The sequence below is a fragment of the Castanea sativa genome, chromosome 7 (genome assembly GCF_040712315.1).
Source record: "Castanea sativa cultivar Marrone di Chiusa Pesio chromosome 7, ASM4071231v1".
NCBI classification, from domain to species: Eukaryota; Viridiplantae; Streptophyta; class Magnoliopsida; order Fagales; family Fagaceae; genus Castanea; species Castanea sativa.
This window is the reverse complement of record NC_134019.1, coordinates 44,166,845-44,238,710: the sequence shown is the minus strand read 5'-3', so window position 1 is coordinate 44,238,710 and position 71,866 is coordinate 44,166,845. Positions and strand designations below refer to the sequence as shown.

General features: G+C 36.7%; 5 protein-coding genes and 1 long non-coding RNA gene across 10 annotated transcripts in view; 5 read left to right on the top strand and 1 right to left on the bottom strand.

The window, feature by feature from the left end:
- The window catches only part of LOC142642219 (mechanosensitive ion channel protein 6-like), a 4,136-nt gene extending 3,441 nt beyond the window's left edge, over positions 1 to 695 (top strand). Inside the window, exons 4-5 of the mRNA XM_075816558.1 lie at positions 1 to 56; positions 185 to 695. The exon at positions 1 to 56 is cut by the window's left edge and continues 147 nt beyond it. Of these exons, the coding sequence (XP_075672673.1) occupies positions 1 to 56; positions 185 to 503 (375 nt within the window). The 3' untranslated portion in view covers positions 504 to 695. The remainder of the gene's footprint in view (positions 57 to 184) is intronic.
- A 31,604-nt stretch (positions 696 to 32,299) lies between these two features.
- On the top strand, positions 32,300 to 46,051 carry LOC142643335 (serine/threonine-protein kinase ATR). The gene is given in 15 exon segments (XM_075817900.1): positions 32,300 to 32,587; positions 32,688 to 32,832; positions 32,908 to 33,020; positions 33,603 to 33,937; positions 34,098 to 34,222; positions 34,907 to 35,051; positions 35,218 to 35,796; positions 35,877 to 35,952; positions 36,415 to 36,730; positions 37,540 to 38,796; positions 39,097 to 42,445; positions 42,550 to 43,119; positions 43,445 to 44,068; positions 44,496 to 44,690; positions 45,630 to 46,051. Coding segments are annotated over 15 exon segments (8,184 nt in total). The 5' UTR covers positions 32,300 to 32,400; the 3' UTR covers positions 45,798 to 46,051.
- Positions 46,052 to 46,553: 502 nt separating this feature from the next.
- On the bottom strand, positions 46,554 to 48,489 carry LOC142642870 (pentatricopeptide repeat-containing protein At2g17033-like). The gene is made up of 2 exons (XM_075817307.1): positions 48,152 to 48,489; positions 46,554 to 47,888 (listed from the first exon to the last, which is right to left on the bottom strand). The coding sequence occupies exons 1-2, from the start codon at positions 48,455 to 48,457 to the stop codon at positions 46,809 to 46,811; spliced, it is 1,386 nt and encodes a 461-aa protein (XP_075673422.1). The 5' UTR covers positions 48,458 to 48,489; the 3' UTR covers positions 46,554 to 46,808.
- A 3,933-nt stretch (positions 48,490 to 52,422) lies between these two features.
- On the top strand, positions 52,423 to 54,949 carry LOC142643854 (pentatricopeptide repeat-containing protein At1g62260, mitochondrial). The gene has a single exon (XM_075818573.1). The coding sequence runs from the start codon at positions 52,567 to 52,569 to the stop codon at positions 54,553 to 54,555; it is 1,989 nt and encodes a 662-aa protein (XP_075674688.1). The 5' UTR covers positions 52,423 to 52,566; the 3' UTR covers positions 54,556 to 54,949.
- An 836-nt stretch (positions 54,950 to 55,785) lies between these two features.
- LOC142642848 (uncharacterized) lies at positions 55,786 to 59,607 on the top strand. Its single transcript, XR_012845747.1, has 3 exons — positions 55,786 to 57,051; positions 57,396 to 58,691; positions 59,146 to 59,607. It is a non-coding gene; the product is annotated as an uncharacterized LOC142642848 (long non-coding RNA).
- Positions 59,608 to 63,571: 3,964 nt separating this feature from the next.
- Positions 63,572 to 68,499, top strand: LOC142643606 (uncharacterized). 5 transcript variants are annotated; one of them, XM_075818293.1, is made up of 6 exons: positions 63,572 to 63,951; positions 64,954 to 65,205; positions 65,668 to 65,811; positions 66,205 to 66,957; positions 67,655 to 67,916; positions 68,011 to 68,499. In XM_075818293.1, exons 1-6 carry the CDS (start codon positions 63,829 to 63,831, stop codon positions 68,103 to 68,105), a joined length of 1,629 nt encoding a protein of 542 aa, XP_075674408.1. In that variant the 5' UTR covers positions 63,572 to 63,828; the 3' UTR covers positions 68,106 to 68,499. The 5 variants fall into 5 exon arrangements, with proteins under 5 accessions (XP_075674408.1, XP_075674407.1, XP_075674412.1 ...); XM_075818292.1 differs by having other exon boundaries at positions 68,008 to 68,499; XM_075818297.1 differs by lacking the exon at positions 67,655 to 67,916.
- Positions 68,500 to 71,866: the final 3,367 nt, after the last annotated feature.

Genomic DNA, 71,866 nt, shown 5'->3' with positions numbered 1-71,866 from the left:
GTCCATATAGCAACACCTGCAGATAAGATTGCAGCTATGAGGCAAAGAATAATTAGGTATGTACAAAATGATTTATGTCTTGGTCACTATGATTCATGTCTAGGCCACTTTACGTTGACTGTACACCTGCTAGGTAAGTATCTGAGTTGATAATTCTTTTCTTCATTTATTGTTGCCACTGCAGTTATGTTGAGAGCAAGAAGGAGCACTGGTATACTGCACCTATGATTATAATGAAGGATTTTGAAGAGTTAAACAGACTGAGGTTGGCCTTGTGGCTGACACACAAAATGAACTACCAAGACATGGGTGAGAAGTTTGCAAGGAGATCTCTTTTGATTGAAGAGATGGTTAAGATTTTCCGTGAGCTTGACATTCAATACCGCCTGCTTCCAGTTGACATTAATGTTCGCGCCATGCCTCCTGTGATCTCTTCCCGGCTTCCATCCACTTGGGTGGAAAATAAGAGTTTGAGTGAGGAAACAAGCAAGTTTGCTAACTAAATGTATCTCCATGGTATGCATATGACAGTTGGCAATTGACTTGCAAGGCACCATTTTCATAGAGTAGCATTCTGTATAAAATGACAGTGATTTTGTGCATGATTCTGTTTAGTTGGCTTATATTGTGTAAATTTAGTCTTCAGGTTTTTATACATTATGAACCTAGTACCTATCAAACTAGAGTAATTTCTTTCTATCTTTTTCGCATAATTCTATTTCTCTTTTGAAACATATGTCAATGGTTTATAGGAAATTTGAGTCTCTCTCTGAACTTAAGTTCAAATTTGATCTTGGAACTGTTAAATTCGATTGATCACTATTGGATATGGATTAGGAGGGGGCAGAAGATGTTCAAATGACCCTCAATGTAGCGCGCAATTTAGAGGCCTTGGTAGATTAGGGTTTTATTTTTTTGGTGGGGTGTTTGAAGGAGGGGAGGTAAAACTGTAAAAGTATTGTTAAAGTAAAACAATGATTATTGGTTATTTTTCAAATCTCATATTTGACGGCCAGATATTTTACTAATTGGAACCAATTTTTTTGATCTCATATTTATGTATAATTTTTAGAGCTTCAGATAACATTATTATTATTTTTATTATCCATTTTCTCTTATTTTTGTTTTATATATATGTATGTGTGTGTGTGTGTGTGTACATAGTGGGTTGTGTGGGCATTATATGGTCAGTTGTCTTCTAATGATCGATTTTTCTGGTAAATCTAGGCCCAAGAGTAAGCCTGTCAGTTGTGTGGGCATTATATGGGCTTTCGAGCATATAACCCCAACCTCAATTGCTTAAATGGACCGCAAGAGCAAAATTAGTTTGGTGTTTTTTTCAATTATTCCAGAATTTGTTACTTAATAATAAATATAGGTAAACTTCTCATAAAGCCAAGTTTTGCTTTTGTATGTATAGAAGGGTGAGTGTTTTAGATTCTAGAGTATCTCTCTTAAGAGTGGGTGCTTTTGATATTTTGGATTAATAATTCATAAAAATTGAGAGGTTGCAAAAATAGTTTAATCACATGCAAAGATTAGCGGGATCAATGCATTAACGAGAAAAAGTGAATTAGTTTCAGGAAATGGAATGAAAAAAAAAAAAACCTAAAATAACATTAATAGAAGTGCATTCATTGTTAGTGTGAAAAATTAGGTAATAAAGAAATAATTTTCTAAACTGAAAAGTTCTGCCCAGCGTATGGATTACTCTGAATCTAAAGACTCTAAACAATAAAAACGAAGTCTCCAAAACTCTCTTTTCAAGACTTTTGAAGTTCAGTGTAGTTATTTGTTATTAGTACTCTTAATAACTAAGCTTCGATATTGCATGTGAAATCACCCAATTGAATGGATGAACCGCTTAACATAATTTTTCTTTTTATAAAAGTTATGATACAGTATAAGGGTTAATATTCTATGATGATATTTAAATTGTATTGCCATGTTTAGAATGTTTGGCTTTAGTCAGAGTTCGAATCAATTTACATAATTCACTATTGCGATGGTTGGATATATCTAATGAATTCATAAATGATATCAATATTTATAATTGCAAATCTTGGGTTTGGATGACCGTTAGTCTCAGATACCAAAGCTTTGGAGACAAGTAGACCTTACCCGAATCCAACTGCCAAGCCTCCTGGAAAGCCTCATCAGTTTGAGTTCCGAACCAAACAGCCAGCATGACGTCATTTCCTCCTGAACCTGAAGAAGAAGAATTTTCGGATTCGAAATCCAAAGTGTGCCATTGAGGAGCTAAAGGACTGTCTGGTGGAACTCGCTTTGGGACTTCTTGTAGATCAAACGACACCGTTCCCAAACAACAACTCTGTCAGGTTCGTCATTTTCTCTTATTTTTGTTTTATATGTATATTGTGTTGTGTGGGCATTATATGGTCAGTTGTCTTCTAATTATCGGTTTTCTATTAAATCTAGGCCCAAGAGTAGGCCTGTTAGTTGTGTGGGCATTATATGGGCTTTCTAGCATATAACCCAACCTCAATTGCTTAAATGGACAGCAATTGCAAAATTAGTTTGGTGTTTTTTCCAATTATTCCAGAATTTGTTACTTAATAATAAATATAGATAAACTTCTCATAAAGCCAAGTTTTGCTTTTATATGTATAGAAGGGTGAGTGTTTTAGATTCTAGAGTATCTCTCTTAAGAGTGACTGCTTTTGATATTTTGGAGTAATAATTCATAAAAATTGAGAGGTTGCAAAAATAGTTTAATCACATGCAAAGATTAGCGGGATCAATGCATTAACAAGAAACAGTGAATTAGTTTCAAGTCAATGGAATGAAAAAAAAAAAAAAAAAAAAACCTAAAATAACATTAATAGAAGTGCATTCATTGTTAGTGTGGAAAATTAGATAATAAAGAAATAATTTTCTAAATTGAAAAGTTCTGTCCAGCGTATGGATTACTCTGAATCCAAAGATTTTGGATAATAAAAACAAAGTCTCCAAAACTCTTTTTTCAAGACTTTAGAGGTTCAATGTCAAGACAATATATATAATTGTGACTAAATTTATCAGTTTATTAATGATACATGTTTGCAAGTTGTAGCTCTTTGTTGTTAGAACTCTTAATAACTAAGCCTCAATGTTGTGTGTGAAATCACCCAATTGAATGGATGAACCTCTTAACATAATTTTCTTTTTATAAAAGTTATGATACGGTATAATATTCTACGATGATATCTAAATTGTATTGCCATGTTTAGGATGTTTGGCTTTAGTCAGAGTTTGAATCAATTTACATAATTCACTATTGCCATGGTTGGATGTATCTAATGAATTCATAAATGACAACAGTATTTATAATTGTCTAGAAGGTCATTCAATAACCGTTACATTTTTCTAATGTTGTGTTTTCTTCTGCATTCAATTAACCTCTTATATTTCTGAATATAACATAACAGATTCTAATAAAAATTATAAAGATTAGCACCACTTTAAGTTGGTTCATAATAAGACAGTAATAAAATAGTTTTACACCAACAGGGCATCTTTAATTACTAGATGGCGAGGCACAAGATGTTTTTCCATGGACAACTGCAATATTCAACTCAACCTTCAGAGTCCTTGTCCTTCTCTAAATTTGGAGAAAGCTCAAGTATCACTGAATATAGATAAAAATCTTCTTCTCGTAGCTTGAAATACTCACTTCTTCTCCTATCCTTATCGTTATTATAAGGAAAGATGTAACACCGTAAGAGTATGCAAAATTTCTGATCGCATAAATGGATAAGACTGCAACGATCCTCATTCTCATCGAAGAAAATTTCACCCTTCTCAAAAATTTCTTCGGAACATTCAGACAGCCCTCGAACCACTCATCCTTAATCAGATCATAAGCTTGAAAAACAAAAATATGTGAAACGCCTACTTCCGCCGAAACCCAGTAGAGAATATCACCAACCGCTATGACAGTTTTATCAAAAATCGGTTGACTGCTACCTCTAATAAATACCTTATATGCTTTAGGAACTCAAGTATAGGCCCTAAAACTCTTCGCCCATGCAAACTCAATCCTCATCAGACCAAATCCATTTGCAATTTGATAAAAAAAATTATGAGATTTACAATCAAAATCATTAAATATAATTAATGGTATATAAATCGATTTAAACCAAAACAACTTAAGTAAAAAAGTAAAAGATACTCCATGTATAAACTAAGTGACAATTTGACATTGAACCATTTTAACTAGACTTCTTTATTTATGTTTATTTTACTTAGGGACTCACATATCTAGACTTTTAATACCTTACCAAAATTTCATACTATCAACAAAGAAAACCTGGTTTACACGGTGTTAGATTTTGATGTCTCCTATTGTTTGTTGTCAAGATTCTAAGGCCTTGCAATCAAGCTTTAATTTTCTTAAAAGATACTTTCTTGAAAAATCTAGACAGAAAAAAAAAATGCTATTAAGTGTATTCATTGTTAGTGTGAAAAATTAGGTATTAAAGAAACAATTTTCTAAATTGAAAAGTTCTGCCTAGCCTATGAATTACTCCGAATCCAAAGATTCTGGACAATAAAAACGAAGTCTCCAAAACTCTATTTTTAAAACTTTAGAGGTTCAAAGTCTTTGAACTATAAATTTGTAATTTTCTAAAAAAAATTTAAAAAGTATTTAAATTAACTTATCATTATTTGAATAATTACGAATTCAGAATTATGGGTTTGTATTTTGATCTTTTGTCACAACGGTAACAAATTCCAACATCCGGGTCAAAAACCTCCATAAATGGACGATGTTCTTCGGCCAAATCGTACCAAATTCTTTTTCATTTTTCTCTTCTTCTGCTGAATCAATGCCTAGGATTTCTGGGGGCTTGATGGAATACAAATCCATGACTCGTTTGCTAAGACCATCATGGTGGATTGGTCTTTGAAAGAAATCATACCCGACGAAGAAGATTGTCTTCTCTGTCGGCCTAGTTCTATTCATGGCAGAAGCAGAGGCTAAGACGAGACAATACGAGAGAGAGAGGGAGGGAATTGGGGATGAGAGCGGTGCGGGTTAGGAGTCCTTGCCCCGCTACATAGTCATAGACACACAAACCAAAGCCTTCCTCTTGCTCTTCCTGTTCTCTGCCTCTTGAGGAACTCTAAGAAGAAATTAAAGCCCGCAAAAGGATTACAGAGACGACGAAGATGAAACTGACATGGAAGACCAACAACAATAGAAGCAGCAAGAAGCGCCCCTGTGCCCACCACATCAAATTTTACGAAACCTCCCTTTTGATTTTGATCAACAACAAAACCAAGACCAACCCAGTCTTACTACTACTAGTACCAATACCAATACACAGTTGAATGAGGAATTGGCTTCTATCGATTCCTCTGACCCATCTAACACCAAGCAACTTGCCCTGTCCTTTCAAGCACAAGGAGATAAGCTAGCCAAGGTATCTACTATCTACTCTCTAACCCCACGAAATTTCTTTTACTTTTTAGTATTTAATATGTGATAGTTTGTTAATTGAGTAGGTGGACAGCTACCCAGTTACCCAATTAGACCAAAATTGAGAAAAAGAATAGAAATCTCCAATCTTGATAAAAAGATTAATTAAAAGAAAGATGGGTTTACTCCAACTAGGAGAGAAATTGAGTTTGCCTTTTCAGCTCATGGGTGGTCATGAAGTTTGATGGTTTTTGTGTCCATGAGTGTAAGTGTTAGAACTATGTGATTATTTGATTGAATTTTTCATATTTCAATAGTTTAAGTTTTTGGGACAACTAGTAATTTAACTGTAAGAATCTGTAGAATTCTTCATTGTTAGTGTTAGTGTGGAAAATTAGGTACTAAAGAAACAATTTTCTAAATTGAAAAGTTCTGCCCAGCGTATGGATTACTCCGAATCCAAAGACTCTGGATAATAAAAACAAAGTCTCCAAAACTCTCTTTTCAAGACTTAAGAGGTTCAAGGTCTTTGATTTATAAATTTATAATTTCCTAAAAATTTTTTAAAAAGTATTAAAATGAATTTATCATTTTTGGAATAATCACGAATTCAGAATTATCATTTTGTATTTTGATCTTGGTCACAATGGTGGCAGTGTAGTAGCTCCATTATGGTTAGTAGCCAGTCTAATTTGGGTTTTCAAATGGAGATTAAAAGTTTTGGATATTTTATTTAACCTCTATTTTATCTTTTCTTTTGGAAATAAAAAATAGTCATAATTTTGTAATTACTAGAAGACTAATTGCCTCTATTACGTTTTGCAAGTTGGAGAACTCTCTTTCATATTGTTTGGATTTTAAATGATTTTAAATATATACGAGTCCCAAACCATCATGCTCAACTCTTCGTCCAATTCTTTGTGAAGAATATTTCTCGGAAAGCATTGAGTTGGAAATATAAAAAAACATGTCATCAATTACTTGGACTCTCTTTGAATTATACCCTAAACCATCATTACTTGGACCTCAGCAACAATGATTTCTCTTTTAATTACTTGGACTCTCATCATTATGGGGTATAGCCTCTCTTTGAATTAGGGTATAATTCAAAGAGAGTCCAAGTAATTCAAAGAGAGTCCAAGTAATTGTTGCTGAGGTCTTTGATTTCTCATCATTATGGGGGTATAGCCTCTCTTTGAATTACTTGGACCTCAGCAACAATGATTTCTCTTCTACTCCTATTCCCTCTTTTCTCGGTTTAATAAGCAGTATAACCCATCTTAATATCTCTAATGCGGGATTTGTGGGACTCATACCTCATCAACTTGGAAATCTCTCCAATTTTCACTTTCTCGATCTCCATGTTAATGATTTATATGTGAATAACCTTCAATGGCTTTCTGGTCTTCCTTTGGACAATAAAAACAAAGTCTTCAAAACTCTATTTTCAAGACTTTAGAGGTTCAATGTCAAGGCAATATATTTAATTGCGACTAAATTTATCAATTTATTAATTATACATGTTTGCAAGTTGTAGTTCTTTGTTGTTAGAACTCTTAATAACTAAGCCTCAATGTTGCATGTGAAATCACCCAATTGAATGGATGAACCTCTAAAATAATTTTCTTTTTATAAAAGTTGTGATACGGCATAAGGGTTAATATTCTATGATGATATCTAAATTGTATTGCCATGTTTAGTATGTTTGGCTTTAGTCAGAGTTTGAATCAATTTACATAATTCACTATTGCCATGGTTGGATATGTCAAATGAATTCATAAATGTCAACAGTATTTTTAATTGTCTAGAAGGTCATCCAATTACCATAATGTTGTGTATTCTTCTGCATTGGATTGTTTTGCTTGTTATTCTAGAAATTAACCTCTTATTTTTCTGAATATAACATTACAGACTCTAATAAAAATTATAAAGATTAGCACCACTTTAAGTTGGTTCATAATAAGATAGTAATAAAATATAGTTTTACACCAACAGGGCATCTTTAATTACTAGATGGCGAGGCACAAGATGTTTTTCCATGGACACAATTGCAATATTCAACTCCCTGAAACCTTCAGGGTCCTTGTCCTTCTCTAAATTTGGAGAAAGCTCTAGTATCACTGAATATAAATAAAAATCTTCTTCCCGTAGCTTGAAGTACTCACTTCTCCTCCTATCCTTATCCTTATTATAAGGAGAGATGTAACACCGTAAGAATATGCAAAATTTCTGATCACATAAATGGATAAAAGTGCAACGATCCTCATTCTCACCGTAGAAAATTTCACCTTTCTCAAAAATTTCACGTACTTTCGCCAAAACCCAGTAGAAAATATTACCAACCGCTATGACAGTTTTATCAAAAATCGGCTGACTGCTACCTCTGATAAATACCTATATGATTTAGGACCTCAAGTATAGGCCATAAAACTCTTCGCCTATGCAAACTCAATCCTCATCATTCAGAAGCAATTCATCACAGTAAATTAGAGAAAAAACACTCTTTTTAAAAACAAATGGTTATCTCTCATCAAGTGTCTCAAAAACAAGAAAAGTTCAAATCTTACATAAGATTTCTTAAAACAAGTAGAGCTCCACTTCAGACCAAATCCATTTGCAATTTAATAAAAAAATTGGGGGATTTACAATCAAAATCATTAAATATAATTAATAGTATATAAATCGATTTAAATCAAAACAACTTAAGTAAAAAAGTCACAGATACTCCATGCATAAACTAAGTGACAATTTGACACTGAACCATTTTAACCAAACTTTTTTATTTATGTTTATTTTACTTAGGGACTCACATATCTAGACTTTTAATACCTTACCAAAATTTCTTACTGTCAACAAAGAAAACCTAGTTTACACAGTATTAGATTTTGATGTCTCTTATTGTTTGTTGTCAAGATTCTAAGACCTTGCAATTAAGCTCTAATTTTCTTGGAAGACACTTTTTTGAAAAATCTAGATAGAAAAAAAAAATGTTATCAAGTGTATTTATTGTTAGTGTGAAAAATTAGGTACTAAAGAAACAATTTTCTAAATTGAAAAGTTCTGCCCAGCTTATGGATTACTCTGAATTCAAAGACTCTAAACAATAAAAACGAAGTCTCCAAAACTCTCTTTTCAAGATTTTAGAGGATCAAAGTCTTTGAATTATAAATTTATAATTTTCTAAGTTTTTTTTTAAAAGTTATTAAAATAAATTTATCATTATTTGAATATTTATGAATTTAGAATTATAGGTTTGTATAATGGTAACAGGGATTTGATAACAAGGGTTCGCAAATTCCAACATCCGGGTCAAAAACCTCCATTAATGGACAATGTTCTTCAGCCAAATCGTACCGTAAACCTTCTTAAACATGCAGATTTCCGTCCAGGGTGACAGTACGAGGATGGGAGGACTGCGCTTCCAGCCACGGTAATTAGTGGCAGTGTCGAGCATCAAATCTCGTGGGAGTTATTGGAAAAAACACAGAGAGTGGAGGAGCCGAGTACGGAGAACGAGCTTGCTTCGGGAGACAGCAATGTCGAAAAGGGAGTGAAAACTGCGTTCCTTTCCGAAGGTGGCGGTTCTTTTTCTTTTTTCTCTTCTTCTGCGGAATCAACGTCTGGGATTTCTAGGGGCTTGATGGAATACAAATCCATGACTTGTTTGCTAAGACCATCATGGTGGATTGGTCTTTGAAAGAAATCATACCCAACAAAGAAGATTGTTTTCTCTGTCGGCCTAGTTCTATTCATGGCAGAAGAAGAGGCTAAGACGAGACAATACGAGAGAGAGAGAGAGAGAGGGAGGGAATTGGGGATGAGAGCGGTGCGGGTTAGGAGTCCTTGCCCCGCTACATAGTCATAGACACACAAACCAAAGCCTTCCTCTTGCTCTTCCTGTTCTCTGCCTCGTGAGGAACTCCGAGAAGAAATTAAAGCCCGCAAAAGGATTACAGAGACGACGAAGACGAAACTGACATGGAAGACCAACAACAATAAAAGCAGCAAGAAGCGCCCTGTGCCCACCACATCAAATTTACGAAACCTCCCTTTTGATTTTGATCAACAAAAAACCAAGACCAACCCAGTCCCAGTACTACTAGTACCAATACCAATACACAGTGGAATGAGGAATTGTCTTCTATCGATTCCTCTTACTCATCTAACACCAAGCAACTTGCCCTGTCCTTTCAAGCACAAGGAGATAAGCTTGCCAAGGTATCTACTATCTACTCTCTAACCCCACAAAATTTCTTTTACTTTTTAGCATTTGATATGTGATAGTTTGTTAATTGAGTAGGGGAATAACTACCCAGTTTTCCAATTGGACCAAAATGGAGAAAAAGAATAGAAAGCTCCAATCTTGATAAAAAGATTAATTAAAAGAAAAATGGGTTTACTCCAACTAGGAGAGAAATTGAGTTTGCCTTTTCAGCTCATGGGTGGTCATAAAGTTTGATGGTTTTTGTGTCCATGAGTGTAAGTGTTCGGACTATGTGATTATTTAATTAAATTTTGCATATTTCAATAGTTTAAGTTTTTGGGACAACTAGTAATTTAACTGTAAGAAACTATTGAATTCTTCATTGTTAGTGTTAGTGTGGAAAATTAGGTACTAAAGAAACAATTTTCTAAATTGAAAAGTTCTGCTCACCGTATGGATTACTCTGAATCTAAAACTCTGGACAATAAAAACAAAGTCTCCAAAACTCTCTTTTCAAGACTTAAGAGGTTTAAGGTCTTTGAATATAAATTTATAATTTCCTAAATTGTTTTTTAAAAGTATTAAAATGAATTTATCATTTTTTGAATAATTACGAATTCAGAATTATCATTTTGTATTTTGATCTTGGTCACAATGGTGGCAGTGTAGTAGCTCCATTATGGTTAGTAGCTACTCTAATTTGGGTTTTCAAATGGAGATTAAAAGTTTTGGATATTTTGTTTAACCTCTATTTTATCTTTTCTTTTGCAAATAAAAAATAGTCATAATTTTGTAATTACTAGAAGACTAATTGCCTCTATTACGTTTTGCAAGTTGGAGAACTCTCTTTCATATTTTTTGGATTTTAAATATATATGAGTCCTAAACCATCGTACTCAACTCTTCGTCCAATTCTTTGTGAAGAATATTTCCCGGAAAGCATTGAGTTGGAAATATAAAAAAAAACATGTCATCAATCAACTATAAAGTTCCAAAAAAATGGCATTTGAAACAATTCAAATTAATTAGAACAATATAAAATTTCTAGGCTTCTAGAAGGAAGTAAAAATCTTCAATGATAGTTATCTATATTATAAATAGAAGTCTCAAAAGCTTATATAGCATGATCTTATGTGGTTAGCCAAAAGTCAAACAACTTCAGTTTTATATATATTATCAATTGTGGATTTCCTTGACATTTACATTTCCTCACTCTAGAGAGGATCACTTTGTCATGGATGCAATTGACTTTCAATCTATAGCATCTGTTCTATGATAATTATTCTTTATCAATAGGCAAAGATACCCATTGGTTTTTGGTGTAAGTGGGGTTTAAATCCTAAATTTTTTATTCAATAACAAGAAATTTTACCAATTGAGCTAATTAAAATTCACAATGTGTACCAAATTTATACTTAAAAATTCATCAATTCAATTTTAATTAAAATAATTAAAGTCTTTAACCCTTGTATCAATAATAATAATAATAATAATAATAATAATAATTGTAGGGGTATTGGGCCCAATAGTATATGAAGGATGGCCCAACGAAGTATTTTGGGCTGGAAACCCAAAATCCGAAGACATCAAAATGGTCGTGGACTATTTACATATCCAAACACGTCCGAGGAGTAGATTTGTCCTCGGATTTCAAGGCCGAGGACATAGAAAGAGAAGTTTGGTATCCCTGGGTTATATTATAATGAGTCCTACAATTATGGGGATGCACGGTATACGTGGAGGGCGAGAGAAAGAACGGTGGAATGTCTAAAAATAAAGCTGCTACCACCGCCCATACATTAAAAGCTCTGTAAATTGATACGCTGACTGTTGTATAGATGGAAGGATGGGACACGAACATCGAGCTTGGAACTTGGTCCCTAATCCCGGCGGGCTTTAGGGAAGAATGGATGGGACAAGTATCCAAAAGGGGGATTGCAACCGAGGAAAAGTGGAAGGTGATGAAGGGAAAGGAAAGGATATAAATAGGAGGAAAGGCATACGAAGAAGGAGAGGACTTTTCGAGTAAAGAGAGAGAGCCAATAGTAAATGATAATCAACACTTGTATCCAAACTTGAGAAATATCATTAGAAACCATCCTCTGCCACAATCCAAGTACGATTTCGCAGTCTTACTCTTTGCACACGATTCGTTGATCTGTTCTATTGGGCTTGGCCCGTTCTTTTTGTAATTGTCTAAACCATCCTTGAAATCTAAATTACAAGCCCATCCTCTACAAATTCATTGTAAAGAAAGGCCTTTCAAGCCCATTTTTTCTCCCGGTCGTAGTTTGGGAACTTGAATTGTGTCCTTACAATTGGCGCGTACTGTGGGGATTTAGTCTTTAAGGAAGTTTAGGACATCATGGTAGGATCGGGACCACAACGCGGTGCGGAGTCGAGTGGGCTCTCGGCGTGAGGATCTCTCCTTGCATCCGATCACGGAGAGAAGGCGAGAGGGAAGTGTACATACTACACATACCATCGAAGTGCAAGTCATTCGCAAGGAGGAAGCAGAGCTCCTTATGAAAGAAATGCCGAGGGCCATGCAGAAGGAGATTGACGGCCTAAAGAGGAGATTGCGCCACGAGAGGCGAAGGAGAACTCCTCCGACCTCTGACCCCTCTTCGGAAGGATCGAGGATGACAATTACGGGCAAAGATCCGAGAACTCCCCCGAGGTGAATATGCCTCTTAGAAGAAGACAATCTGCATGGGAGACGTGGCGGGAGACTACCCACAGGGGCTTAGGAAATGACGCAATGGGAAGAGCATTGCACCAAATCTCCGAGGTCACCCTTCGCGCGCGATTGGAAGAAGGAAGGTTGCCTCGGCGCTTCACACAACCGGCCTTCACTCTTTACAATGGTCGGACGGATCTGTAGAGCACGTAAGCCACTTCGGCCGAGAGAATGGCGGTGCATTCCGAGAATGAAACTTTGTTATGCAAGATTTTTCCTTCTAGCCTAGGGCCGTAGCCATGAGATGGTTTGACGGCTTAAGGGCGAGGCTCCATTGATTCTTTCAAAGAGCTTACTAGGGCATTTGGTTCTCGCTTTATCACGTGCGGTAGAGTTCCTCGTCCATTGGATTCTTTACTATCCATGGCCATGAGGGAAGGGGAAACCACGAAAACATATTCGGACCGGTGCGGGAAATGTTCAACGAAATTGACGGAGACTTTGACGATGTAGCAATAAGGACCTTCAAGGTCGGCCTACCAACGAGCATGACTTGAGGAAATCCTTAACGAAGAAACACAGTCGGAAGCGTACGTCGGCCGATGGATCGCATCGACGAGTACAAAAGGGTTGAGGAAGATCGAGCGGGGAAAGGGCAAGGCGAAGGTTATCCCGCAAGAAAGGAGGGATTTCGGGTCGGACCGATACAACAACAATAGGCCTACGCGGGATTTTTCCGGGCGGTGGCCACATACCCCCACAAGTGGTCAACACCGTCTTCGGGGAGCCGGTGCGGCGAGCGTGGAGAAAATAAGGCATGAGCCTTTTTTCAAATGGCCAAATAAAATGGCGGGGGACCCTTTGAGGCAGCGACCAAAATCTCCCTGCCATTATCACCGGAGAGAGGTCATACCACCGAGGACGCATCGCACTTTGTGGAATCATGCGGAACAATTGGTTAAAGAGAAGGCGAAAACGGTTTACGTACCAACCCGACGGGCGAGGAAACCAATCGGGAGTGGCAAACCACGACGGTCCTTCATCCGGACCTCCTCAGGTACTATCAACGTCATTTTTGCGGCACTGGTAGGGGCAGCTCGGCTCTTTCGGGGTAATGTCGGTTGCTCGAACATTGGCGAGGAGTCACGGGATCGGCCGAGAGGATCAAGGCAAGTATCACTGCCAGTCCTAAGTTTCTGCGAAGAGGACAAGATGGGGACCATCCGGCCTCATGATGATGCCTTAGTGGTAACCCTCGAATTGGGAACTATGATGTAAAGAGGGTAATGGTTGATCAAGGTAGTGGTGCGAGATATCATGTACCCTGACCTATTTAGAGGCTTGAAGTTAAGAGTTGAAGATCTTATGCCATATGACTCACCCTTGATAAGCTTCGAAGGGAGAGGCTGTCGTTCCGAAGGGACGGATTAGGCCTTTGTGCAATCGGTCGGAGGTAGTAGACGTAGATTTCATCGTGGTCGATGCCTACTCTCCTATACGGCTATTGTGGCGAGACCTTGGCTGCATGCGTTAGGGGCTGTTTCCTCGACCTTGCATGTCAAAATCAAATTTCATTACGGAGATCGAATTGGTGGAGTTACTTGGGAGTCGATGTCGTGGCTCGACGGTGTGTCACGGGCTGCAGTGCTGCGTCGACGGAACCGGACTCCCGTCCTCGGCTAACGGTGAAGCATAGCAATCAAAGTCTCTTCCCATAGCCGAGGTAGATGAAGCAACGTGTGAAGAATTGGAGAAAATTATCATAGACAATGATCCTAAAAAGTTCTTCAGTTGGAGTTCAATTGCCGCGGGGAAGAGAAGACGAGAGCTGATTTTATTTTTAAAGAAAAATATGGATGTATTTGCTTGGAACGCGTATGAGGCCCACGGGGTTGATCCGAACTTCATATGTCATCATTTAAGGGTCAATCCAACTGTGAGTGCCGAGGAGGCAACCACCTCGGAGGTCCTCGAAGGAACATTCGGAAGCCGTCAAAGAGGAAGTGCTCAAACTCAAAGCGGCGGGGGCTATCGAAAGAAGTGTTTTATCCTGAATGGTTAGCCCATCTTGTGGTGGTGAAAAAGAAGAATGGGAAGTGGAGAGTATGTGTAGATTTCACGAGATTTAAACAAGGCTTGCCCAAAGGACTCATTCCCGATGCCTCGGATTGATCCAGGCGGATTTGGCCGCTCTTGTTGGACATCCTCGGATGAGTTTTCTTGATGCTTTCCAAGGTTATCACCGGATACCTTTGGCGGGTTGAGGACCGGGGAGAAGAACGGCATTCGTCAACTCCTACGGGAAATTATCATTATAAGGTAATGCCTTTTGGCTTGAAAAACGCGGGGGCTACCTACCAAAGGATGATGACGAGGATGTTTGAGGCACGACTAGGAAAAAATATTGAGGTATACGTGGACGATATGGTAGTAAAGAGTAAAAGAAGTTTTACACGCACATACGGAAGATACGAGCAACACTTTTCAGAAGCTAAGAGAGTATAAATTGCGGCTCGATGCCTCTAAATGCTCTTTCGGTGTGGGGTCGGGCAAGTTTCTAGGATATATGGTGACTCGTAGGAGATTGAAGTGAATCTGCTCGGAGTTAAGGCAATAAGCGCTTACACCCACCTCGGAATCCTAAAGAGGTGCAAAGGCTAACGAGTATGGCTTGCTGCTCTCGGCGATTTATATCTCGGTCCGCGGACGGATGCGAGCCTTTCTTTCAGTTATTAAATAAATGGAAGGGTTTTGAATGGACCGAGGAGTGTGCAACAGCTTTCCAACGGCTAAAAGAATATCTCTCGCGACCACCGGTTATGTCTCGACGAGGTTGATGAGATTGTTTGCATATATTGCGGTGGCTAAACATGCAGTTAGTGGTTCTTATCAGAGATGACAATAACATCCGAGAGGCCGGTGTACTATGTAAGCAAATCTCTGCATGAGGCCGAGCTGAGTTATTTGCCACTGGAAAAAGCTATCTTGGGCGTGGTACATGCTACACGAAGACTTCCCCATTACTTCCAGATCTCATACGGTTGTTGTTCTTACACAACTCCCTCTCAAATCAATTTTGCGAAGTGCGAGATTATATGGGAAGAATTGCCAAATGGGAAGCTGTCCTAGGAGCTTTCGATATCAAGTATATGCCTCGCACCTCTATAAAGGGGCAGGTCATCGCGGACCTTGTGGCGAGTTTTGCGAGCCTTCGTTAGAAGACTATCAAGAAGGCATGGGTAAAAAATCGGTAGGCATGATTTCGTGTGAAGGGCCTCCGTTATGGAAAGTCCATGTTGATGGAGCAGCAAATCGAGGGGATCGGGTATCGGATTAGTTTTGATATCCCGGAGGGTATTACTTTTGAGAAATCACGAGATTAGGATTCTCGGCCACCAACAACGAAGCGAGTATGAAGCGGTCCTCGCGAGGGATGAACATGGTTCATAAAATGGGAGGAAAGGCGGTGCAAATGTTCTCGGACTCACTATTGGTGGTAGGCCAAGTAGAAGGGAAGCTAGAAGCAAGGGATTCCGAATGCGAGAATACCTAACCCGGAGTCGAGGTTTATGCAATCTAAATTTGAGTCTTTTCTACTATTGCATGTATCCGGATGTGGCAATACCCATGCCGACTCATTAGCCACGCTCGCAACGTCCTCGGCACAAAGTCTACCACGAGTTATCCTCGTTGAAGATGGTGAAGCCCACTGGGACGGATGGTAACTCCACTCAAATTCTTCAAATTAGGACAGGACCTAGTTGGATGGATCAAATAGTAACATTTCTCGGAAATGACATCCTACACGGAGAAAAAGGCTGAAGCGGATAAGGTTCGCGAGAAAAGCCACTCGTTTCTGGTTGTCAGGGACCAAAAATTGTACAAACGTTCCTTTTCGGGACCATATTTGCTATGCATACACCCGAGGCAACAGAGCTACTTTTGGAAGAGCTACACGAAGGGATTTGCGGAAGTCACACGAGGAGGAAGGTCTTTAGCTCACGGGGCCCTTACTCGGGGCTATTGGTGGCCAAATATGCGAGAGAGAAGCGCAAGATTATGCAAAGAAATGTGACCAATGTCAAGGTTCGCTCCAAATATACATCAACCGGGTGGAGTCCTAAATCCTCTATCTAGCCCATGGCCTTTTGCCCGATGGGGCTTGGACATTGTTGGACCACTTCCCGAAGCAACGGGAAAGCCGACGGTGGCTTCTCGTGGGAGCAGTTACTTTACCAAATGGGTTGAAGGCTGAGCCATTATCAAACATCGAAGACACGGAAGCAAAAAAAGTTTGTATGGAAGAATATCGTTACCGGGTTCGGCATCCCTCATACTCTCATTTCAGATAACGGTTTACAATTTGATAGCAAAGCCTTTCGGAAATACTGCTGTGATCTGGGCATTACGAATAGATATTCCACTCCGGCTTATCCCCAAGGAAATGGGCAAGCCGAAGCTGTCAACAAAGTAATAGTGAGCGGACTCAAAAAGAGGTTGGGTGACGCCAAGGGGAGGTGGGTGGAAGAACTGCCACATGTCTTGTGGACGTATAGAACTACAACACGAAGATCAACTGGTGAAACACACTTCGACATTACTTATGTAGCCGAGGCAGTAATCCCCTTAGAAACTGGGTTCCCAACCCGAAGAAAAGCTCCTTTATTTCGGATAGCAATGATGATCTATTAATGAGAAACTTAGACTTAGTTGAGGAACGGCGAGAAAGCGCCATGGTTCAACTAGCTTATTATCAACATAAGCTCAAGCGGGGATATGATTCTCATGTGAAACTTCGACCTCTTGGACCGGGTGACTTAGTATTAAGGAAAGTTTTGGGCACGATGAAGAATCCTGCGTGGGGAAAATTGGGGCCCAACTGGAAGGACCTTATCGTATTACTTCGGTCGCGGGGAATAGGGGCCTACAATCTGGAAGATTTGGACGAGAATGTTGTACAACGTCCCTGGAATGTAAATAATCTACGAAGGTACTATTACTAAATAAAGGGCACTTCGGCCGTTCTTTGTTGTAAACTACATTATATTCGTTATCTTCATTCGTCTAAGTATCAAGCTGAAACTTGGTATGCCTGGATCCTCGGACCACATACCTCGTCTAAATTGATATTCTTTACTAAGTGTTAAACAGAACCTAAGTAACGTCTGGTCCTCGGATCATCTACTTTGGGAAAATTAACATTTTAAATTTATTCATCTAAGTGTCAAGCTGAAACTTGGTATGCCTGGATCCTCGGACCACATACCTCGTCTAAATTGATATTCTTTACTAAGTGTTAAACAGAACCTAAGTTACGTCTGGTCCTCGGATCATCTACTTTGGGAAAATTAACACTTTAAATTTATTCATCTAAGTATCAAGCTGAAACTTGGTATGCCTGGATCCTCGGACCACATACCTCGTCTAAATTGATATTCTTTACTAAGTGTTAAACAGAACCTAAGTAACGTCTGGTCCTCGGATCATCTACTTTGGGAAAATTAACATTTTAAATTTATTCATCTAAGTGTCAAGCTGAAACTTGGTATGCACGGATCCTCGGACCACATACCTCGTCTAAATTGATATTCTTTACTAAGTGTTAAACGAGAACCTAAGTTACGTCGGTCCTCGGATCATCTACTTTGGGAAAATTAACACTTTAAATTTATTCATCTAAGTATCAAGCTGAAACTTGGTATGCCTGGATCCTCGGACCACATACCTCGTCTAAATTGATATTCTTTACTAAGTGTTATAACGGACCTAAGTAACGTCTGGTCCTCGGATCATCTACTTTGGGAAAATTAACATTTTAAATTTATTCATCTAAGTGTCAAGCTGAAACTTGGTATGCCTGGATCCTCGGACCACATACCTCGTCTAAATTGATATTCTTTACTAAGTGTTAAACGGAACCTAAGTTACGTCGGTCCTCGGATCATCTACTTTGGGAAAATTAACATTTTAAATTTATTCATCTAAGTGTCAAGCTGAAACTTGGTATGCCTGGATCCTCGGACCACATACCTCGTCTAAATTGATATTCTTTACTAAGTGTTAAACGAACCTAAGTTACGTACGGTCCTCGGATCATCTACTTTGGGAAAATTAACATTTTAAATTTATTCATCTAAGTGTCAAGCTGAAACTTGGTATGCCTGGATCCTCGGACCACATACCTCGTCTAAATTGATATTCTTTACTAAGTGTTAAACAGAACCTAAGTTACGTCTGGTCCTCGGATCATCTACTTTGGGAACATTAACATTTTAAATTTATTCATCTAAGTGTCAAGCTGAAACTTGGTATGCCTGGATCCTCGGACCACATACCTCGTCTAAATTGATATTCTTTACTAAGTGTTAAACAGAACCTAAGTTACGTCTGGTCCTCGGATCATCTACTTTGGGAAAATTAACATTTTAAATTTATTCATCTAAGTGTCAAGCTGAAACTTGGTATGCCTGGATCCTCGGACCACATACCTCGTCTAAATTGATATTCTTTACTAAGTGTTAAACAGAACCTAAGTTACGTCTGGTCCTCGGATCATCTACTTTGGGAAAATTAACATTTTTAAATTTATTCATCTAAGTGTCAAGCTGAAACTTGGTATGCCTCGATCCTCGGATCAATTACTTGGGAAAAATTAATACTTCTGTTCTTTTTTTTTTGACATAAACATCAGATATTTGCATAGACCATATGCCTTATCTTTACATAGTTCAAACTAGAGATCCAAAATGAAGAATCAAATACTCAAAAAAAACATCACTTAATGCAGTTCCCGGCATAATTAAACCCTCCTGGAGTATCAAATTTCAATTCAAGTTGTTGCTAGTAACTTTGGTAAAAGACAAGAAGATGATATTTATGGAATGATATGATCAGCATAAAAACAAAAAAAATATATGTATAAGAATCATCTAAAAACAAACATTCATTCTTGTATTAAATTCCAAAAAAGTACTTTTGCACCTATACTTAGGTATTACACTTGGAGACAAAATAAAAATAAAGAAAGGAAAGACAACAAGCAAGTCACTGTTTCAGCTTAATCTTCGAGAGGGCCTTTGGAGTCTTGAGGAGATGGAAGGCGAGCCGAGGACTCAACGGCAATTCCTTTGCCTTTGGGATCATCTATCAAGGTTATTGGGTTAGCTTGATCACCCAACTCATCCTTTGAAGATTCCCGAAGATCACTTGAAGGCTGTACGTCTTCAATTGCCTTTTCTTGTGCAGGGTCAAGTTGTTCAGGGGCATCTTCGGGGAAGAGTTGAGTCTTCGGCCAAATCACCCCCTTATCCTCGGATGATCCCTGGGCGGCTTCTTGTGCGGTGTCGGGAATGGAAGAAGCGCGAATTGCGGGAGGATAGTAGACACTCTCTGCTTTCCAAAGAGTGGAAGAGGCATCGACCCCGGCTTGGGAAAGTGCCTCGTTCCACACTTGGAGGCGGTAGTGCCTACATACCTCGGGAACACGAGCCTTGAAGGTTTCGGTGACCTCCTTCACGCCTATATCATAACCGTCTTGTTCGGCTTGGTCCCTCGAGTTCTCGGCCTCTTCCTTTGCTTTCTCGGCCTTTTTCTTCTCCTCGATGGCTTCTTCTTTGCCCTTGATGGCTTCTTCTTTGGCCTTCTCGGACTCGTGCGGATCTTTCTTAAGATCCTCTACGAGCCTTCGTGCTACTAAGAGGTTATCCTCGGCTTGGCGAAGCATTAGGCACGCGATCCTCGGCTGTTTAGTCGTCGTTTTCGGATCGGCCTCTAAGCCCGCCTTGGCACTCTCAACCTTAGCCAATTTTGCTTTGTGACCTCCTGCAGTTTCTTCTTATGAAGGTCGAGATCTTTTGAGCGAGTTTCACGCACGGACTCCTCGGCCCTCGAGAGACTTGTAGGAATTAATGGCAATCTCTTACGCCCTATGGGCGAGATTGAACGGCCTACAAACAAAACATATAAACCTTAGACGTATAGATATATATAGGAAATAAAAACAAAAGTCAAGGTTTTAGAGAAAACTCACCATTGCAAGCTCCTTCTTCAATGTCATGAAGACGGTTTGTTCCCTTTTCTTTCTCGGCTCAATCATATCCTCGGGGAGTAACGGTGCTTGCTCCAAAGCATCTGCGACGCATGCCGCTGTCCCTTCATCGGAATTTCTAATGGACGCATCCACGGTGATGACCTCATCGTCCATAGAAAGGTCGGGAAGCCATACAGGGGCGCGTACGACCGCCGTTGGTCGGTTCTACTTTCCGAACTAGTATGTATGGTGCGGGCTTGCTTTGCACCCTTTTCAACCTCGGGCTCCTTGGATACAGAACCCTTTCCTACCTCCACAACTTCCTTCCCTTTCGGCTGATCCCTTTTTCTTTTGAGATCAGCTATGTTGGCACGTTGAGTTTGGGAGGATGGAGGAGGAGGAGGAAGCCTAGCTTCGGGCGTTTGTCGGCACCCTTTTCTTGAGTCGAGGGCGCACCTCTTTTGGAGGTTCTTGGACTCTAGGGTCCTTGTCAGCGCCCTCAAGGACATCTTTCAGGCTGGGTTTAATCTTTCGTTGAATGCCCATAACGTCAAGTTCTTCAGTAGTAACCTTTGAGATTTGGGTAGAAGTGCCGAGGATGGAAGTTGAGTCTTCAGGAGAGTAGAGTTGATTAAAAACCTCGAACTCGTCCTCGGAATCTGGTACGTCAACTTCTTCTTCTTCTTCTTCTTCCTTTACAGTAAGGTAGGAAGATGCGGCTTCACCGAGGTTAAAATTGTGGAGAAAGGAACTGGGAATCCCAACTGGAACAAATGGTGGCGGTTGGATTGGTTGGGTGACCAAGGTACCTTGAGGAATGGTAGTCCCCCCCGGTAGCAAAAAACCCTCCACAGCAACGCTGATCCGAGGAAGACGAGGATCGCGGGCTTTAATCACGCACTTCGGCGCCTGAAAGGCTTTTGATATTGGAGTGTAGCCGAGGATCAGATGAGCCGCACGGAGTTGACCGTCGGTGTGCACGAAGATCTCGGCTTGTAGGATCCTATCCAATCGCCCGAAATCCACAAGGTTAGGATGACGATCCGCTGCGTGTGGATCTGCCGAGTTGTCCAAGTAAAAGTGGGTAAGAGTAAGTAAAAAGACGAAAGATAAAAGTATGTAAAAGAAACTTCACCTGGAGTCCCTTCCCTTGTCGGACAGGGGAGGCCGTCGTGCCAATTTCCTGATATGATCAGGAAGTCATTTTTTAGGCCCTTATTTGATTCAGGCAGACATTGAATTAGCCCTGACTTCGGGTGTCTAGACTGTAGGTACTCTTCATCTTTTGTGCTGAGGTGATGGAGGTTATAAACCCAGTTCACGTCGTGGTGAGTGAGCCCTAGGTTCATCTTCTCATTTAAAGCGTCTATGGAACCTAAGATCCTAAAGACATTTGGGGCACACTGGGTGGGAGCCAACCTAAAAGCCCTAAGATAATCCCTAGTCACGGTTCCCATGGGGATTTTCATTCCCCTTCGATGAACGCAATCATCGGGATTACAACTTCCCCCGTTTTTCTTTTTGTATAAAACTCTTCCTCGTCACCGTACCTAATGGATACATCCGAGGGAATTTTGTACTTAACCTTAAACTGTTCTATTTTTTCGTTTGAATCCACCAGGGACGCAAATCTACCCATTCTTTTTGAAAAAAGGGGGGGTGTGGAGAAAAAATAACTATGCCGAGGATGAAAGACACAGTGAAAAAGAGAAGATGGGAAAGAAAAGAAACAAAAGAAACAAAAAAGGCTCGATAAGGAGGGCAGAGTATTGAAGAACTTACTTTTAAAAAGGAAGAAAGCACGGTCACCTCGGACAGGGTACTTGATAGACAGAGAGAGTACGGGGAGATGAAAAGTGTGGCAGGTACGTTATGAGGTTTCTGTAGTGTGAAGAATTTTGAAGAAAATTAGTATTTATATGTCAGAAGATGTTTTAAAGCGGGCGAATTCCCGCCTCAACCCAGGAATCGCTCTCGACCGTTGGATATGTGTCATATTAATGAAACGTGGGGGACATAGAAGCGCCAACAATCAATTCGGGGGCGTTTCGCATACCGAAGCATTGGGAACACGCGATGGGTGATTCAGAAGTTATTTCTGTCAACAATGTTGCCAAAAGTCTGCAGGGTAACAGGGTCTTTTTAAGTCGAGATTCTATTTTTCTCCCGAGGTGAAAAAATAAAGAAACTCGAGGGGCTATTGTAGGGGTATTGGGCCCAATAGTATATGAAGGATGGCCCAACGAAGTATTTTGGCTGGAAACCCAAAATCCGAAGACATCAAAATGGTCGTGGACTATTTACATATCCAAACACGTCCGAGGAGTAGATTTGTCCTCGGATTTCAAGGCCGAGGACATAGAAAGAGAAGTTTGGTATCCCTGGGTTATATTATAATGAGTCCTACAATTATGGGGATGCACGGTATACGTGGAGGGCGAGAGAAAGAACGGTGGAATGTCTAAAAATAAAGCCTACCACCGCCCATACATTAAAAGCTCGTAAATTGATACGCCGATCTAGATGGAAGGATGGGACCTGAACATCGAGCTTGGAACTTGGTCCCTAATCCCAGCGGGCTTTAGGGAAGAATGGATGGGACAAGTATCCAAAAAGGGGGATTGCAACCAGAAAAGTGGAAGGTGATGAAGGGAAAGGAAAGGATATAAATAGGAGGAAAGGCATACGAAGAAGGAGAGGACTTTTCTGAGTAAAAGAGAGAGAGCCAATAGTAAATGATAATCAACACTTGTATCCAAACTTGAGAAATATCATTAGAAACCATCCTCGGCCACAATCCGAGGACGATTTCTCAGTCTTACTCTTTGCAAACGATTCTTTGTTCTGTTCTATTGGGCCCAAAGCCCGTTCTTTTTGTAATTGTCTAAACCATCCTTGAAATCTAAATTACAAGCCCATCCTCTACAAATTCATTGTAAAGAAAGGCCTTTCAAGCCCATTTTTCTCCCAGTCGTAGTTTGGGAACTTGAATTGTGTCCTTACAATAATAATAAAGCATTAATGAGAATATATTTGGTACGAGTAAGAAACTACATTTCTAAGAAACTTTTATCTAGAGAAAGATTTCAAAAACATTGGAAATGGTAATTGATAAGGAATATTTCTATTTTTTATGCATCATCAGAAATTAATGTCCCAAAAATTTTAAGATTCAAACACTTGCACATTCATAATTATTCTGTTGGTTTTTTCGATGATAAAATTGTTATTGTGCTCTTTCCATTTGAGCTAAGTTCATTATGCTCGAACTTTGCATAATATAACTATACATTTTGAGAATACGCCAGTAAGTAATATTTTGCATACAGATTTTTGAAAAAATCATGTTATTTTATGTGGAAACTTTTTTTCTGAAAAATAGCCTTTTAAAAAAAAATCATGTTTTGTATCAAAACTTCAAAATTTGCAATTTTAGTGTAAAATGTGTCTATACTAAAGTTGTGTTTTCAAAGCCATTTCAATGCAAAATGTGATATAATCAATTTTAGTGCAAAATGTGAAATTTTAATGCTTAAAATAATGTTTATAAAGAGAGGCTATTCCCCCATAAGATTTTTACCATTGTTTGTTATAATAATATATATATATATATATATTTTTTTTTTGCCCAAAAAGCCGTAAAATCTAGCTAAACTCCCGACCAACTTATCATTTTAATATGCAATTTAGCACGCTATATGTGTTTCTCAAATCTCAATATATATTATCAAAAAACAAAAGTTTCTCAATTGTTTTTTCTAACATGAATCAAAAATGACAAAATTTAGGTACAAAACTTTAGGTGTTATTCCTTAGGTTCCTCTCTTAAAATTCAGCCATATGACTACTTAACTAAAAAATATACTTCCATCCCATAAAAAAAAATTCACGTGACAAAATCTTAAGAGGAGAATCTAAGAAATAACACCTAAGTACTGTACCTAAGTCTTGACCAATCAAGAAAGCACCATATTCCATTAAAATTTATTGCTCCCACCCATCCAAAAAAAAACTCAATTTAATGATTCCTGAATTTTATAAATGTTACATGAGTAATGACTATTAACATTGACCAGTGAAATTTCCATATTGGAGGCAAGCTAATTGATATGATATGTGGCCATATCAACATAAAAATGGGGGTCCTACTCCTTGTTAGTACTTACAGAAGTTAGCCAATGCTCGACTACGACTAGTCATAGACCTGGTTGGAGATAATGATGTGTAGAATTTTAAGCATAAAACAAAACAAAAGCAAATAGAGAGAGAGAGAGAGAGAGAGAGAGAGAGAGAGAGCTGAAAGAAACTGATTTGCACTAGACCACCCTTATCATCACTCTCCTATAAATTACCCACCAATTAGCATTATTGTTTTCACAACTATCTACTTCTAATTCTAATAATCTCATAATGGAGGCTTCCTTCAGATCTGTTTCATTCCTTTTCCTTGCCTTTCTCTTTCTCATTATTCCTCTTCCTAACTTCTTCTGCACCGAACTTTTTGAGCTTCGTTGCATCAATATCGAGTGGTAGACTCTTCTTAACTTCAAGCAACATCTTATTGATCCTTCTAACTGGTTCGCCTCTTGGACTGCCCATGGGACTATTGTCTATGGGAAGGTGTTGGCTGCCATAACCTCACTACTCATGTCCACCAACTCAATCTTACAAGCTAAATCATTCTCTGCTTGATTTGAAGCATTTGAATTACTTGGACCTCAGCAACAATGATTTCTCTTCTACTCCTATTCCCTCTTTTCTCGATTTAATGAGCAGTATAACCCATCTTAATCTCTCTAATGCGGGATTTGTGGGACTCATACCTCATCAACTTGGAAATCTCTCTAATTTTCACTTTCTCGATCTCCATGTTAATGATTTATATGTGAATAACCTTCAATGGCTTTCTGGTCTTCCTTTGGACAGTAAAAACGAAGTCTTCAAAACTCTATTTTCAAGACTTTAGAGGTTCAATGTCAAGGCAATATATATAATTGTGACTAAATTTATCAATTTATTAATTATACATGTTTGCAAGTTGTAGTTCTTTGTTGTTAGAACTCTTAATAACTAAGCCTCAATGTTGCATGTGAAATCACCCAATTGAATGGATGAACCTCTAACATAATTTTCTTTTTATACGGCATAAGGGTTAATATTCTATGATGATATCTAAATTGTATTGCCATGTTTAGTATGTTTGGCTTTAGTCAGAGTTTAAATCAATTTACATAATTCACTATTGCCATGGTTGGATATGTCTAATGAATTCATAAATGTCAACAGTATTTATAATTGTCTAGAAGGTCATCCAATTACCGTAATGTTGTGTATTCTTCTGCATTGGATTGTTTTGCTTGTTATTCTAGAAATTAACCTCTTATATTTCTGAATATAACATTACAGACTCTAATAAAAATTATAAAGATTAGCACCACTTTAAGTTGGTTCATAATAAGATAGTAATAAAATATAGTTTTACACCAACAGGGCATCTTTAATTACTAGATGGCGAGGCACAAGATGTTTTTCCATGGACACAACTGCAATATTCAACTCCCTGAAACCTTCAGGGGCCTTGTCCTTCTCTAAATTTGGAGAAAGCTCTAGTATCACTGAATATAAATAAAAATCTTCTTCCTGTAGCTTGAAGTACTCACTTCTCCTCCTATGCTTATCCTTATTATAAGGAGAGATGTAACATCGTAAGAGTATGCAAAATTTCTGATCACATAAATGGATAAAAGTGCAACGATCCTCATTCTCATCCTCACTCACCCTTCTAAAAAATTTCACGTACTTTCGCTGAAACCCAGTAGAGAATATCACCAACCGCTATGACAGTTTTATCAAAAATCGGCTGACTGCTACCTTTGATAAATACCTATATGCTTTAGGACCTCAAGTATAGGCCATAAAACTCTTCGCCCATGCAAACTCAATCCTCATCATTCAAAAGCAATTCATCACAGTAAATTAGAGAAAAAACACTCTTTTTAAAAACAAATGGTTATCTCTTGTCAAGTGTCTCAAAAACAAGAAAAGTTCAAATCTTACATAAGATTTCTTAAAACAAGTAGAGCTCCACTTCAGACCAAATCCATTTGCAATTTAATAAAAAAATTGGGGGATTTACAATCAAAATCATTAAATATAATTAATAGTATATAAATCAATTTAAATCAAAACAACTTAAGTAAAAAAGTCACAAATACTCCATGCATAAACTAAGTGACAATTTGACACTGAACCATTTTAACCAAACTTTTTTATTAATGTTTATTTTACTTAGGGACTCACATATCTAGACTTTTAATACCTTACCAAAATTTCATGTTGTCAACAAAGAAAACCTAGTTTACATGGTATTAGGTTTCGATGTCTCCTATTGTTTCTTGTCAAGATTCTAAGGCCTTGCAATCAAGCTTTAATTTTCTTGGAAGACACTTTTTTGAAAAATCTAGATAGAAAAAAAAATGTTATCAAGTGTATTAATTGTTAGTGTGAAAAATTAGGTACTAAAGAAACAATTTTCTAAATTGAAAAATTCTGCCCAGCGTATGGATTACTCTGAATTCAAAGATTGTAGAAGTTTTCAAAACTCTATTTTCAAGACTTTAGAGGTTCAAAGCCTTTGAATTATAAATTTATAATTTTCTAAATTTTTTTTAAAAAATTATTAAAATAAATCTATCATTATTTGAATAATTACGAATTCAGAATTATCGGTTTGTATAATGGTAACAAGGGTTTGATAACAAGGGTTCGCAAATTCCAATATCCGGGTCAAAAACCTCCATTAATGGATGATGTTCTTCGGCCAAATCGTACCGTAAACCTTCTTAAACATGCAGATTTCCGTCTAGGGTGACAGTACGAGGATGGGAGGACCGCGCTTCCAGCCACGGTAATTAGTGGCAGTGTCGAGCATCCAAATCTCGTGGGAGTTATCGGAAAAAACACAGAGAGTGAAGGAGCCGAGTGCGGAGAACGAGCTTGCTTCGAGAGACAGCAATGTCGAAAAGGGAGTGAGAACTGCGTTCCTTTCCGAAGGTGGCGGTTCTTTTTCTTCTTTCTCTTCTTCTGAGGAATCAACGTCTGGGATTTCTGGGGGCTTGATGGAATACAAATCCATGACTTGTTTGCTAAGACCATCATGGTGGATTGGTCTTTGAAAGAAATCATACCCGACGAAGAAGATTGTCTTCTCTAGTTCTCTGTCGGCCTAGTTCTATTCATGGCAAAAGCAGAGGCTAAGACGAGACAATAAGAGAGAGAGAGACAGAATTGGGGATGAGAGCGGTGCGGGTTAGGAGTCCTTGCCCCGCTATATATACGCACTAGTGTAACCGACCTTTTAAAAAAGTATTATTTATTAGACTAAGTGCCCGTTTGTTTCAGCTTTTAGGGGCTGAAACGCAGCTTTGTTTAAAAGCTGGACAGAAATGAGCGTTTGGTTCAGTAAAAATGCAACTTTTGGGTAAAAGTTGTGTTTTAGATCAAGGCATAAAACGTCCAATTCAATTATGGAGCTTCGGAGGTCCATAAACAAAAAGTTCATGGGCGTTTTGAAGCTATCCGTTGGGCATCTTGGGCAATTACCAAATTACCCTTCAAAAATCAGCCCATTCTTCTTTCTTTGTCTTCTTCAACGCCTCTCAGCTCACTCACGCCTCTCATCTCTTCCTCTGTATTTAAAAAAAAAAAAAATTATTTGTCTAATCTGATCAACACAAAACAACTTAAAATCAACTCAAAACCCATTGGAAAACCCATCCCAAACCCAACTCAAAATCAACCAAAAACAAAATCAACTTAAAATCAAACCCAAAATCCACAGAAGAAGAAAAAAAAAAAAAAAAAAAACCCAAAATCCCAAAATTCCAAAATCCACCCAAAATCCTTATGTTTCAATCATCTTCATCTTCTTCATCATCATCTTCTCCAGAGTGTGAAAAAAAAAAGAATAAAGAAGGAAAGATGAAATATGGAAATAAAGAAAAAAGCCAAAAAATGAGATGCAATAGCTCTGTGGACGGATGAGTTCTTGCGGTACCTCTGTGGACGGATGAGTTCTTGCAGAGAGGAAAAAAAAAATAAAAAAAAGAAGAAAGAAAGAGGAAGAAGTAGAGCTCTGTTATGTAGGATATGGACGAAATGAAATGTCTGGAGGATATGGCTGGGAAAAAGAGAGGAAAGAAGTAAAAAAGGAGAAGTGTAATACGTAGGTGGAGGAGAAAAAAAGAGTGGAAAAAAAAAAAGGAAAAAAGAAGGAATGCAGTACATGTGTGGAGGAGAAAAAAAGAGGAAAAAAAAGGGGGAAAAAAAGATGAAGGAGAAGGAAATGCTATCGCAATATTTTCACAATAAATTTTAAGTGGTAAGTTATTATTGGCTAATATTTTTGAGAAAAACATTAATTTTTATAGAAAGAGAAAAAAATAATTTTAATATTATGTTCAAATTAAAATCAGTATCAATTTTTATCACAATATTTTCACAATAAATCTTAAGTAGTAAGTTATTATTAGCTAATATTGATAAGAAAAAAATAATTTTTATAAAAAGAGAAAAAAATAATTTTAATAGTACGTTCAAATTAAAATTAGTATCAATTTTTATCACAATATTTTCACAATAAACCTTAAGTGGTAAGTTATTATTAGCTAATATTGGTGAGAAAACAATAATTTTTATAGAAAGAGAAAAAAATAATTTTAATAATACGTTCAAATTAAAATCAGTATAAATTTTTATTACAATATTTTCACAATAAATTTTAAGTGGTAAGTTATTATTAGCTCATATTGATGAGAAAAAAATAATTTTAATAGTACGTTCAAATTAAAATCAGTATCAATTTTTATCACAATATTTTCACAATAAACCTTACGTGGTAAGTTATTATTAGCTAATATTGATGAGAAAACAATAATTTTTATAGAAAAAGAAAAAAATAATTTTAATAGTACGTTCAAATTAAAATCAGTATTAATTTTTATCACAATATTTTTACAATATTTTCACAATAATATTTTAAGTGGTAGGTTATTATTAGCTAATATTGATGAGAAAAAAAAATTTTAGAAAGAGAAAATTTGATTTAAGTATATGAAGTAGTTGATTTAAGTATGAAATAAACTCCCTTATATCTACATTATCCTTTTTGGTAATTCACCCTTCAAACTTCAACTTTTATAAGTGCTAGCCAAACACACAGCTTTTTCAAAAAACACTTTTTAACAACTTTTACCAAACACTCAGCTTTTTGAAAAAGCACTTTTTCATTATGCACTTTTTGAAAACTCAACTTTTTCATTATGCACTTTTTCAAAAAGCCCAACCAAACTCACCCTAAGTTTCATTTCAAATTTTCAATCCTCTTATTTTTTAATTTATTCAATTGAAGTTCGTTTGTTAACTTCCATTCAATTTTTTTTTTAATTTTAGGAAAATATCTTTTAATTATTAATTATATTTTTGGTAAAATATAGAGTGTGTATTTTGCATTTTAAACTATTTATTATTATAGAGATAATAATAATAATTATTATTATCATGTGTTGGCCTCTTTTAATTCAAGACTAAATTTGATTTAAACATTTAAAAGATATATATTAATTGTATTTATAAAATTGTATCTTGCATCTTGCCTACAATTATTTAGTTTGCATTTGAGGACCATGTCAGTAATGTCAATGATTCTTCCACTTGATAATTGATAGTATTATCATCAGGTTTGACAATTAATTGAGTTAGATGTTTGTCCCAATCATGATATGCCATTATACTTATTAGTTTCGATACTAATAAACCACATGAACCTAAATAAAAAACATTTAAGGTGAAGAATTAAGATCAACCTACTGTGACAAAAATACTAAAAACCCCAAAACTTAAAACTTCAAAATTTATAGAATCCCCAAATTCTACTTCAGAATCAAACCAAATTCAACAAATTTATATATAACATATCAAATAAAAATTTATTGTTCCATAGGCTAGAAGAAATAGGTTGCATATTTGATTTTTCTCCAAAAAAATAGAGATGCTTTATCTGTCATGTACAATAAAAAAAAAAAATTAGTAGAATTTTCAACCCAAAAGCCAAACCCACGATTATCAACGTGAGTTTTTTTTTTTCAACGTTAGTCTTTTTTTTTTTAGTCCTATCATAATTTTTGCTTTTATATAGATTATTAATGTTTGAGTTTGAATTTAAGTTGGACTTGTTAAGGAGATAGAGTTTCACTCATTGTTAAGTTTTGATTAAACAAAAATAATTTTATTTAAAAAAAATGATAATAATGAGTTTGAGTTTAAGTTGGACTTATTAGAGAGATAGAGTTTTACTCCTGGTTAAATTTGAACTAAAAAAATAATAACTTTATTTAAATATTGTGTTGATGTGGAAAATTGTGAGAGTTTTAGAGGATTCAGTTTTATCTATTTAAATATTGTGCTGATATAGAAAATTGTGAGAGTTTCAGAGGTTTCATTTATATATATATATATATATATATATATATATATATATATATATAGATATATAGATAGATAGATAGATTATGATCTTTTTGACTTCAATTCTTTATTGGTACTATCTTTTTTTAGAAAAAAATATGTTCTAAAAGATTTGGTATTTGAAGATTTGGTGTATATATACACACACTTTTGTTTACACTTTTTTTTAATGAATAAGTGTCGTTTGTACTCAATAAGTAAATTGATATTTTTGAAAAATCTTGGTAGTAATTAACAGGTAAAACTAAATTATTGATTTCTAAAATTTATCCTGTCATCGCAATTGGCCCTTGAAATTTCAAGTAAGCATTATTGGTTGCTAAACTTTGAAAATGAGCTCTATTGAATCTTTCGTTAACCTATTTTAGTTTTCTTGCCTATATGTCTAGCAGAATACTGATTTGTCAATTTTTTAATGTGACAACTTTTTTTGTCATAAAAAAATTTACATATTAGCACCAACTCATAATCTGGCTTGTCAAACATTAGTTATCTATCATGTTAAAGTTATTTCAATCTCCAAACAATCCAAATCCCTTTAAAGGCTCATAGTCCTAAAGACTTCAAGTGGCTTACAAGTTCGACCAGGAGTGCAATGGTATTTGCGGTAGTGTGGTATTTGGTTTTGGTACGGATGTGATAAAAAATTGTGGTTGAAGGCAGTTGAGTTGTTTGGGGATTGGAAGAAGTTTAGAGTTTGTTTGGGATCCGCTTATTTTGCTGAAACTGAAAATGTTTTTGCTGAAAGTGTAGACAAAGGTAAAAGTTAGTTGAAATATTACAGTGAGACTTATGAATAATATCAAAAAGTGTAATCGAGCCTATAAATAGTAGCAAAAATAAACTGAATAGTGAAAAAAATTGACAAATTTCATTATGCCAAACGCACACTTAATCTATTAAAAGTGTTTGACAACTCACATTGTGATATGTAATATAATTTTTGTAAATTTTTCTTTAAAAATATCATGTCACTATTTTGTTAATTACTAAGCAACACTACTAACGGAAGTTAACAAAAAGATTAATACCACTCATTTTTTTTAACTTAACATATAAGACTAAAAGTTCAAAACTTGTTTATTTAATATTTTTTTTTGAACACGAGGTAAGCTTAAACCCATTACCAAACAAGATTTTATGTTTAAACTTAGCTTATCTTCTTGTTGAGCAAGTTTAAACTTGTTCATAAGTTACTTGATTAACTTATTATTTTTCATATATATTGTGAAACTATAAATAAAATATATTATTTCTTCACAAATTTATGCATTTTAACTTTGAATATATTATGAATATATTGAAGTTTTTCCTATAATATATATATATATATATATATTTGTTTTTTAAAAATTTCATTTATTAGTAAAGTAGTCTTGACTGTAGAGCACTAGAACTTACAGGCATATTTCGAAATTAGGAGGGAAGAGAGAGAGAGAGAGAGAGAGAGGCAGACAGTCATATATAGTCTCATAGAGAGTGAGGAAAGTGGAATCCATTGAGGGCATGAAATGAAGTGAAGTGATGTGAATAGTGAAGAAATGGCGAACCTATCAAGCCTTGTACACGAGCTCCGAGAACGCATAGCCGCCACCTCATCCACTCCACCAACAACAACCACCACCACCACCGCCGCCACTTCACCACCAAACGACGACGCTTTAGAACTCCGCTTCCGCTCCGTCCTCCCCAATCTCCTCCACACCTACGTCGTCCCATCTCCCTCCGGTACACTCTCCCACACTCAAACCAAACCTCTCTCTCTCTCTAATTAATTATTAATTTTATGAAATTGTATATAATCGATTTGATTAAAATTTAATCGCAGCCAATGAGAGAGAAGTAATCGCAGTATTGAAGCTAATCTCTCACACCGCGAAAAACTTTCCCGGAGTTTTTTACCACGGCAAGGCTTCGGCGATTTTGCCTGTGATCGGTCGAGTTCTTCCTTTCTTCGCCGAGCCTTCGTTTCGGTTTGTATTTTGTTCAATTTCTGAATTTTCGGTTTTAGTTTGTTTTTTGATCGAGAATTTATTTATTGCTTTCAGTTCTAGACATGGAGTTATATTCGAAACGATTGGATCGCTTCTGTCGTTGCTTCGCAGCGGCTCGCGCGAGGCGTACAGGCAGTTTTTTGTTGATGCAATGGTGGTTGTTGAAGGTATATAAATGGTGGAATTGAGTGTATTTAACTACGTGACTTGATTTTAATTGATTGATTATGAATAATTCTAGTGACATTACAAGTCATAAGTTATCAAATTATGAAAAAAAGTTGTGTAACTAGCGGAGTTTTAAGACAATTTTGGAGAGCATGTGCCAATGAACTATAGCTCAAATGGTACTTTTACCCTTTGTGGTTATAAGTTTTAAGTCGCGCTACGTGTGTAAATTAGTAATAATAATTGTTAAAGATATCAAGGCCAATTCATAGTTTAAGAGTGAAGACCCAAGTCTTGTCATCAATATTAGTCTAGGATTTAGCTTACTATATATAGATTCATACCGTAAATATGTAGCCTCGTGGGTTTTTCTTCGTGGACATAGGCTGTTAGGTCAAAGTGTCAAACCATATTGTTTGTATTTCCCTATGTTCTCATTTCTTTCTCTTGCTTCTGTTTTGCCTCTCTACATTGTTTTATTTTCTTCTTTCTATTTTCACATGGTACTTGATAATAATAATATTTATAGAAAAAAGGCAAATGCATAGAAGAAAGCTAATTTTCCTTTTCTCTTTTGACAGATATTTTGTATGTGGCTTCACTATATGTTGACAATTCAAATAACATGGAATCTGCTAGTTTGAATTTAAAGTGTTTTTGTGAGTCGTTTGCTGGAATTATTAGCGATCCTGATCATCTTGGCGATCTTCCGGCAAGTAATAAACCAGCTGATGGTGTTGGTATCATGATTAACCTTACGGGAAAAAGGAGGTGGCGGCCTTTTGCAACTTGGATCATTAAGCTTATTAATAAATGCTTAACTGATGGAACTTTGTATGTTGAAGGACTAATCGATGTGTCATTTGTTTCGGCTGCATGTTCACTTTTATGTTATGGGGACGCTGATTTGCATATGGTGGGTAGCAACAGCTACAAATTCTTGTTGTTACTTTAATATTGAATTCATTAGATTGCTAATGCAGTTATTGGTCTAATATGGTCTCTTTTTAATTTAATAAATATGATTTATGGTATCCTTATAATACAATTGCCTGACAATTAAAATTCTGTGGAAGGCATGCTTTGACTTTGCGCGCATCGTTGGATCAGTGATAAATTTCAATATCATTCCCCATCATAACTTAATCCAGTCAATAACCACCATATTAAGTGAGGACAAAGAGGGGCTTCCTGTATTCAGGTATGCATTCACATGTTTGCAAGTTGTAGTTCTCTATTTTTAGAGCTCTTAATAACTAAGCCTTAATGTTGCACGTGAATTCACCCAACCGAATGGATGAACCTCTTAACATGTTACATAATTTTTATTTTTTTAAATTTATGATACTGTTACTACTGTATATAAGAGTTAATATTCTATGATGATTATCTATATTATATTGCCGTGTTTAGTATATTTGGCTTTTGTCAGAGGTCGAATCAATTCAAATAATTCACTATTGCCATGTTTGGATTTCAAATGAATTCATAAATGAGAACAAGTAATTATAATTGTCTGGAAGGTCCTTCAATTACCATATTATTCTTCTAATGCTGTTCTGCTGCATTGGATTGTTTTGCTTGTTATTCTAGAAACATCTAATATATCTGTCAGACATTGTGGTAGTCCTGGTGGGTGGGGTCAATTGGCCATAGGTTTTACTGGCTTGAGGTGAGTCCTAGGGGCTCTTCTTTAGAAAGGTTTCCTACATTATCATATATATATATTAGTGGTAGAAGTCTGTTTTTTTACTATTATCTCTTATTTTTGGTCTTTGGGAATATAACTTACTGGGCCATCTTTGGGGGAGCATGAATGATGTTATTCAAACTGTATCATTTGCTTATTTTTGCTTAGTACACTAACACTAAGCTTACATTTCAGAAATACAGTTTATGATTCGTCCATGGGTGGTTGTCTTAATGCATTACACTCTAGTTGTGCCGATGATGTTGTGAAGCTAACAGCTGCAGAGTTAGTTGGTGTTTTTCATCAGTCAATCTGGAGAACCAAAAGTCAGGAGCTTAAGGTTAATTATAACAAATTTCCTATTCTGAAAACTTAACCATTCTTGTTAGGAATTTTCTTTTTTTCTTTTTATTTAATTTTTTTTTATAGCTGATAGATATGAGAGATTAAATTTTTTCAGTGGACTTAATAATGATTTCTAATTTTATGATTTTGTCTTTTTCCAGGTTGCCTTGTGCAATGCATACACACGTATTGCTAGAACCTGTCCCCCTCATGTCTGGAAGCCAGAGTCTCTTATTCGCACTCTTTGTTTCCCAGAACCATGCTTTCCACTGATAGATTGCTTTAGAGTGGCTTTGTCTATTCTTGGTCCTGATTGTGTTGGGGGGGAACCAATAAATTATAGTGGTCTAGAATCATTAACATCAAGTGATAAATCAATTGAAAACTTGAGGGTTGGAGAAAAGAGGCCTATTCAAGATGTGGTTACTCGCAAGGTCAAACGACAAAAGTTGGATGAAGATGTTGTGGCTTCTGATGCTAATGTTCTGGTGGAGAGCAAGCATACTTGCTTAGTAACTTGTGAAACAGAAGAGAAATATGCAATTGATATGCACAAATCACTTCTTTCATTTGTTAAGTATCTCAACTCTGCTGCTGTTGAACCTGATTCTTTAAGTCCAGATGTCGCTTTGACAGCTCTTAGCATGCTTTGTATTGCCTTCTGTAGATACCCAGAGACCAATCTATCAGTCCGCATCTTTCAACAGATGCATGCATGGATCCCCTTGATATGTGAGATGGTGGGTAGGCTCAAATGTGCAAATCTCTCAAAAAGTTACTAAATATTCCCTCTATTATTAATGGAGTTTACATCATGCAGGCAAAGCAAGAAAATTCAATCACACTTGATGTTTTCATTTATCTGGAAGGAATTCACAGCATTTTGCTCTTGCAGAGTAAGGCAATGGAACTAATCTTCATCAAGGCTTCAGTAACCTTGTTCTTGTTGTAATGGATGTATTATCTTGGTTCTGGTTCTTAAAGAATTCCAGATTATTAATTTCTTGTGACAATTTCTAAATATTTTTTAGGTGAAAGGAAGTGCACATATTTATATTGTACTAGGTGATGCTTTCTGGTAGCCCATATATTGCACATGCTTAAAAATTTAATCATAACAATGTTGAAATAATGAAATTCATGATACATTGAAAAATGCCGGTCTACTTCTAGAAAAAATTTGCTTGAAAACAAGAGGATAAGTAAGAAAAATATAAAATTTGATAGAGATAATTTACCTGTGAGAATTTCAGATCTCCTTACATTGCTCTATCTCTATAATATTCTTACATAAACACGATCTACTATGTTTGCTGCTATTCTATTGTCTGTTACTGATTTCCATTCTCTTTGATTAGGAACACCTTTTATGGAGAACAAGCTGTTCAAAAATACAGATGATGATGCAGACCTTCTGCCTGTGGTACTAAAGCTTCCTTGGACCCATTCTCTTGTGGTTGCTGAACCTCATCATCCCTGGAAAACAAAATGTATCTCTGTTCAAGTTGTATCCAAGCTTGGTCCTTGCTTAAAGACTGAAACTGATCTTGAAATCTTGGATTTTAGTCTTCATGATGAAGTTGAAGAAGTTAGAGTTGAAGCTGTGCTTTCCATGCCAGTGATTGTCCTGTGGTCTGGTCTTGGTTTACTAACACATATGTTCAGAAGGCTGGAGTAAGTGAACTGTTGAAGTTATTTATTTACTTGTTTTTTTATTTATTTACTTATTTTTACTTATATATATATATTTATTTATTTATTTAATGCAAAGGTTTATGCCATTTGAGTTGTATTGATTTTTCTTTCCTTGGGAATTCCTGGCTACGTTCACTTGTCACTTGTGAAGTGCCAATATCAGTAGTGCATTAGTTTTATAACATTAGTTTTATTTAAAGCAAAAGATTTCAAATTTACTCTATTCATTGTTGTATGACTGTTTCTTTTCCTTGGAATTCCAGTTCACAAATTGTTTTGGCTTGGCTGGGTTCACTTGTGAAGAGCCAATGTAATTTTTAGGGATTGGTTGTGCATTAGTTTTATAACAAGTCAAGTGCATAGACTAGCATGTGATATTGTATGATGCTTGTGTGCATAAATAGAGGAATTAGATTGCAGTTTTGGTTTCATGCAAAGCACATGTGTTTTTCATGGTGTAATTTTATCTGTGCTGCCGATGAGCTCTTGCTCAAATGACGCTTCCTCCTTCCATAATAATGGGATGGACGATGAGGTTGTGGGTTCTAAACCCTCTGGTTGTATGTAAATTACCAATAATAAAAAAAAATCCTCTTTAGTATTAGTATTAGCCTTCTGAAAAATCCTTTATAGAAGCGCCAATTTGAGTTGTAGGCAATAACCACCTCCCATAAAACTTTTTGGATGGTTTGCATAATCATATCACTTGATAAATTCCAAACGTATTCTAAATGGAAGGACTTCTAAGTTCTAACTCTTTTTTTTTTTACCTCTCTTTCAATTTGCAGGTTATTGGGGAAAGAGAAGAATGAGAAGGTTAAGAATATTATTCCCCTTACTCTTGGTTTTTTGTCATGCCTCTATGGATCTTGTAATTCTGTAGATGGTCTTTCCAAAAGCACATGCAAATTATTTCTGAATATAAACAATGAGAAACATAGTCAGACAGTTGATTATTTACTGCAAGGATTCTGGTGTTCAAAGTGTGACAGAAGCATTGCACAAAATCCTGAACTATATTCACAAATTATTCATCAACCTGATATGCAAAGGACAGAAATTAGTTTGGACTGTGATTTTCTCCACCTACAGTCTCTCTTTTTTAAGCTTCTTTATGATGAGTCATCAGAAGAGGTTCAAGTTGCCTGTGTCGGTGTAATTCGACGGATCCTTATACATGGGAATACAGATGTTCTGCTTAAAACAAGATCTGAATGGACTAAATGTATTGAATTTTTGCTTCTTAACAGAAAAAAGGCTGTAAGAGAAGCATTTTGTTCTCAGATAAATTCCTTCCTTGAGGATCCTATTTTGCCTTGTCTATTTTGTGATGAGGAGAAACCAACTAAAATCAAAGAACAGAAGTTTCTGGACATAATTAAACATGCCTTATCAGCTGCTGACGATCCCCAGATCTTTGATACTCTTTTGGAATCTACTGCTGAAATTATGATTGCAGTTGATATCTACAGTCAACTATTCTTGTATTCTCTTTTCTTGTTGGTCGACCAACTTGATAATCCACACGTGACAGTGAGGATGAATGCGTCAAGATTAATACACAAATCATGCTACTTTCATCTTAAAGGAGGATTTGAACTAGTCTTATCAAAAGTTGTTCATATTCGTAATGAACTGTTTGATTATTTATCTCTGAGGCTTGCCAGCCGTCCAAAAATGGTCAAAGAATTTGCAGAAGCTGTTTTTGGTGTTGAAACTGAAGAACTCGTGAGGAAAATGATTCCTATTGTTCTTCCAAAGCTTGTAGTGTCTCAGCAGGATAATGATCAAGCAATTGACACCTTAGATGAATTGGCCAAGTATTTAAATACTGATATGGTGCCTTTGATTGTTAATTGGCTACCAAAAGTGCTTGCTTTTGCTCTCCATCAAGCTGATGGCCAGGAGTTACATTCAGCTTTGCAATTTTATCTTGCTCATACTGGTTCTGACGAGCAAGAAATTTTTGCAGCTGCATTACCTGCACTCTTGGATGAACTTGTCTGCTTTCTGGATGGGGGTGATTCAGATGAGATAAGGAAAAGGTATAAAGCTTTACAGAAGTACAAGAACTTAGTGAGTAGCTATGGAACTTGCTAGTTGATCTGTTTTTTTTTTTTCCTCTGGGGGGTTGTTCAAATATTTTTTCCATAGTGACTATAAGTTGAAAATTTGCTGACCTGTGTTGCATTCATCTACATATTGCCTTTTTTTTTTGTCACTCATTTGTGTAGATTCGGGGGACCAAATTATTAATTTATTAGCTGATTTCTTATAGGTCCAATCTTATCATTGCTGCTATTATTAGTCATTCTGCCAAGCGTTCTAATTTTTATCTGATACAGGTTAGCAAGAGTACCTCAGATGATTAAAGAGGTTGCTAGAGTTCTAACTGGTGGTGAAGATTTACCGGGATTTTTGAGGAATCATTTTGTTGGCCTCCTTAACAGTATTGATAGAAAAATGCTCCATGCTGAAGATACTTCGCTGCAGCAACAAGCTTTAAAGCGTATTGAGATGCTGATTAAAATGATGGGTTCTCACCTTAGTACTTATGTGCCAAAACTAATGGTTCTTCTTATGCATGCTATTGATAAGGAACCACTGCAAAGTGAGGGTCTCTCCATCTTGCATTTCTTGATTGAGCAGCTAACGAAAGTATCACCATCTAGCACGAAACATGTAATTTCTCAAGTTTTTGCTGCTCTTATTCCTTTCTTAGAGAGAGTGAAAGAACATCCTTCAAATAATTTGGATAAAGTGGTGAAAATTTTGAAAGAACTTGTTTTAACAAACAAGGTTGTCCTAAAGGAGCATATTCGTGAGTTCCCTCCATTGCCCAGTATTCCAGCTCTGACAGAAGTTAACAAAGCTATACAAGAAGCACGTGGATCAATGACTTTAAAGGATCAATTAGGAGACGTTGTTGATGGTTTGAATCATGAGAACTTGAATGTGTGCTATATGGTAGTCTGCGAGTTGAGCAAGTTGCTAAACCTAAGAAGGGAGGAGGTTACAGCTCTAATCACAGCCGAAGCTCGTTCAGACATGGATGTTTTGAGCTCTTTGATCACATCCTTACTAAGAGGATGTGCAGAAGAATCAAGGACTGCAGTAGGACAGCGGCTGAAGCTAGTCTGTGCTGATTGCCTTGGAGCACTAGGTGCAGTTGACCCTGCCAAAGTGAAGGGTTTTACATGCCGACGTTTTAAGATTGAATGCTCTGATGATGATTTTATCTTTGAGTTGATCCACAAGCATCTAGCCAGGGCTTCCAGGGCTGCACCAGACACCATTATTCAAGACTCGGCTGCATTGGCTATACTGGAGCTTCTAAAAATTGCAGGTTGTGAGGCATCAATGGATGCCAGTGCTGCCGCTTCTATGTCACAGAAATTGAAGGATAAGAAATCTTTGGATAACAGAAGGGGTCAAAAACTATGGGACCAGTTCTCTAATTATGTTAAAGAGATTATTGCCCCGTGCTTGACGTCTAGATTTCAGCTTCCAAACGTGGCTGATTCTGCTTGCACTGGCCCAATTTACCGCCCAACTATGTCATTCGGGAGGTGGATATTCAATTGGATAAGAAAATTGACTATGCATGCAACGGGATCTCGTGCTAGCATTTTTAATGCTTGTCGAGGTATAGTGTGGCATGATATGCAAACAGCCATATATCTGCTGCCATATTTAGTCCTTGAGGCTGTCTGTCATGGTACTGAGGAGGCGCGGCATAGCATAACAGAAGAAATTCTTTCTGTTCTTGATGCTGCAGCGTCAGAGAACAGTGGGGCTACAGTACATGGAGTCAGTGGTGGGCAAAGTGAAGTTTGCATTCAGGCTGTGTTCACTCTTCTTGATAATCTTGGGCAATGGGTTGATGATGTTGAACAGGAACTAGCTCTTTCCCAGTCATTTCAATCATCCGCTTCTAAGCAACAATCATCCAAGTCAACGGATCAAAGTCCAACTTCTTTGATAGATCAGGAGCAACTCCTAGTACAATGTAAATATGTTTCAGATCTTTTGACTGCAATCCCAAAGGTGACACTTGCCCGGGCCTCCTTTAGGTGTCAGGCATATGCTGGGTCTTTGATGTACTTTGAGTCTCACGTGCGGGTAAAGTCAGGTTCTTTCAATCCTGCAGCTGAAAGAAGTGGTGCTTTTGAGGATGAAGATGTTTCATATCTAATGGAAATATACAGCTGGCTAGATGAGCCTGATGGTCTTTCTGGATTGGCATGTTTGCGTAAATCATAAAGGTTACAAGACCAGCTATTAATAAACAAAAGAGCAGGAAATTGGGCAGAAGTTTTAACTTCTTGTGAACAAGCCCTGCAAATGGAGCCTACTTCAGTTCAGAGGCATTCAGATGTCCTTAACTGTTTGCTAAACATGTGCCACCTTCAGGCCATGGTGACTCATGTGGATGGTTTAATTTGTAGGATACCTCAATATAAGAAAACATTGTGCATGCAAGGTGTGCAAGCAGCATGGAGGCTTGGTAGGTGGGACCTGATGGATGAGTACCTTAGTGGAGCTGATGAAAAAGGTTTAGTTTGTAGCAGCTCCGAGTGTAATGCTTCCTTTGACATGGATGTTGCAAAGATTCTCCAGGCAATGATGAAGAAGGATCAGTTCTCGGTTGCTGAGAAAATAGCACTGTCCAAGCAAGCTCTGATTGCTCCACTGGCTGCTGCGGCCATGGATTCCTATACACGTGCTTACCCATTTGTTGTGAAACTTCACTTACTACGAGAGCTGGAAGACTTCCAGAGTCTTCTTGTTGATGACTCTTTCTTGGAGAAAACCTTTGATTTGGGTGATCTGGGATTCTCAAAAGTGATGGAGAACTGGGAGAATCGACTCAGATTTGCACAGCCATTACTTTGGGCAAGGGAGCCACTTTTAGCATTCCGAAGATTGGTTTTTGGTGCCAGTGGTCTTGGTGCTCAAGTTGGGAACTGCTGGCTTCAATATGCAAAACTCTGTCGCTTGGCTGGTCACTATGAAACAGCAAACCGAGCAATTCTTGAAGCTCAGGCTTCAGGTGCACCTAATGTTCAAACAGAAAAGGCTAAGCTTTTGTGGAGTACTAGGCGATCTGATGGTGCCATTGCAGAGTTGCAACAATCTCTCCTCAACATGCCTGTTGAGGTTGTAGGCTTCACTGCAATATCATCAATTACTAGCCTTTCCCTGGTTCCATTGAACCCACCACCTTTAGTTTGTGATACTCAGGCTTTAAATGAGAATCGAGATATAGCAAAGACCCTTCTCCTCTATTCTAGATGGATCCATTACACGGGGCAGAAGCAAAAAGAGGATGCGATAAATCTTTATTCCAGGGTGAAGGAACTGCAGTCTAAGTGGGAGAAAGGATACTTCTATATGGCTAAATATTGTGATGAACTGCTTGCTGATGCCAGGAAACGTCAGGAAGAATTTGATTTAGGTCCCAGGATGGTCCCATCAGCTTCTGCTGTTGGTTCTTCAAATGTAAATAATGAGAAGCGTTGGTGGTCTTATGTGCCTGATGTACTATTATTCTATGCAAAGGGGCTTCATAGGGGCCACAAGAATCTCTTTCAAGCACTTCCAAGACTCTTAACCCTCTGGTTTGAGTTTGGGACCTTTTATCTAAGAAGAGGTTCATCATCCAATAAAGATTTGAAAAGTGTCCATGCAAAGGTAAGTGTAATACTTCAAAAATGAACTTTATTTCTTACAGCACATTGGGATTCTGCCTCCATTTTTAAATATTGTTCTCTCTTTGTTTTCTCTTATTTTGGCAGGCACTGATTATTATGCGGGGCTGTCTGAATGATTTGCCAGCATATCAGTGGTTAACAGTACTGCCTCAGTTAGTTTCCAGAATTTGCCACCAAAATGAAGAAATTGTTCGATTAGTCAAGCTCATCATCACCTCAGTTCTTAGGCAATACCCACAACAAGCCCTATGGATTATGGCCGCAGTTTCAAAATCCACAGTTCCATCAAGGCGTGAGGCAGCTGCAGAAATCATACAAGCTGCACGGAAAGGGTTCAGCCAAGGAAATAGTGGTAACAATTTGTTTGTTCAGTTTGCTAGCCTGATTGATCATCTAATCAAGTTGTGCTTCCATGCCGGTCAGCCAAAAGCATAGACAATTAATATCTCAACTGAATTTAGTGCCTTGAAGAGGATGATGCCGCTGGGAATTATCATGCCAACTCAGCAATCTCTTACTGTTAGCCTACCAACATATGAAGTAAATGGCATAGACTCACTTAACTCTAATATCTTTTCTGCCACAGATCTTCCTACAATATCAGGAGTATCTGATGAGGCTGAGATTCTTTCATCTCTTCAGGGACCTAAGAAAGTAAGTTCTTCTGTGGTAGTGGTTTTGGCAAATTAATATTTCTAATATTCAGTTCTTCTTTATTTATTGATTTTATGTTGTGCTTGGTTCACATTCCCAGTATGCCTTCACATAGATATCTGGAGGCCTACGCATAAATTTAAATAATTGGTTTTGCCTAGAAATGTGTACATTATAATTTTTAAGGTCATCAATCTGTTGCCGTTGCCTAATTTTCATTACAGGAGTAGAATCACCTTTTTTTCCCCTAGGTTATCTTAAATATTGATATAATAGGTATTCAAAATTTTGGGACTAAAGATTGGTTGTTGTTATTGTTGTTCAGATTGTTCTATTGGGAAGTGATGGCAGTCAATGTCCATTCCTCTGCAAACCCAAGGATGACCTCAGGAAAGATGCACGTATGATGGAGTTTACTGCAACTATTAATCGTTTGTTATCCAAATACCCTGAAAGTCGTCGAAGGAAGCTTTACATTCGTACTTTTGCAGTGATTCCTCTAACGGAGGATTGTGGTATGGTAGAATGGGTGCCTCATACTTGTGGACTACAGCATATACTTCAAGACATTTACATGACCTGTGGAAAATTTGATAAGCAGAAAACAAATCCTCAAATTAAACGTATTTATGATCAATGTCAAGGTAAAATGCAAGAATATGGGATGCTAAAAAACAAAATTCTTCCAATGTTCCCACCAGCCTTTCATAAATGGTTCTTGAACACCTTTTCTGAGCCCGCTGCTTGGTTTAGGGCCTGGGTTGCTTATGCACATACTACTGCAGTTTGGTATATGGTTGGGCATATTGTGGGGCTGGGTGACCGACATGGTGAAAACATTCTTTTTGATTCTACCACGGGTAACTGTGTTCATGTGGATTTCAGTTGCTTATTTGACAAAGGCTTGCAGTTGGAGAAGCCTGAGCTGGTGCCTTTCAGGCTAACCCAGGTAAGAAAATGCAATGTGTTTTAGGGAATTGATTGATTAATATCTCATGTTTTGCAAATAACTAGCATTAATCTGCTTATTTGAGGGTTTCTTTTTTTGTGTTGGGAGGGTGGGGGGTTGTTTCTCTTGTATGCATTACTACCTTATGTGGAATCATTAAATTGTTTGAAATAAAGATAGTGGCAAAATATTTGTATTGAACATACTTACCTCCGAGAATTCTTATTTTTACCTGCTTGTAGTTCCTCAAAAAAAATAAAAATAAATAAATATATATATATATATATATATCCAATATTAACCCATTTTAATGAAATTTTCATGGTCTACATTTATGAATGATTTAGTAAATTTGTATTATTTCTGATCTTGCATTATTTTCCAAACCTGGGTTTTCATACTAATGGACATCTTGTGGAACCTACAGAACATGATTGATGGGTTGGGCATCACTGGATATGAGGGAATTTTCTTGAGGGTCTGTGAAATCACTCTGTCAGTTCTGAGAACACACAGGGAGACCTTGATGAGTGTTCTTGAAACTTTCATCCATGATCCACTCGTGGAATGGACAAAATCTCATAAGTCCAGTGGGGTAGAAGTTCAGAATCCACATGCACAGGTTTAGATCTTCATTGATTTGCTGTTTTATTTTAACAAGCTTTCTATCTGTTCTTTCTTAAACTAAGCAATTACAATTACTTTTGGTTCATCATTGCATTACTGGATTAGTTGGCATATACCAAGGCTGAACATATCCCTGTTTTTCTTAACTTTATTAAAATTGAGATATGCTTTTCAGAGCAAATCAATTCATAGCAAGCAAATAATTAATTGCATCATACCTCAATTATAAATTTACTCCTATTCCAACATAGTATTGCCATTGTTAGAAGTATGTACTTAAATGATTAAATTATTATATCCCAATAGCTTAAATTTTTGGGATAATCGGTAATTTAACATGATATCAAAGCAAGAGGTCTTGGGTTCGATCCTTGACTCCTCCACTTTACCTCCTATTTAAAATCCCACGTGTTGGGCCTTATCTATTAAAAGAGAGTTTGAACCCACACGTGAGGGAAAATGTTAGAAGTAAGCGGTTAAATGATTAAATTTACCATATCCAAATAACTTAAGTTCTTGGGACAATCAATAATTTAACAGCCATTATTAAAGTTGATGCATTTTTTATGCATAACTTGTAGTCAATGAGTTGAAGCTTAAGTTAAGGTGCCAAGAGGCTTGTAGCTTAGTGGCATTGCTTCCTCTTCTTTATGTAGAGAACTAGGGTCCGAATGCCTCCTCCCCATTATTGTAATTATTGAATTTACCAATAAAAAAAAGAATTAAAGCTTGAACTGGGGGTAATTTATGTATTCTTTATAATTGGCATCTAATTCAGTGAGAAAGCTTTTTAAGTGACTTGAATCACTGAATTGGCTTGCCCAATCAAAATGTTGAAGCCAACTGATATCCTGATTTTTGCATTAAGAGATCAGAATGTAAGATCTATGGCTGTAAACTAACCACTAAACATTTCCCTGTTTGGATCTTGCAGCGAGCCATCAGCAATATTGAGGCAAGGTTGCAAGGAGTGGTTGTTGGTGTTGGGGCTGCGCCATCTTTGCCTCTAGCTGTAGAAGGCCAGGCTCGTTGATTAATTGCAGAAGCAGTATCACACAAAAATCTTGGCAAGATGTATATATGGTGGATGCCATGGTTTTAAGAGTTGATTAAATAGAGTGGTTTTTCTGTATTGAGTCCAGGTCAGGCATGCCATGGTTTCAATGCCTGTCCAATCGCTTGCACCAGTTAACTGTCAATTAACTGTTTTAGGAGTGCATCCGGGATTAGGATACAGAGAATATAGGACCCTCTGTTATGTGATATTTCCTTTTGTATATTCTTTTTGGTAGGCATTGGTCTTTTGCTTTTTTTATGATGTAAAATGACATGTAAATAAATGTCATTTATTCCTTTATACATCGATGTAACATATCATCTCTGTTCTAGTAATACTGTCGATGGAAATGCTTTAAAAGGTTGATCCTATGGCTAACTAACAGTTAACAAAATCATTGCTAGGATGCTTAGCACAAGATTCCAATCCCTGCGGTTTGATTTATGGTATCATAAAGTTCAAAATCATGAGAATATGCCACCAATGCTTCTCAATGAGAAGATAAATTGTGAAGTATGTAAATGGTTGAGAGAGGTGATCAAGTTTTATTTAGACAAGAAAGCTAAGTAGGTTGACACCACATGGCCATACGAATAACTTCCCAGGCACATGTGAGGAAGAAACCACTTTCCCCTGAAGTTACTCATTCCCAACCCAATTTTGCATTCTGATCATGCGGTATAGACTTAATAGCCAATATGATGTAGTCAGTAGTGTCTTATTAAAATTTTCTAATAAAGGCTGTGTGGAATATGATCCTCTTTATTTTAAATGGATTTATTTCATGGTTAAGATTAAATATTGTACTAATCTACTTTGAAAGATGTAATTCAAACTTAATATATACACTGATCCCTTCAGAAAAATTGTCATTGGTCCAACCTCAAATGTAGCTTCAGGTTTCAGATAACCAGATAAATGTAGTAAAGACCAGGCAAATACTTGAACTCATTAAGTTAGTGGAATACCTACTCGAGACTAGGCTAGCATTTCCTCTCAAACATGAATTTTTCTGAGTTCTGAGGTAATCCATGAAAGAACACATTCTCCTTCCAATCAACATAACCAATCCCTCACAACTTTCCCCTTGGCAACAAAACAACCCACATTCTTCCTATCATTCCTCATTGGACTCTTCAACCGAACCAACATTTTCCTAACCAAACTTTTCACTGGTGATTCACCTCTAACATTGCTATGCTTTCCCAACCCACAAACAAGCGTAATCTCTCTTGGAATTACATACTTCCCATCCTTGAACCCATGCCGCAACTCCTCCATCCACTTCAACATCATCAAGTAACATGAACCCAAATGCATCCCGTGCAAATCTAACTTGCCTTCCAAGGAATCCCATTTCATTACCTCTTCCAAAACCGAATTGGACTCGACTAATTCTTTCACTACCAATGCCTCATCACCACTCAAAATTCCACTCAACTCCCCAATCGAAAGAGGTAGAGTGTCCATACCGGTCTCCATCTCTTGTACCATCATCGACATTATTGTCGGGCATGAATTCAAGACTGAATTGTAAGTCCTAATGGAGAAGGAAATCTGGGAAGCTCTCATTTTCCTAAGCCACAAAACCATCCTTGCCAACTCACAATGACATCCATAAGCCGAAAGTATCATGTTACAACATATAGTATCCGCAACAAACCCTTCACTCTCCATTTGGTTCACAACCCTTTCCATATCTTCAAACAATCCCAACCGCCCATATCCATACAAAACACACCGAAATTCAAACCTCGACACTCTCACTCCTCTCACACGCATTTCATCAAACACCTTCTCTGCTTCACAAACCTGTCCCATTTCGCACAACCCACTAACCATAGCCTCAAAACCTCGTTGTTTCACGTATGCAGAGCTCGAATCATCAACAACCCTGTTCAAGCGAGTGAAAGATACATCAAACCCTCGCTTTGAACCTTGCTTGGAGTGAGACTCCACTAAGTTACAGTAAAAAAGAACCAGCTCTCGCTCTCGCAACTCTATCTTCGAAACCGCTTCGGAAATTAGCTTTTCTGATTCCTCATAACGTCCTTGCTTATCAAGCAAGGCCACCAGGTCTGCCACCAGCTTCGGATTCCAATCAAACCATGTTGCTTCAGTGATTCTCGTGTAGAACTGCAAAGCCAATGAGAGATTGGTTAAGTCAGAATTGCTCATTTTAATTGCCTAGAAAATTCTGCTAAAGAAAAAAAAATTACAAGCTACTTAATTTTTTTTTTAATATTTAAATTGTTTATATTTTTATTTGGTTAAGTTCGTGGTTAATTTACTCCGCACACGCGCGCGTACACACACATTTTATATAAGTTAAGTTTGAGGTTAATTTTATTTACTTAGCACACGCAATAAAGAAGTAGTAGTGATTAGTTAGGACTTACGGGGAGGGCGAGGGCAGAGAGGTGGGGGTGGGAGGTGTGGGGGGAGAGGAGATGGGAGAGGGTGTTGAGAGAGACAGATTTTGGTGAGGTTGCAACAAATTTTTGTATAAGTTTGTGTGTGGCTGAGGAAGAGGCCGAGGGGTCTCTCGCGGTGGTGGAGAGGGTGGAGAGGAAGCGGTGGGCTTGTTTGGTGGGTGCACATTTGGGGGTTAATAATTTTGAGGTTAGTTTTTGTGGTGGTTGTTGGCGGTTACATGGTAATGGGAGGGGCAGTTTGAGATTGCCTCCTAATTTTATTACTATCATTTTGGCTCTGTATAGGTAGCTGAGGAGTGAGGTCTTAAGTGTGTTGAAGTGGCATCTTATATAACTGTTGCATGCATGGCATGCAACGTTGCACTACCTACTACTAGTAGTTATCTATATCTTCTTCTTTTCTTTTTTCTTTCTTTCATTTATATATTTATATAAAACCAAATTATCTGAAACTCTCATAATTTTTTACATCAGCATAATATTTAAATAAAATTATTATTTTATTTAAATAAAATTATTATTTTTACTCCAAATTTAATAAAGAGTGGAGCTCTATTTCTCTAATAAGTTTAACTTAAACTCAAATTCATCAATTTTTTTTATCATTTTTTTAAATAAAAATATTTTTGTTTAGTCTAAACTTAACAATGAGTGGAACTCTAACAAATCCAACTTAAATTCAAACTTATCATTATCATTTTTTTAAAACAAAATTATTTTTATTTAGTCCAAACTTAACCATGGGTGAAACTATGTCTTTCTAACAAGTCTAACTTAAACTCAAATTCAAACGTTGATTAAAAAAAAAACTTGAAAAAATCCTATATTAAGATTATTCTAAGCGTGACTTTATTCGGATAAATATAAAATCATTAACTATTGATAAAGTTTAACTTCTTTGGATAATAGAAGAATTCTACTACAACTTCTTATACAACAATGTGGTAATTAAGATGCTTGGTAGGCATCATTATCATTTTTTTTAAAACAAAATTAATTTTGTTTAGTCCAAACTTAAAAAAGAGTGAAATTCTATTTTTCTAACAAGTCCAACTTAAACTCAAACTTTGCGAGGTTAATCATAAACACTATAAAAACAATGCAAACCCCAAAATTTTTTTTTTAAAAGTCGAGTAGAGGTATGATATCTTCTAATGTTATTTTCTTCTTCTCTACTTTGTTAAAAAAATAATAATAATAATTTATGGCTTTTCATGTATTTTTAAAAAAAGTAATTTTCGTACATAAACCACCAAACTCTTTTTAGCATTTTTTACAACATAAAAAAGTTTGCAATAATTGGAATTATTTTTTTGAATGTAACCCATCTTTCTTTTATATTTCTCTATTGTTTAGTCATATATATATATATATATATATATATATTTTTTTTTTGTTTCAATAATTTCTAAGCAGTGAATTATCTTATTTTTTTAATATTTTTTGGTTTTTTAGAAGTTTTAATATCTGAATTTTTAAACTATTTTTTTTTTACAGTATTTGAAATTTTCTGAAATTTTTTTTGTAAGCCATTGCACGTTCAAGTTCTTCGTCAAATTGTAACACAAATTGAAGTCATACAGGAGCAAATCATGCAATGGTGTAGTTTCTTAATCAATTTAAGATTTTATATAATTATTTTAATTTACCTCACAAATAGGTAGGTTCACGTGCATAGCACAGGTTAGTGACAAGTTAGCACCTGGAAACGTGGGTTGAACTGTTTTAGCCTTTCGTTATTTGTCAAATGGATGAACATTTTTTGTTTTTCAAAATTTCTTCTTGAACATATTTTACAAGAGAAGGTGGCTCTTCAATCAAAACCTCCATACTACTACTAAAAGGCTATCGTTTCAATAAAAAAAAAAAAAAAGGATGATAACAGATTAACAGCTTATACACCCCCCCACCCCCCCCGGGCAAAATTTGTAGCATTACTAATCCCAAATGCTATTGGTAAGGCACGTAGCACAAGTTGGGCTAGATATAGATACATTTCAACCAAGACACCCTTAAATGATGTGATAATTTGTACATTCTTAAATTGGAAATATTTAATTTATTTAAAATGGAAATAATCATTTTTCCCCCAAAAAAAGGCATTCCAAATTAATTCTTATACCCATAGATATAATCATCCACCAACGAGAATGCAATAGCTAAATGATGATGAGCAATATCAGTAAGCTATAAACTATGCATTTTCATAGAGAAGGGTTAGAATGGTATAGTTGTAATGGCTGTTGATACTGTTCATTCCTTATATAGATAGGTTATTTAAAATCGTGGCAATATGAATTATACAAGGCAACTTATAAGAATGGACAAAATTTAGGTATAGTATTTAGGTGATGTTTCTTTAGTTTTCTTTTTAAAATTCAGCTATGTGGTTTTTTTCTCATGGGATGGAAGTATATTTTTAGTTAAGTACAACCACATAGCAAGTCTTAAGAGGAGAACCTAAGGAACATTGCTTAAATACCGTACCTAAGTTTTGTCATATAAGAATAATCATTTGCCAATCGAGGATACTATATTTCCGAACGGTCCGAACATGTTTTAACTTGCAAATGGACATATAAAAATTGGTATCACATAAATATTATTGTAAAAAAAAGATTTATTATTAAAAGTTAATTCATCATTTTCTAACACCATATTTAATGAAATTTATAATTTTTTTTTTGGAAAAAATATGGGTTTTTTTATGGCATTTAATATGATTTTCAGAAGAATTTTTTAGTTGGCAGGTTTGCAAAACTATTTTGTAAACTAGCATCTTGAGTCTTTTAGACTTGAATTCAGTGAAGAAACTCGAGTTTTAAAGACTCGAGTTCTTTGAACCTCTTCCTCTCTCTCTTTTTGAAGCTTATTCTCTCTGGCTTTTTCTCTAGATCAAGCCCAAATCAGGCCACCAAGGCCTAAGCTCATCATTGAGGTGGATCACTCTCTCACTCTATCTCGTTCCATATCTCTTGTTCCCCATGAATCCCACTTCCGATCAGGATGAGGTGGTATTGCATGCACTTGTTGAGTTTGGGTTTGCAGATTCTGATTGAGATGAGGTGGTGGTGCGTTTGTTGGTTTTGGGTTTACAAGTTCCGAATGTTATGAGGTGGTGGCGTGTTTGTTGGGTTTGGGTTTGCAAGTTTTGATTAGTATAAGGTACACATGGTTGTAGGTTCCGATTGGCTTTGTGTTTTTTGTTGGGTTTGGTTTTGCTGGTGAGATGTTTGTGAGGACCTATGAGGAACTGATGGTGAGGAAGGTTTTGTTGGTGAGATGGTTGTAGGAACTGGAGGTGAGGAACAAAAGGAAGGTGAGGAATGGAAGATTTTGCTAGTGCGGTCTTTAAGGAACTCTAGTTCCACATGAATTTTTTAATCCACATTAGTTGCCACCACTTGGAACTAGACATAAGTTCTTTCAATGAGCTTGAGTCTTAAGACTCGAGATGCTAATTTGCAAATAGTTTCATAAACCTGCAAACTAATGTAGGTGTTCCAAAAGTTATGTTAAATACCAAAAAACACACTTATATTAAATAATAATATCGTATTTCTAGCATATATGGTCCTAATTCAAATTTCTCATTGAAACCAAAACACACTTATTAAATAATAATAACACCAGCCGAGTGAAGAAGAAATAAAAGTTACATGTTTGGAGTCTTTGGACAAAGTTGGAACCTTACTTAAACAACAACCAAAGGTTGTAGTCAATTGAAGAATACAATTAAAATTTAGGCACGCATACACAAGTATACTATCTTGTGTTGTTAGAATTGTTTAAACCAATCATATGAATAACGTTCTAAAATCTGTTTTGATTTATTTAGTGAAATGAAATATTTTGGTATCGTTATATTTCGACCTATCATTTTAGGGAGTTCTGGAGTTCTTAATATATATATCAACCCAAAGAAATAAATCTCAAATAATATAAATTATATATTTTTTTATCCAACAAATTATTTATTCATTACAGTACAATTACTTTTTTAGGATATTAAAACATAAATCTGTACATAGATAATGAAAAGCTACAACTAAAAGTCCTTGCCATGCCACGTCAGTTGGGTCAGCAAACTAAAAGGCAAACATAAAAGAATAAACAAAGCAAAAACTTAAACATAAGGCATAGCTACTAAGACGAAGCAAAGAAGAAGAAGAAGAGAAAGGGCGACCTCTGAGTTGTCTGTGATGGCTGAGGATTTGTTCTTCAAGAGATCGGCGGTGGCAACGTGTTTTGCAGATGAGTTTATTAGTTTAGGAATTTTTCTTTAAACGACTCCACCGTTTATGCGATTACAGCTAGCTCAAATAACTATAAGAACTCTGTTTCCATGACTATATAACTCAGTGATTCCTTGGAGAACAATGCTCAACCCAAACGTCGTCGTTTGCAGGCTCAGGAAATTGCAGCTTCTTGTTCATTGTTGCCCAATACTGAAACCCAAAACTAACAGTAATTCTGGTCCATCATTTTGTTTTGGCTCAGCTTCGAAATCCACCGGCCTGTATTCACTGAACAAAAAGATATCGCACTTGGTCCGTACGGGTCGGCTTAGTGAGGCCAGAGGTGTGTTTGATAACATGAAGCATCGAAACACAGTCTCGTGGAATTCGATGATAAGTGGGTATGTTAAACGAGGAGAAATGGGCAATGCACGGATATTGTTTGATGAAATGCCTGAACGAGATACCGTGTCGTGGAATTTGATGATTTCGGGTTATATATCGTGTCGTGGAAAAGGGTATATTGAGGAAGGGAGGAACTTGTTTGATAAGATGCCGGAGAGAGATTGCGTTTCGTGGAACACGATGATTAGTGGCTATGCAAAGAATGGGAGGATGGATGAGGCATTACGGATTTTTAATAGTATGCGTGAGCGGAATGTGGTTTCTTGGAATGCTATGGTTACTGGGTTTTTACGTAATGGTGATGTGGTGCGTGCCATTGAGTATTTTGAGAGAATGCCGGAAAGGGATGCAGCTTCTCTTAGTGCATTTGTATCGGGTCTTATTCAGAATGATGAATTGGATAAAGCTGCAAGAGTTCTGCTTGAATTCGGTAATAAGGATGAAGGGAGAGAAGATTTAGTGCATGCATATAATACTTTGATTGCAGGTTATGGTCAGAGGGGAAGGGTTGGAGAAGCTCGGCACCTTTTTGATCAGATTCCGTTTTATGGTGATCGTGGGAAAAAGGGAAGCGGGAGGTTTGAGAGAAATGTGGTGTCATGGAATTCTATGATTATGTGCTATGTTAAAGCAGGAGATATTGCTTCTGCCAGGGAAATTTTTGACCAAATGACCGAAAGAGATATTATTTCTTGGAATACTATGATAAGTGGCTATGTGCATTCGTCAAATATGGAAGAGGCCTCAAATCTCTTTGGTAAAATGCCGAGTCCTGATACCCTGTCTTGGAATACAATGGTCTCAGGGTTTGCAGAAATTGGTAGTTTGGAGCTTGCCAATGATGTCTTCAGGAGGATGCCCCAGAAAAACCTGGTATCGTGGAATTCCATGATAGCAGGGTATGAGAAAAATGAGAACTATAAAGGAGCTATTAATCTCTTCACTCAGATGCTACTTGCAGGAGAGAAACCTGATAGACACACCTTGTCTTCAGTTCTCAGTGTGAGTACTGCGTTGGTTGATCTTCACCTGGGTATGCAAATTCATCAGCTGGTTGCGAAGACAGTTATTCCAGATGTGCCAATAAATAACTCTCTCATTACCATGTATTCAAGATGTGGGGCAATAAATGAGGCCCGGACCATTTTTGATGAGATGAAACTGTGGAAAGATGTGATCTCTTGGAATGCAATGATTGGAGGTTACGCATCTCATGGTTTTTCTGAAGAGGCTCTGGAACTTTTCAAATTGATGAAGAGGCTTAATGTACAACCTACATATATAACGTTTATTTCAGTTCTGAATGCGTGTGCTAATGCAGGATTAGTTGAAGAAGGCCGGAAGCAGTTCAAGTCCATGTCTAGTGAATATGGTATTGAACCACGGGTTGAACACTTTGCTACACTTGTAGACATTGTGGGTCGGCATGGGCAGCTTGAGGAGGCCATGGATTTGATCAATAGTATGCCCTGTGAACCAGATACGGCGGTGTGGGGTGCATTGTTAGGTGCTTGTAGGGTGCATCACAATGTAGAGTTGGCCCGAGTTGCAGCTGAGGCATTGATGAGACTTGAACCTGAAAGTTCAGCGCCATATGTTTTGCTATATAATATGTATGCTGATGTGGGACAGTGGGACAATGCAGCAGAAGTGAGAATGATGATGGAAAATAATAATATCAGAAAGCAACCAGGGTATAGTTGGGTAGATTCTTCACATAACTAATGATAATTTTGCACTGATAAAATAAATGCATCGAGTAATTGGATTCAATGGAGTCATTTTCCCAACTGTTTATGTCAGTTTCCTCTGATCAAGAGAAGATAAAATCAGTCTACAGAATTCAGTATACTTGTTTGAATCACCGTTGAAAGACAGAGAGAGAAAAGGTAGATCAAGGTCAACTTACATGAATTATTTCAGTATACTTGTTTGAGTTGTATTGATTTTTCTTACCTTGGAAATTCCCGTTTTCAAATTATTTAGGTATGGCTATGTTCACTTGTCACTTGTGAAGTGCCAATATCAGTACTGCATTAGTTTTATTTAAAGCAGGAGATTTCATATTTACTCTCTTCATGTTGTATGACCGTTTCTTTCCCTTGGAATTCCAATTCACAAATTGTTTTGGCTTGGCTAGGTTCATTTGTGAAGTGCCAATGTAATTTTTAGGGATTGGTTGTGCATTAGTTTTATAACAAGTCAAGTGCAAAGACTGTAGCATGTGATATTGTATGATGCTTGCATGCATAAATAGAGGAAATAGATTGCAGTTTTGGTTTCATGCAGAGCGCATTTGTTTTTCATGGTGTAATTTTTCCTGTGCTGTGAATGAGCTCTTACTCAAATGGTGCTTCCTCCTTCCATAATAATGGGATGGATGGTGAGGTTGTGGGTTCTAAACCTTCTGGGTGTGTACGTAAATTACCAATATAAAAAAAATCCTCTTTAGTATCAGTATTAGCCTTCTGAAAAATCCTTTATAGAAGCTTTTCATGGTTTTTGCCAATTTGAGTTGTAGGCAATGACCACCTCCCATAAATTTTTTTGGATGGTTTGCATAATCATATCGCATGATAAATTCCAATTGTATTTCTCCACCTTGAATTGGTTGTGCATAGAGTTTAGATAGAATAAAGCATCTGAAATATTCAATACACATATATGTATACATGTATACCTACCCAAAAACACATACACCAACATATCCATATATATTATATTCTTTTTTCTACGGTTCAGAGTTGTGACTGAATTGTCAGCTGTCATTTTGTGTTATTTTCTGTTCAATAGTTGCACTCTCATATTCTAGAATCCTGTAGGTATTCATGTGAGCAGCAAAGCAGGACGCACTTAAGTTATTGTTACATGATTTATTTGTTTTGTGCTTCTAGTGCTTAAAATTATCAAATGAAAGGACTTATAAGTTCTAACTTTATTGTTTTTTTTTTTTGGTTTACCTCTCTCTTTCAATTTGTAGGTTGTTGGGGAAAGAGAAGAATGAGAAGGTTAAGAATATTATTCCCCTTACTCTTGGTTTTTTGTCATGCCTCTATGGATCTTGTAATGCTGTAGATGGTCTTTCCAAAAGCACAAGCAAATTATTTCTGAATATAAACAACGACAAACATAGTCAGACAGTTGATAATTTACTGCTAGGATTCTGGTGTTCAAAATGTGACTGAAGCATTGCACACAATCCTGAACTATATTCTAAAATTATACATCAACCTGATATGCAAAGACAGAAATTAGTTTGGACTGTGATTTTCTCCACCTACAGTCTCTCTTTTTTAAGCTTCTTTATGATGAGTCATCAGAAGAGGTTCAAGTTGCCTGTGTCAGCGTAATTCGACAGATCCTTATACATGGGAATACATATGTTCTGCTTAAAACAAGATCTGAATGGACTAAATGTATTGAATTTTTTCTTCTTAACAGAAAAAAGGCTGTAAGAGAAGCATTTTGTACATAGATAAATTCCTTCCTTGAGGATCCTATTTTGCCTTGTCTATTTTGTGATGAGGAGAAACCCACTAAAATCAAAGAGCAGAAGTTTCTGGACATAATTCAACATGCCTTATCAGCTGCTGAAGATCCCCAGATCTTTGATACTCTTTTAGAATCTACTGCTGAAATTATGATTGCAGTTGATATCTACAGTCAGCTTTTCTTGTTGGTCGACCAACTTGATAATCCACACGTGATAGTGAGAATGAATGCGTCAAGGTTAATACACAAATCGTGCTACTTTCATCTTAAAGGAGGATTTGAACTAGTCTTATCAAAAGTTGTTCATATTCATAATGAACTGTTTGATTGTTTATCTCTGAGGCTTGCCAGCCATCCAAAAATGGTCAAAGAATTTGCAGAAGCTGTTTTTGGTGTTGAAACTGAAGAACTTGTGAGGAAAATGATTCCTATTGTTCTTCCAAAGCTTGTGGTGTGTCAGCAGGATAATGATCAAGCAATTGAAACCTTGTATGAATTGGCCAAGTATTTAAATACTGATATGGTGCATTTGATAGTTACTGGGCTACCAAAAGTGCTTCCTTTTGCTCTCCATCAAGCTGATGGCCAGGAGTTACTTTCAGCTTTGCAATTTTAACTTGTTCATACTGGTTCTGACAAGCAAGAAATTTTTGCAGCTGCATTACCTGCACTCTTGTATGAACTTGTTTGCTTTCTGGATGGGGGTGTTTCAGATGAGATAAGGAAAAGGTATATAAATCTACAGTAGTTCACTAGTACTTAGCGAGTAGTTATGGAACTTGCTAGTTGATCTTGTTTTTAGTTGTCTTTTTTATTTTTTATTTTTTTCCGCGGGGGGGGGGGGGGGGGGGGGGGTGGTGGTTTAAATATTTTTTCCATATTGATTATAAGTTGAAAATTTGCTGACCTGGGTTGCATTCATCTACATATTGCCTTTTGTTTTAGTTACTCGTATGTGTAGATTCAAAGGACCAAATTATTAATTTATTAGCTGATTTATTATATGTCCAATCTTATCAGTTGCCACTATTATTAGTCATTCTGCCAAGCATTCTAATTTTTATCTGATACAGGTTAGCAAGAGTACCTCAGATGATCTACCAGGATTTTTGAAGAATCATTTTGTTGGCCCCCTTAACAGTATTGATAGAAAAATGCTCCATGCTGAAGATACTTTGCTGCAGCAACAAGCTTTAAAGCGTATTGAGATGATGATTAAAATTATGTCCCACCTTAGTACTTATGTGCCAAAACTAATGGTTCTTCTTATGCATGCTATTGATAAAGAACCACTGCAAAGTGAGGGTCTCTCCATCTTGCATTTCTTCATTAAGCAGCTAGCGAAAGTATCACCATCTAGCATGAAACATGTAATTTCTCAAGTTTTTGCTGCTCTTATTCCTTTCTTAGAGAGAGAGAAAGAACATCCTTCAGATAATTTGGATAAAGTGGTGAAATTTTGGAAGAACTTGTTTTAAAAAACAAGGTTGTCCTAAAGGAGCATATTCGTGAGTTCCCTCCCTTGCCCCGTATTCCAGCCCTGACAGAAGTTAACAAAGCTATACAAGAAGCACGTGGATCAATGACTTTAAAGGATCAATTAAGAGACGTTGTTGATGGTTTGAATCATGAGAACTTGAATGTACGCTATATGGTAGTCTGCGAGTTGAGCAAGTTGCTAAACCTAAGAAGGGAGGAGGTTACAGCTCTGATCACAGCTGAAGCTCGTTCAGACATGGATGTTTTCAGCGCCATATGTTTTGCGATATAATATGTATGCTGATGCTGTACAGTGCGACAATGCAGCAGAAGTGAGAATGATGATAGAAAATAATAATATCAGAAAGCAACCAGGGTTTTGTTGGGTAGATTCTTCACATAACTAATGATAATTTGGCACTGATAAAATAAATGCATTGAGTAATTGGATTCAATGGATTCATTTTCCCAACTATTTATGTCAGTTTCCTCTGATCAAGAGAAGATAAAATCAGTCTACAGAATTCAGCATACTTGTTTGAATCACCGTTGAAAGACAGAGAGAGAAAAGGTAGATCAAGATCAACTTAAATGAATTATTTCAACAATGCTCCTGATGTTGGTTGAATTCAAATGAAGGAAGACTATAATTGAGAAAAGCAAGTGAAATCAGCTTTTTTGTACTGGCATATTTGCTTTTCTGAATGATCATATTGAAGCTGGGGCAAAGGTGTTATAATGATGATGGATGGGGCAAACTCCGTGAATATCGAATTATAGAAGCTGCTGCTGCAGATCTTTTATAGTTTGAAGGCTTTCAAAATTCTTCCTATTTGTTTCACTCATAAGCATCACAATGTGTCCCCTCAGTTGGATGGCCCAAAGGAAAGGTATGTTCTTACTTTAAACTCTGGTTAGTCCTAGTCTTTATACCTTGTACTGCCACTAAATGAGCTAATAAGCGCTTTAGAGCATGAAGTTCAATTACTCTGGTATGATTCAAGGCTTTTAAAAATAACACCTAGAATACTTATGTAAGTCCTGTCATCTTGTGCCTCTACACTTAAATATTAGAATAGCAGGGCTGACCACTTTACATGGGATATATTATAGCTTTATTAGAAATTGTAAGTCACTGCAATACATCAATAATAAATATTTGCTTCATCTGCTTTATCTTTCCCTCTCCTAGAATTCAATTTCTGGACTTTCTTTAACTTATATATATATATATATACTACTTTGAAAATCTGGACTTTCTTTAACTTATTTGTGAGATTTTCCCCCCTCTTAAATATTTGAAAGCTGACAGCAGGTTCCTCTCGGATCATATTTTCTTTCCAGACAATTGTTTGGACTTTTCAGGGTGGTGGTGTGGGAATTTTTGATATTGTTGTTGGCAGGCATTTTCTTCATTGGAAGCACCAGGATGCATAGGGAGAGTCTATTGAGTTTTAATGGCGCTTCCATCATAGTCTCAGAAGTCCTGTGGACTAACTGTTTGGAATTTTCATGACTGCTGGGGTTTTTGTGTCTCATGTCCTTGTTTTGACATGTTTAGCTTTATCAATGGTCAACAACTTTAGCCTTTGTCTTTGATTAGCTCATTATTTCATGACTTCATACAACCGTGAAGATCTATGAATTTAATTAATATTCAGGCTGAACAATGTATACCTGTGTAATGGAGAGTTTTACAAAGTCAATCACTTGCCAAGTTGGTGGTAAATTGGTCTTGTTTTATCATTTGAATAAAATGTAAAATATTGACCGGGGATATCAATATAACATTGTCATGAAAATACCACATGGACCTGAATGACATTATACTTGTATGATGGGGGCCTTTCAACATCCAATGAGCACTCACTGTTTGGTTTTATAAGAAATTTGATATAGGTCTAGATTTAGTTCTACTTATCCAAAAAAAAAAAAAAATGATACAGGCTTCATTTGGCATCTGTGAAATTAGATCTTGATAATGATATGGGAGATGTCATCCATTTTACTGTTAACAAGAAAGAATGAGGAATATCTCATCCAATTTAAGAATCATGTTTTTTTTCCTCAACAATTTGAGTATCATGTAGACTAGGTGTCATGCAGACCAATTTAAAATCATGCGATTGTTTCAGTGTATACCATTTGACATTTCAAATATATCTTGAATTTCATTAGCCAATGAGGTTTAGCTCAAATGACACCGTTTCCCCTTCTAAGAGCAAGTAGAGGGTAAAGTCATGAACTCAAGACCACTGTATGCATGTGTAGCTTATGAATAATAAAATAAATAACCCTTTTTTAAAGTAATTAATGAAGTTCTTGTTAAATCTCAAGGTGATGCCACCTTAGATTTGATCAGGGCTACTTAACCGGACAGCATTCAGTGTCCCAACCTTCTTTACCCCCCTCTTATCTTTTGTCCTCCTTTTCTTGCACTAATATCATCTTGCCTCTATTTTATAAGAACAAATGTTTAAATATTTTAGAAGCAAGATTCATTATTAATTCCTAAGTAAGTTAACAATTGAAATATCTATGAAACTGAAATCTCAAATCTCCTTGAATGCTAGCTGTGGTTTTAGAGAATGGATGAGATCTCGATATGGCTGTCCTTTCACAATTGTCGTTTGTGAATCATCGTGGCATGCTAATTTAATTCTGTAATCAATTTAACACTTGAGTGATCTGCCAAATCTTAAAATTACTTGAATATTAGCCTTGTTTATTGAGATCCTATATTCTCCATTGCAAATTTGCAACTGACCAAGATGTGCTTTTGTCCTGATACAATTGTCACCTTGTGAATTATGGTGAAGTAGTTCCTTGATTTGAAACCATGTTTAAAACACTTTTAATAGTGTGCAGATTAAATTTATGGAATGTCTCCTTTTGAAAGTGGCTCCCTCCATTTTAGTGCACACCTTCAAGCATCTATTGGTATTTTCTATTGTTCATTGAGTTGCCTTTTCTAAGCACAATATAGGTTATGATAATCTTTTGTTGTTTGTTAATAGTCCTTGTTTCCTAGGTCCTAGTCATTGTTACCTTGTTAAACATGATGCCATAGTTCCTTGATTTGAAACCATGTCCAAAACACTTCCTAATAGTGTGCAGATAAAATTTATGGAATGTCTCAATTTGAAAGTAACTCCCCCCATTTTAGTGTACACCTTCGAGCATCTACTGGTATGTTCTACTGTTCATTGAGTTGCCTTTTTAAGCACAATATAGGTTATGATAATCTTTTGTTGTTTGTTAATAGTCCTTGTTTCCTAGGTCCTAGTCATTGTCACCTTGTTAAACATGATGCCATAGTTCCTTGATTTGAAACCATGTCCAAAACACTTCCTAATAGTGTGCAGATAAAATTTATGGAATGTCTCCTTTTGAAAGTAACTCCCCCCATTTTAGTGTACACCTTCGAGCATCTATTGGTATGTTCTACTGTTCATTGAGTTGACTTTTCTAAGCACAATATAGGTTATGATAATCTTTTGTTGTTTGTTAATAGTCCTTGTTTCCTAGGTCCTAGTCATTGTCACCTTGTTAAATATGATGCCATAGTTCCTTGATTTGAAACCATGTCCAAAACACTTCCTAATAGTGTGAAGATAAAATTAATGGAATGTCTCCTTTTGAAAGTAACTCTCCCCATTTTAGTGTACACCTTCGAGCATCTATTGGTATGCTCTATTGTTCATTGAGTTGCCTTTTCTAAGCACAATATAGGTTATAATAATCTCTTGTTGTTTGTTAATAGTCCTTGTTTCCTGGGTCCTAGTCATTGTCACCTTGTTAAACATGATGCCGTAGTTCCTTGATTTGAAATCATGTTCAAAACACTTCTTAATAGTGTGCAGATAAAATTTATGGAATGTCTCCTTTTAAAAGCGACTCCCTCCATTTTTGTGCTCACTTTCAATAGAGCATTTATCGGTATGTTCTATTGTTCATTGAGTTGCCTTTCTAAGCAAATATAGGTTATGATAATCTTTTGTTGTTTGTTAATAGTCATTGTTTCCTGGGTCCTATGTGAAAACAAAAGAAAACAAATTATTGCAATGCTTTTTATTTTATTTTATGTGATATGGCCTGTTTTCAGTAGATCAAATGCAACAATGTGAAACCAATGTAAATGATCGAATATCTTTATTTCTCGCAAGATGCAAGTCTCACAAAGTTTGTATTTGCATAACTTTCTAGAAAAGAATGGTGTTTGGATGTGTAGAAACATATTGGAAGCTTGGTTGCATTTTCATTTTCCCGTGAATCTTCCTTCCAAAATTAGTAACATTCCATCACTTCCTTCCAAAATAGTTTAGCATTTGGCTAAACTATTTTACTCTTTGTTTATGAGAAACTCTGAGAACTTAATGGACTGAATCTACTGATAGTGTGTTTGGGTCGTGATATTTTCTTCATAATACTATGCATTTTATTCACTAGTCTAACAATCCAATCTAACTAAACCCAACTTGATGTTGATATTTTTCAAAGATTGATGGGATGGGTTAATTTTTTTTTTTTTGAAACTCTTTACAAAAATTTCAACCCAATCAATTTAATCCAACCCACGTAATTAATCATTTGAAAAAAAAAATTGTATTTTATAATTTGAAACTTATTTTATATTATTAATTTAATTTATTATGGCATTTTAAGAATTAGAAATATTAGACCCAATTGTAAACATTGTAATAATTTATTGAAGAAAAAAAAATTGTTAAATTAAAATTAAAACCCCAACCAACTAGTCAAATCTAATTCTTCAATCCTATCAACACGGGGTTGATTTTTAGAGCCTTAAATAGATTAGATTGGGTTACAAATTTCTCAACAAGGAAAGTTGAATTGGGTCCAAAGATAGTCTAAGATACCAAAACGGACCATATACTATAATGGAAAATTCTTAAATACTCCCGTAGCATGGAGAAATTGTGCTCTCTCCTCTCACATTCATGATGGATCCTACTATGAATTTAATGAGTAGATTCCACAAAAAATATGAGAGGATGGAGCACCATTTTCCGTACTCTAGGAGTACTTAAGAATTACTCCCCTACAGTAGCCTAAAGTTGTCCAGTAAATTCACCTATGTCATCAGATAGCTCGAGACTCGAGAGAGAATTTATATAAAATAAATATAAGATAAAATCATAAAATAAAGAAATATTAGGAGGAGAAACTATATTATAAAATTCTATTTATGAAGGAGCCCACACTTTTAGTAGTTCTTAAAATGTAGTAGTGTTGGTTGATACACAAGATGCGTTGAGTGCGTGGTCCCAGGTTCGATTCCGAATCTGGAAGTGCTTGGGTTACCTCCCTTAGCAGCTTAGGATTATTAGTGTCTCTCGTGAGATTAGGAAGTTATTACTCACCGTGGTCTCCCAGCTTCCCAGCAGGGCCCTTAACCTAGCAGGTAGGGTGCTACTATAATAACACTTAGGTATAATTACCACATTAGTTGCCCCTGCCCCTTTTCGCCCATAAAAAAAAAAGTTTTTAAAATCTCATTTTATCTATCAAATCTTAAGTTTGAAATCTCGAGCTAATGCGTGTGAAACGAGGACCATATAGGCCCTACAGAGTCAACTACTTGAAGAGATATGAATATCCCCATTTATTAAAAAAAAAAAATCTTAAAAGTTCTAGATATTTTTCATATATTGATTAATAAAAGCAAAATTAGACCAAAATCAGAAGCTCTTATAATATACACCGACTAACTATATGCATCACCTTATTTTAATGTCATCAATAACTCAACATCGAATCCAATACTTACGTGCGCCCATACTCGACACTGAGTCCGACACCTTCGATACATGATCCATCAATCCTTAACAATCACAACCACCTCTCTCTCTCTCTCTCTCTCTCTCTGACTCGCTCCGATTCACAACTCGCCCACTCATCCATCTCATCCTCTGTATAATATATATAAACTTCAATTCTCTCTCTCTCTCTCTCATACAAAAATAGTCGTACTGATTATAAAACACAGAAAAAGAAAAGCAAGCGATGAGTAATAAGAAACCCAGAAGTGGCAGCAGCAGCATCGACAAGGCGGTGGTCGATGTTTGGCAACGAGAACTCGGCCAGCTCTCCTCTCGAAGCTTCGCTCATCGACTCGGTGGTTCCGAGGTCTTATCCTTGATAACCTTATCCCCCCGTTTTTTTGTTTTCTTTCGTTTCTGTTTGGATGATTAACTGTTTATCAAAAAAAAATTCCTGTTTGGGGGGTTTTTGATTACTTGTCATCATAATGGTATTGGGTATAGCTTGATTTCTGAATTGGGTTTTCAGATTATTGTATATATTGTTTATGATATTGGGTTTCTGAATTGTGTTTTATTAGTTACCGGTTAATTACTATTAAGCTGATTTAAGTTAATAACAATGGATTTATTTACACTGCTTCTTGGATTACCCGGCAACTGGTTTTACGGGCTAAAGGCGAGTCCAAAGGGCTCGTCTTTAGAAATGTTTCCTATGTTATGATCATAGGAAAAATGCTCAAACCTGGTTTTTTGAGTGTCATTCAAGAACATTTTTGTTTAGGAATCAAACAAAGGTTTAATGACAATGGCTTATAATAATCTTGAGCACTAAGGCATGTAGTAAATCAATTCATAATTCGTATTAAAGTAAATTTTACACCAGAATATAGCGAAGAATCTCAAGTATGTGTATGGCAATGCATGCTATACTCCACATTACCGATAGTATGATTTGTTTTGCTTATATAAGTGGAAGTTGCACGCGTGTAATATGTTTCGTCCTACTCTGAAGGAGGTGATGATATACATTGATCGCTACAGCTCTGATCTACCGACGTTCACTTTTAATGTTCGGATGGGTAGGGGGTGTGGTTTGCTGATACCAGTTTGTTGTGAAACCCTTGCTGTGAAATTTATCTATATTAATTGGAGATGCTGATGAGATGTGTTTAATTGGAGATGGTTGTGTTTAAGCTGACATTAAGCTCCAGATATTGGTTTGCTCTGTCTGTTCTTTTCAATTATTTATGTCAATAACAAATCTTGTTTGGATTTTGATATAGTGACCATTCTTTAGTCCACTTCTGTTATCTTGTGGCTGAGTTGATATCATACAAGGTATAATTAGGTGAATTTTATGTTCCAGGATCTTGTGCTTCGACTTGATCTCTACAAGAAGTTGGAAAAGCACAAAGGTTGTGTGAACACTGTAAGCTTCAATGAAGATGGTGACATTCTGGTTTCAGGCTCAGATGACAGGCGGGTTATACTTTGGGATTGGCAAACTGGGCGTATCAAGCTTTCATTTCATTCAGGTCATGATAACAACGTTTTTCAAGCAAAGATCATGCCTTGCACAGATGATAGAACCATTGTCACCTGTGCTGCAGATGGGCAGGTATTTCATTTGTTCTAAAGCAGTTACTGTATGAAGCAAATATTGTGGTTTCATTCAAACGTGTATCAGGCATATATTAGAATATAATTAAAGGATGTTACAGGCCACAAATTGTTTTTTCGGGTGGTCTTCACCATTCCATAACTTAAGCTGATGATTTCGCTATAGAAAACTGTTCTATGATGAAGAGGGAACAGATCACTCATTCTCTAAGTTAATGGATCATGAGATCTTGGGGTGACAAATTTGATGATTTGATGACTGCTGCTTGTTTATCTCATCTTTCACCTTCTTTCCAGTAGTCTTTGAACTAAAAGAATTCATCTTGTTTTTCTTTTGCTATCAAGATTTAGAATTTTCTCTATTTTGTGTTGCGATCCACAAATTATTATTATTATTGTTATTATTATTATTATTATTATTATTATTTAAAATTCTTATATTACATTTGGTCAATTTTAGGTGATGCTCGCTCAGATTCTGGAACGCGGAGTAGTGGAAGTTACAACACTTGGCAAACATCAGGCACGAGCTCATAAGTTGGCCATTGAGCCTGGGAGCCCTCATATATTTTACACCTGTGGTGAAGATGGATTGGTGCAGCATGTGAGTTATGATTTCCCCTTGCTTCTCTAATATTTTGTTATGTTGTCTCATTTATTTGGAGAATTCAAGCACCATGGGACAGGGACTGTTATAGCAAAAGAATAAATCATATACTTTGAGGATGAGGTTGATCCATTTGAATTTCATGAGCTTCATTTGGAGGCTTTACAGTAGGGACCGTTGATCCTCTCCTTGATTTTACTTGCTTTTTCCAACAATCTTGAATTATTTAAAATTAAATGACTTATTGATTCCCTGCATGGTATGCCTTGGTGTTCTCCTTGCATTGTGCTGCTTGTGGATTGCTCAATTTTCCTCTGTTATTTTGATTTTTACCTTAGTTTTTAGTATTGCTGGGTTATATGGCCCTGTGACACTGTCATTGTTGTACAGTTTGATCTGAGAACTCGGACTGCCACAGAACTTTTCACATGCCATCCAGTTGATGATAGGAGGCGTTACAGATCAGTTATTCCACTTAATGCAATTACAATTGATCCTAGGAATCCAAATCTCTTTGCGGTTGCAGGTTCTGATGAGTATGCTCGACTTTATGATATCCGCAAGTATAAGTGGGATGGATCAACTGATTTTGGTCAACCCACAGACTACTTTTGCCCTTCAAAGTTGCGTGGTGATGAACATGTTGGAATAACAGGCTTGGCCTTCTCAGAACAGAGCGAACTGCTAGTGTCATACAATGATGAGTTCATCTATCTTTTTACTCGTGATATGGGATTGGGGCCTAATCCACTTCCAGCCTCTCCAGTGTCTATGGGCAGTGATGCAAGTGAAATAGGAGGTGATCATCAATTGTCAGCATCTCCATCAGCTATGGATACTGATGAAAAAGTTATCCCCCAAGATTACAAGGGGCACAGGAATTGTGAGACAGTGAAAGGTGTGAACTTCTTTGGGCCAAATTGTGAGTATGTAGTGAGTGGGTCAGACTGTGGCCGGATATTCATATGGAAGAAAAAAGGAGGGGAGCTAATTCGTGTCATGGAAGCTGATAAGACTATTGTAAACTGTATTGAGTGTCATCCTCATACCATGGTGCTTGCAAGTAGTGGAATTGACGATGACATCAAGATGTGGACTCCAAAGGCTTTGGAGAAAGCTGTTCTGCCTACAAACATCGAACAGGTATGCCTTTTCATTTTGAGTTAATTATTTAAAGCTAAAAACTTTATAGGTTCTTTATTGAATTTGTCTTTTGCTGGTTTGGCCGGAAACTTCAAACTTTGAAAAAATGCAGGAAACTTGAGAATTTTGAAAGTATATTGCTTCATTTGCCCACATGCATGATTAGAAAAAAATTATAAGTATCTTTAAAAAAAATCTTCGATCAGATGGACTTAAACAGTCATTTTCTCTCCACCGCATGGATTGGTGGTTTCTTCATCCATCCTAGTTGAGTTCTTGGTGATGATAAATTGTTGAAGATTATTTATTCACTTTTCCTTCTCCCCCCCCGCGCCCTTTTTTTTTTTTTTTTTTTTTGGCTTTTTGGGTGGGTTGGGCTGGTGGGGGAGGGGGCCTCTTGAGGTAAAGTGGGTTGTTGGGTACTGACCAATTGTCTTTCACATTTTTTGTGTTTTGCTAGAAGAGTGAAACCACATGTTAACTAGTGACTTGCACTTTCCACCCTAGTTTAGTTCACCTAGTCCACCCATCTAGTAAATTCCAACAAATACCTGATATTAGGCCAGTATTGGCGTTATGATGTTGAATCATTGATAAACAATTAGATGTATTTATGGATAATGCTATAATGCCCATGCCACAACTCGATACGGGCAGCAGAGGAACTAATTTCTCTGCTGTTACTTGTTTTGAAAAGGTTCTGAAACCTGATCGAATTCGTTGGTTTGCATTTGATGACTACTACGACGACGATGACGACGACGATGATGATGATTACTTTTCTTATGATGATGATGATGATGACGAGGATGACGATGATGATGATGATGATGATGATGATGACGATGACGATGACGATGACGATGAAGATGATGGTGATAATGACAATGATGTTGATGATGATAATGATGATTTTGGTTTCGATGATGATGATGATGATGCCAGCAATTGCATTGATGGTGTTGATGATAACATTGTCAATGATGGTAATTTTTTTGGTGGTCCTAATGAATGCTGATGGTAATTATGATTTACACTTTTTGTGTCCAGCAGAAACCCAGGCCCAGGGGCTGGATGTATCGAATAGCGTCTCCCCAGGACTTGCTGATGCAACTATTTTCACTGCAAAGGCGGAGGACAAACTCTGAGCATGGTGGTGAAAGCTCTGCTCCAGGTCGCGAGCTTTTAGAGCTGATTTTGAGGTTCAATGACAACAGTGATGCTTCTTCAGATGATGGAGGAGATACTGCCAGTCAGGACGACTTGTTTAGTTGAGATGTTGAGCAAACCTTTTGGCTATGAAAAAAAATTCTAGTAATTGTACATAACATAGGGTTTAAGTTAAAACTGTTTTGGATTTTCTCATGTCTACTGGTTATTTTGTACCTAACTTCTATAACATTCATTAATGCTTTTCTTCTTTTATTACTTTTTTGTGCATAAATTATAGGATTATTTATTTGTTTATGTCCTGTAATCAATATTATGGAGGTCTCTTATAAATTGACCTTTATTTTTTGGCTAAGATTCCTTGTTAATTTATTTTTGAGTGGTTCTTAACTACAATATGTTTTTTTTTTTTTTTTTGGGGTTTTGGATTCATGACTCTCTCAACTGCAATAGTAATGTTAAACACTGTTCTTAGTAATATCTTTCAGGGCCTTTATATTCACTTTACCCAAATATGAAGTGATTGTGTTTGGTGATATGGGTCTTAAATTCGTGAGATATATGATTGTAACTAGTATGGCTGTTTTGCCAAGAGCATTGATGATGCCGAAGAAGTCACCAGTAAGCTGCGAGTACTCCTCCGATTGAAGCAACACCTGCAAAGAGAAAGTAGGTGATCGACAGAGAACACCGGTGTGGTGCCGGCCAAAAACCCTCCGACGATCAAGTTAGAGTCTTTAAAACAACCCTAGAGTGCCAGAGTTGAGACAATTGTGCGTACCTTTTGTCATGAGGGTTTTTGGGGTTTATATAGTGGTGTAGAGCCGAAATAAACGCCTTGGCGAGGAAGTACTTTCCTTTTAGAAGAGCAATTCGCGGATCTTTGCCTATTGTATTGAGCCATTTCCTTATAGGAATCTTCTTGACTAAAGTCGAACGTGTAGCGCAAGAACTTTCCTTATATTCACATAAGCAGAAGTCAAGATAGGCTAAAAATGAGAGTTGGATTACTCCTTCAGCTTTCGCCTGCCAAGGTCGTCAGCCCATGTGTACCTCCTAAACTGTCGTCAGCTTATGTACATCAACGTGATCCGTCAGCCAAGGACGTCAGCCAAGGACCTTACAGCCAAGGTCGTCAGCCCTGTCCCGTCCACGTGATTCGTCAGCTTATTGTCGCTACGTAAGGGATATAGCCCTGAATGCCAGAAAAGGCGGCATCCTAATGAGATTGGCTGACGGGTTGGGTATTCCCGTCAGCTTCTTAATGTGCCGTCAGCTTATAATAACGTCACTATCAAGCATTGTGGCAAGAAGTTGGATTTGAAATTTTGAATCTTCTCTCTTACTTGATGTGAAGGAAAAAAAAAATTAACACCACATTTTTGTATCAAAAATAAAAATATATGGGATTCATATTATTATTATTATTATTATCTTTATTATTTTTTTTTTTTTGTGAAAATAGGTTCATAGACACAGATGGCTGTCATTTGAGCTAACAAAATAAGATAAATAAACAAATAAAAATATGAAAGGCTTTCTTTTGAGCTGTTTGTTATTGGATTGAGGCTATTACATAAATAAGGATTATTGGACTGAGGCAATTACATTTAATGAGTTCCAATAAAGTTATTTGAGCATTCACATCAAAACCACTAAGAAATTCAACATCTTACTTTACAATATACCCAACATCAAATACTCTATTCTTTTACCATTTTATTTAAATATTATTTTTTATTCTTTCTTTTACCACTCCAACGGCTCTCTCTAACTTTCATTTAAATAACATTTTTTTGTGTTTACTATCTAGTTACAGTAAATTGCTAGAGATGACAGTTTACTGTAACTAAGTATTAAAAAATTATAAGTTTGACACCTTTGATGTAAAAGCTCTTATTCGTAGTTTTTTTTCTTTTTTTTCTTCGTGCAAGTCAATTTTTAATAAAGATAATTTGTAACAAGGGAAGTGAAAACCTAAGTAAAGAAAAAGGATAAGACTTAGTATCAATATGTAGTAATGATAGATAGGACCTTTATTATACCAAGTTGTGTTTGAGGAATACTCAAATTCTATTACATCAAACATCTTTTACGCTTGTGACAAAGAAAGTGACAATATACCCAACATCAAATACTCTATTCTTTTACCACTTTATTTAAATATTATTTTTTTTGTTATTTCTTTTACCACTCAAGCATCTCTCTCTGACTTTCATTTAAATAACATCTTTTTGTGTTTACTATCTAGTAATAGTAAATTGCTAGAGATGACAGTTTACTGTAACTAGGTGTTAAAAAATTATAGGTTTGACACTTTTAATGTAGTCGGTTTGACACCTTTGATGTAAATGCTCTTATTCGTAGTTTTTTTTTTTTTTTTTTTTTCATTTTTGTGAGTCAATTTTTAATAAAGATAATTTGTAACAAGGGAAATGAAAACCTTAGTAAAGAATAAGGATAAGACTAAGTATCGATATGTATTAATGATAGTGTAAGTGCACAATTGTACCCGGACCCAAAAACAAGTGTTGGGCTCGGGCCCAATGAGCCTTATACAATAAAACTTGTAGAGAATGGATTTGAAATCTAAGTTCGGGATGTTGGAAGTTTGATTAACAGACTAGAGTGCCACAATCTAAACAAATGGTAGACGAATATGACAAAGAGACCTCCTCAGACGTAAGCCGAGGACGATATGTGTATATATATTTTCTTTCTATGCCAAAGTTTACAATTCTCAGTTCCTGTTTTCTCTCAGCAGAAAGTGCAGATCCCCCCTTCTTTCCTCTCTCGTTTCCTTATATATTTCTTCTTCACTAGTTCATCCACGTGTCATACAAACCTTCCCCTTGGATACTTGTCTCATCCACCACCTTCTTGAAGTCTTCAAATAATAGCAGGGAGGGTGAATCCTACTGTTCAGAGGTCATTTCCCCATTAATGCGGCCAGGGAGGTAGATGCAGGGTCTTTAATGTGGTGGTAGCAGCTTTTTCCTTAGATATTTCTCACATGTCTCTGCTTCTAAAGGGTGCTGGGATCACCCTTTTACCCACCAGTTCTTCCAGAGTTCTGCCTCTAACCCATTTAGCAAGTCCCAGGGTCATTGCTGGACCTATCCGAGGAGACACTCCTCCTCGGATAACTCCTCAGACTACTACAATGCAGATTGACTTGTGGGCCTAGAGGCCCTGATCAAAACGAACTGGTACCAGCTAATTAGGCCCAAAGCCCAAAATGTTTATTCAAGAGTTTTTACCTCTCCACAATAGCCCTTCAAAACTTTATTTTGCCCTTCCCATCCGAGGAGAGAAATAGAGTTTTGATCCGAACAGCATACCTCCCACACGCTTTGCAAACCGCCATGCGTGTATGGGTCCTTTCGTTCCCTGAAAATACTTTTGACGCTTTGAAACCCAGAACGCGCACATTTATGATCGCAAGTTACATCCTGTTCCCCACGTTCAACGGTAAGATGAACATCCAACGGCCCAGGTTGGCCCTGAAAATTTGAGCGGGACAAATTTAATTTTGAGGCCGCCTCCCGCACGTCAAAACGCCTGGAAACCCGCGCCTTCATTCATTTCTTCAGAAATCAATCGTATCAAAGTGTCAGTCATTACCTTTTCTTTCCAGAAGCTCGTGAAGAATTGCATAACCAAATCTCGTAAGTTCTTACTTTCTTTATTCATTCCTTCTCGACTTCCATCCTCGGCCACCATTTAAATTCCTTTTCTT

What these genes read in the sequence shown, in the direction of transcription:
- LOC142643606 (XM_075818292.1), top strand. Translation starts at nt 63,829, where the DNA reads ATGAGTAATAAGAAACCCAGAAGTGGCAGCAGCAGCATCGACAAGGCG. An exon ending in CCTGTGCTGCAGATGGGCAG is followed by an intron (nt 65,206 to 65,667) that starts GTATTTCATTTG and finishes GGTCAATTTTAG; the next exon opens with GTGATGCTCGCTCAGATTCT. An exon ending in TGCCAGCAATTGCATTGATG is followed by an intron (nt 67,917 to 68,007) that starts GTGTTGATGATA and finishes TTTTGTGTCCAG; the next exon opens with CAGAAACCCAGGCCCAGGGG.
- LOC142643854 (XM_075818573.1), top strand. Translation starts at nt 52,567, where the DNA reads ATGCTCAACCCAAACGTCGTCGTTTGCAGGCTCAGGAAATTGCAGCTT.
- LOC142642870 (XM_075817307.1), bottom strand. Translation starts at nt 48,457, where the DNA reads ATGATAGTAATAAAATTAGGAGGCAATCTCAAACTGCCCCTCCCATTA. An exon ending in TCTCTGCCCTCGCCCTCCCC is followed by an intron (nt 47,889 to 48,151) that starts GTAAGTCCTAAC and finishes TTGGCTTTGCAG; the next exon opens with TTCTACACGAGAATCACTGA.